The sequence below is a fragment of the Capsicum annuum genome, chromosome 7 (genome assembly GCF_002878395.1).
Source record: "Capsicum annuum cultivar UCD-10X-F1 chromosome 7, UCD10Xv1.1, whole genome shotgun sequence".
Taxonomy (NCBI): domain Eukaryota; kingdom Viridiplantae; phylum Streptophyta; class Magnoliopsida; order Solanales; family Solanaceae; genus Capsicum; species Capsicum annuum.
Window position 1 is genome coordinate 211,143,120 of NC_061117.1, and position 72,089 is coordinate 211,215,208.

Sequence of the window (72,089 nt, forward strand, 5' to 3'; positions counted from 1 at the left end):
TGAACAATCTATGGTGAGTTTTTGGATCTCTTGGAGAAGGGTTTTAGATTTGATCTTGAGGGAGAAACCCTAGCTCTCTTGTATCTTGGATAATGAATGAAGCCCTTTGCTTCGCTTGGAATATCTAGTTGATAAAAGAATGTAAAGACTGAAAATTGCCTTCTTAAAATGAGTTAAAAATGCTAAACAGGGTCTGCGACGGTCGAAGCAACGGTCCGTCACTAGCCTGACGGTTCGTCGGGTCGTCCATCGCATGTTGGCCCGAAAATTATCACACTACCTCTATGCGACGGTCAAAGCGATGGTCCATCGTAATTCTGGTGGTCCATCTGATAGTCCATTGCACGTTGTCCAGAAGGAGGCCACACTGCATGAGCGCGATGGTCCCGATGTCGGTCCATCGCAGCCTTGGCGGTTCGTCACTTTGGTTGCACACTTGGGCCTGAAAATGTAGTTACTGCCTTGTTTGCAACAGTCCAAGAGACGGTTCGTCATAGACTCGATGGTCCGTCGGATCGTCCGTCGCACCTAGGCAGCTCCAATAACTTTTAGTAAAACGGCCATAACTTCTCACCCCGATATCAGATTTGGATGAAATTGGTATCGTTGGTAAGCTAATTCAATTTTCTACAAGAAAAAAAGTCAAATTTATGAAAATTCTATATGGTTTAAACCCGAATCACTTGAGAAGTCACTTCCCAATCTTTTAGGGTCGGAATTACACTTCATTTGACACGCTTTAAGGCTCTGACCGCGAGGGAACTTTGCAGGGTCTTACAATATCTCCCCTTGAAATCATTCGTCCTCAAATGTCACTAGTTGGACTAGGAACACAGGAAAAATAGAGTACACAGCAATTTGTTAAACGGCTCAAGATCTCTCTAAACTCTTGAACATCTTAGAAATTGCAAGAACTCATGCAAGAATAGATACATATAGTTGAACTTTAGATTAAAAGGGTTAAATTAAGGAAAAACAATACTTTTTGATTGATCTAAACTCGCGGAAAAGAGGTGCGGATACTAGGCTCGCATGCCTGCTTCTGCCTCCCAAGTAGCGTCCTCAACTGACTGGTTCCTCCATAAAACTTTGACCAAGAGAACCTCTTTGTTCCTCAGCCTATGAATCTGAGAATCTAGGATCTCAAAAGAAATCTCATTGAAGAAAAGACTGTTCTGAATATCAGTACTCATTAAAGAATCTACTGCAACAGAATCACCAATATGCTTTTTAAGCATGGAGACATGAAAAATAGGATGAAGAGTTGACAACTCTACGGGCACCACAATCTCATAGGCTACCTTACAAACATGACTCAAAACTCTATACGGGCCAACATAGCAGGGACTCAACTGTCCCTTCTTACCAAATCTTTTCACCCCTTTCATGGGTGAAATCTTCAAGTACACCAAATCACCTACCTCAAACTCAAGATCTCTTCTCCTCACATCGGAGAATGATTTTTGAAGACTCTGAGCTTTCTTCAACCTTTCTCTAATAAACTTAACCTTCTCCATAGCTTCAAACATTGCATCAGGCCCAATCATAGCAGCTTCACCCATATCAAACCAACTTATGGGTGATCTATATCTTCTACCATACAAAGACTCAAATGGTGCCATCCCGATACTAGCATGGTAACTATTGTTATAGGCAAACTCTATCAATGCCAAATTCTCATCCCAACTACCCTTGAAATCAAGATTACATGCCCTCAACATATCCTCTAGAGTCTGAATGGTCCTCTCACCCTGACCATTTGTCTGCGGATGAAATGCGGAACTCAAAAGAACTTGGGTACCAAGACCCTACTGAAATGCCCTCCAAAACTGAGACATAAATTGGGTGCCCCTATCTGAAATGATTGACAAGGGAACTCCATGCAGCCTAACTAACTCCCGGATATACAATCTAGCATAGTCTTTAGCTGAATAAAATATGAGCACAGGTAATAAATGCACGGACTTAGTCAGCCTATCCACAACAACCCAAAAAGAATCATGATGACGAACGATTGAGGTAACCCGGTCACGAAGTCCATATTCACCACTTCCCACTTCCAAGTGGGTAAACCAAACTCTTAGATCACACCACCAGGTCTTTGGTGCTATTTCTTAAACTGTTAGCACATTGCATACTTGCTACAAACTCAGCTATATCCTTCCTCATGCCATTCCACCAATAGTTTTCCCACAAGTCGTGGTATATCTTGGTAGTGCTGGGATGAATAGAATACCGTGCGCCATATGCTTCAGCCATAATTCTCAACCTCAGATCACCAACACATGGAATATACAACCTACTCTGCAATCTCAACATGCCATCTCCCCTTGGATAAAACCTCTATATTTTTGTCCTTAACCGACTCCTTAGTATGACCAAACTAGGATCTCTATCCTGCTTTTTCTTTACTTCTGAAACTAAAGAGGATTCGAAACTACTGTACACCAAAGTACTTCACTCAGCTGAATCAAGAAACCTAAAACCCATTCTAGCCAGACAATGCACATCGCAAGCTAACTCTTTCTTACCTTCATCTACATGAGCAACACTACCCATAGACAACCTGCTAATGGCATCCACCACTATATTGTCCTTGCTCGGGTGATACAACACACTCATATTATAGTATTTTAACAAGTTCAAAAACCTCCTTTGCCTAAGGTTCAACTCCCTCTGAGTAAACACATACTGCAGGCTCTTATGATCAGTAAACAAATCAACATCAACACCATAAAGATAATGTCTCCAGATTTTCGAAGCGAAGACCACAAAAACTAACTCAAGATCATGGGGGGTATAACCTTACCTCTTTGCATCAACACACAACCCAAATCAATTCTAGAGGCACACAATACACCATAAAACCATCTGTAACATCAGGCAAAGTCAACACAGGGGCTAAAGTAAGTCAAGTCTTAAATTCTTGAAAACTCTTCTCACAGGTATTTGACCACTGAACTTAACTTTTTTTTTGTTAACCAAGTCATGGGAGACGCAATAGAAGAGAAACCTTCAAAAAAACGATGGTTGTAGCTCGCTACACCCAAGAAACTTCTAATGTCAGATGAAAAGATAGGTCTAGGCTAATTTCTTACATCTTCGGTCTTTTGGGGATCAACTCTAATACCTTCGGCTGAAACAACATGACCCAGAATGGCTACACACCTTAGCCAAAATTTGCACTTACTGAATTTGGCGAATAACTGGTGACCTCAATGAGTTTGCAAGATAGTCCTAAGCTGATCCACATGATCATTATCATTACGAGAGTACACAAGGATATCATCCATGAAGAAAATAACAAACATATTGAGATATTTCTTGAAAACTCAGTTCATGAGGTCCATAAAGGCTACCGGGGCATTAGTTAGCCCGAAGGACATGACTAGAAACTCAAAGTGACCATAGCGGGTTAGGAAATCTATCTTTGAAATATCACATTCCCTCACTTTAAGTTGATGATAGCCAGATCTAAGGTCTATCTTGGAGAAATAACGTGCACCTTGCAACTGATCAAACATGTTATCAATTCTTGGATGAGGATACTTATTTTTGAATGTGGCCTTGTTAAGTTGACGATAGTCAATGCACATATGCAAAGAACCGTCTTTCTTTTTTACAAATAAAATACGTGTGCCCCAAGGAGAAATACTGGGCCTAATGAAACCTTTATCTAAAAGATCTTTGAGTTGCTCTTTCTACTCCTTAAGCTCTGCAGGTACCATACAGTATGGAGGAATAGAAATGTGATGAGTGTTGGGAAAAAGGTCAATCCTGAATTCTATCTCTCTATCAGGAGGTACCCCTGTGAGATCTTCCGAAAAAACATCTAGAAACTCATTAACAATATCGACTAACTGAATAGTTGGAGCCTCAGACTTAGTGTCTTTGACTCTAACTAAGTGATAGATGCAACCTTTGAATATTAGCTTTCTAGATTTGAGATAGGAGATAAAATGACTCTTGGGAGATACCAAACTCCCAGACAACTCAAAACCCAGTTCATCAGGAAACTTAAACTTGACCACACGGGTAAGACAGTCTATAGATGCATAACAAGAATAAATCCAATCCATACCCAGAATAAGGTCAAAATCCACCATGTCTAACTCTATTAAATCTGTAAGTATAACTCGATGAAGAACAGTAATAGGAAAATGTCTATACACTTGTTTAGCAACAACTGACTCCCCTACTAGTGTAGAAACAAAGAAAGGCTCAGAAATCTGTTTGGGACTCATTTTGAAATTCACAGCCACAAGTGGGGCCGCATAAGAGAGATTTAACCCGGGTTCCAAAAACATATAGAAATCAAAGCAAAAGACATGGAGCATACTGGTAACAACATCAAGAGAGTCCTCTTGCTCCTAATGGGATGGTAAGGCATAGAATCTGTTCTGGCGCTGACCATCAGTAGTGCTAGATAAAGAGCCCTGAGCAGGGGAGGAATGGGGTACAGGAGATGGTGCACTAGTAGCTTGTGCCTGAGGTCGGGCATCTCTGTTCCCCTATCTAGCTTGCAGACAATCTTGAAGTCTGTGGCCCTGCTTTCCACAACCAAAACAACCCCTCAGATCTACAAAGTAATCACCGAGATGATCTCTACCACACTTAGCACAAGAAGAATAGTGGGGCCTATTACCAACACTGGTCTACGACCTAGACATAAAAGACCTGTCCCGTTGCTCCTGCCTGCCTCTAGGCACAGGATAACTAGCTGATGAAGGCATTGGCATAGATGGACATCTCAAAATTTGAGGGCGGTTCCCTCCATGGAACCTAGTCTGGCTAAACTCATGCCTCTCAGATCTAGCCCTCTTGCTACCCTTCACTCAATCTATCTCTTAATAATCTTATCTACCTCTATCCGTTGGGCATGCATCATCAACATAGCCAGATCCATATCCTTATACAGTATTGCATCCCTATACTTCTTCAGTACCAACCAAAAAACACCGGTCAAGAACTTTCTCATTCTAGCACGGGTGTCAGAAATCAAGTCAGGAGCATACTTGGCCAACTTCTTGAACTTCAAGCAGTACTCCTTAATAGTCATGGAGCCCTACCTCAAGTTTATAAACTTCTCAATCTTTGCCTCCCTCATCTCAAACGGAAAGAACTTGCCCAAGAATGAATCTTGGAATACCTGCCAAGTCATAGGAGTAGCATTATCACCTCTACGCTTCCTCCATGATACAACCCAATCATAAGCAATATCCTTAAACCTGTAGAATGACAACTCAACACTTTCTTCCTCAAAAACATTCATCATATCTATGATCTTTCTCACCTCCTCCAAGTACAATAGTAGGTCCTCATCTACCTTAAACCCATAAAACTCTGGTGGATTCATCCACATAAAATCATAAATCCTAGCTGCAGCTACATCACCTTCCTATTGATTAGCAACTGTAGCCTAGTTATTAGGTCGAACATTGGTGATGACTGCTTGGGCTAACACCTAAAAGGCCACTTGAAACTCAATATGAGACCACATCTCATTCAAAGGATCAACAGGTGGGGTTTGCTCATCATTATTTCTGTGGGCATTTACTCTCTAGAGAGTCATTTTCAGAAAATAAAGAGTACGAATCATTAGATGGGAGGGACAACAGTAGGCACAATAGAATCTGAATGAAGAAAATACTTTTTCCTAAAACATCTCATAGCCTCTTGCTCATAGATGTGGTGCGCTACACACCGATGATCAAGACTCTACTCAACGCAGATTGTTGGACTCCTTAAAACCTTCAGCTTGATACCAAGTTTGTAACGACCTAAAATCACCTCCTGCAACGTCACACGGTGCTTAAGGCTATAAATAGCCCCAAGCTAACCCTTTGAGCCTGTTTCTACCAATGATACTCATCTCAAGATAAAATAATTTAAACACTAGCATAGTCGTATCATATGAAGGGGAAATACAGAGAAAATACTCGGTCCAAACAATCCCAATACAAGAATTCCTAATACAATCACAATTTGACAACTAGTCTGACAAAGCCTCAACTAATCCATGAACTAGAGAGGCGTTGGGACAGGTCCCCAACTGACTCGAAATGAACTATGAGTAATAACATAGTCTCTCAAATTCTGAAATATCTAAAGATTGGTCCTCGAACAATGACGACTCACCACTATAGAAATGTAGACAGAGGTACTCTAAGGTCACTGATGAGGCTGGTACTAAGCACCTTACCCTACATTATAAGATAATGTAGCACATAAACGTATATGTGGATCAGTACTTGGGAGTGTACTGAGTATGTGGGGGTGCATGCATCTATATAAAACAACATCAATACTCTTCCATCAAATCATGCATGCAATAAGTAATGACTCGCATGGCTTGAATAAGTATCAAATGTAAAGCTCATTAATCATGTAAAATGGAGTATGTAACACAAATCACATGAGTCATCATATTTTAACTTTAAAATCGATAATATTCTCTTATTCACATTACCCATAGGCTAAAGGAAACTTTAAACAATACTTTTAACTCATTCATATGCCTCATGGAGAGTAAAACTTTTTTAATGCTCAAGAACTCATATCTCTTTTGAACTTAAGTACTTAAAATTTGGAAACATATAACTTTGAAACATACTTGAAGGCATTTTATTCACTTTAGGGAAAATACTCATATCAAGATAAAATACTTTAGTCATAAGAAATAATTTATCTTAAAGCTTTAGTTTTAAGGGAGGTTCTCTTTAACCGACATAAACCATGCGAGCTACATGGAGTCCAACATTTTGTCCTCCTAAAGAAGATATCCCATGTTGGGAAGGAGTGCCATAGTCTTGCCAGGGAGTATAACCTTAATTCAGTGATCACTTATCTTGGCCTCGGGTTAATATCTCGGCCTTAGGCCCAATAATTATCTAGTCCTTGGGCCCAACCTACGGTGGCACGTAGTTTTGTAGTGCGAAACCATAGTAACCTACCCAACTCGGTGCTAAGTACTACTCCCTTTTAGATTATCTCATTCATCTCATGAAAATCCACTTCAAAATAATCACATTGTTTATCAAGAACCCAATAATCAAATCTGTAATCTCATGTAGTGAAGTAAATTTCAAAACTCTATGACAATTAGGTCAAACATTTCTCAATAATCTCAGAATACTCAAATCATTGTTGCTTATAGCATAATAGTTCATAAAATCTCAAGTCTCAAGTTGGGCTTCATAACCCATAATTGAATCTCTAGTTAAAACTCATCAAAAGCATAATAGATAGCATACAGATTCATAACTCATGTAGAAATCTGGAAATTTCAGCAATTTGTCTCAAAATCTCAACATACTCATATGCTTCAACATCTCAAACATTTCAACCATTAAGTTATCAAGGATTAAAATCATGGGGTATAGACCCAGCTGTAATTTTTCAAGAAAACATGGGAAAATCATGCCATTAGACTCTCAATTCATGGAAAACATCAAAGTATTACAATCAATAATAATGGGTGAAAAACCCTAATTCAAATTCATGTAAAATCTCATAGATTGTAGAAAATCATAGATTAAATAAACCTTTGGGCACAAGGGTGAAATGATTAATACCTTAGATTATGAAATTAGATGAACAAACTTGCTCTAAACTCTTCTTCTCACTCTTGAGAGAGGGTTCTTGCAACCCTTGAACTTGGGGAACTCAAATCTCAACTCAATTTGAACAATCTATGGTGAGTTTTTGGATCTCTTGGAGAAGAGTTTTAGATTTGATCTTGAGGGAGAAACCATAGCTCTCTTGTGTCTTGGATGATGAATGAAGACCTTTGCTTCGCTTGGAATATATTTGGTTGATAAAAGAGAGGAAAGACCAAAAATCCCCTTCTTAAAATGAGTTTAAAATGTTGAACTGGATTTGCGACAGTCGAAGCGATGGTCCGTCGCAAGCCTGACGGTCCGTCGGGTCGTCCATCGCATGTTGGCCAGAAAATGATCACGCTACCTAGATATGACGGCCCAAGCGATAGTCCATTGCAAGTCAGGTGGTCCATCAGATCGTCCTTCGCACGTTGGCCAGAAGGAGGCCACACTACCTTGCGCGATGGTCCCTGCAGCTGTCCATCACAGCCTTAGCGGTCCGTCACTTTGGCCGTCCCAGTTGGGCCAGAAAAGGGAGTTACTACCTTGGTTGAGATTATCCAAGCGACGGTCCATCGCACACTCGATGGTCCGTCGGATCGTCCGTTGCACTAGGGCGGCTTCGACAACTTTTAGTAAAACGGCCATAACTTCGCACCCCGATATCGGATTTGGAAAAAATTAGTATCGTTAGAAAGTTAATTCAATTCTCTACCTGTCAAAAAGTCAAATTTAAGAAAATTATATATGGTTTAAATACTCACTTGGGAAGTCACTTCCCAATCTTTTAGGGCTAGAATTACACTTTACTTGACACGCTCTAAGGCTCAGACCTCGAGGAAACTTTGCGGGTCTTACAATATCTCCCCATTGGAAACATTCATCCTCGAATGTTGCTAGTTGGACTAGGAACACAGGAAAAACAGAGTACACATAGCTGAAGCAATTTGCTAAATGGTTCAAAATCTCTCTAAACTCTTAAACATCTTAGAAATTGCAAGAACTCATGCAAGAATAGATACATATAGTTGAACTTTAGATTACAAGGGATAAATTAAGGTAGAACAATACCTTCAGATTGATCTGAACTCACAGAGAAGAGGTGCGGGTACTTGGTTCGCATGTCTGCTTCTGCCTCACAAGTAGCACCCTCAACTGACTGGTTTCGCCATAAAACTTTGACCAACTATGGATATGAGAATCTAGGATCTCAATAGGAATCTCATTGAAGGAAATATTGTTCTGAATATCAGCACTCCCTAAAGGATCTACTATAACAGAATCACCAATATGTTTTTTAAGCATGGAGACATGAAAAACACGATGAACAACTGACAACTCTGGGCAACTCAATCTCATAGGCTACCTTACAAACACGACTCAAGACTCTTTACGGGCCAACATAGCCGGGACTCAGCTGTCCCTTCTTACCAAATCTTTTCACCCTCTTCATGGGTGAAATCTTCAAGTACACCAAATCACCCACCTCAAACTCAAGATCTCTTCTCCTCACATCGAAGAATGATTTTTGAAGACTCTGAGCTGTCTTCAACCTTTCTCTAATAAACTTAACCTTCTCCATAGCTTCAAACATTGCATTAGGCCCAATCATAGCAGCTTCACCCATATCAAACCAACTTATAGGTGATCTATATCTTCTACCGTACAAAGACTCAAATGGTGCCATCTCGATACTAGCATGGTAACTATTGTTATAGGTAAACTCTAACAATGGAAAATGCTCATCCCAACTACCTTTGAAATCAAGAGCACATGCCTTCAATATATCCTCTAGAGTCTGAATGGTCCTCTCAGCCTGACCATCTATCTGTGGATAAAATGTAGAACTCAAAAGAACTTGGGTACCAAGACCCTACTGAAATGCCCTCCAAAATTGTAACATAAATTATGTGCCCCTATCCGAAATAATAGACAAGGGAACTCCATACAGCCTGACTAACTCCCGACTATACAATCTATCATAATCCTCAGCTGAATAAAATATGAGCACAGGAAATAAATCAGTGGACTTAGTCAGCCTATCTACAACAACCCAAATAGAATCATGATGACGACACGAAAGAGGTAACCAGGTCATGAAGTCTATATTCACCACCTTCCACTTCCAAGTAGGTATAATGAACTCTTGCATCATACCACCAGTTCTTTAGTGCTTTACCTTAACCTATTGGAACATTCCATACTTTTCTACAAACTCAGTTATATCCTTCCTCATACCATTCCACCAATAGATTTCCCATAAGTTGCGGTACATATTGGTAGTGCTGGGATGAATAGAATACCGCGTGCCATGCACTTCAGCCAAATCCTCTACCTCAGATCATCAACACACAGAACATACAACCTACTCTGCAATATCAACACGCCATCTCCCCCTTGGGAGAAAATATCTACCCTTAGGTCCTTAACCGACTCCTTCAGTATGACCAAACTAGGATCTTTGTCCTACTTATCCTTTACTTTTGAAACTAAAGAGGATTCAGAACTACTCTGCACCAAAGTACTTCACTCAGCTGAATCAAGAAACCTAACACCCAATATAGCCAAACAATGCACATCGCAAGCTAAGTCTTTCTTACCTTCCTCTATATGAGCAATACTACCCATAGACAACCTGCTAAGAGCATCCACCACTAAATTGGCCTTGCTTAGGTCATATAACACACTCATATTATAGTTTTTTAACAACTCTAACCAGATCCTCTACCTAAGGTTCAACTCTCTTTGAGTAAACACATACTGCAGTCTCTTATGATCAGTAAACAAATCAACATGGACACCATAAAGATAATATATCCAGATTTTCAAAGAGAAGACCATAGCAGCTAACTCTAGATCATGGGTTGGGTAATTCTTCTCATATGGTTTCAACTGTCTAAAGGCATAGGCTATAATCTTACCTCTTTTCATCAACACATAACCCAAACAAACTTTAAAGGTATCATAATACACTACAAAACATATGTACCACTAGGCAAAGTCAACATAGGGGCTGAAGTAAGTTGAGTCTTCAACTCCAGAAAACTCTTCTCACGGGAATCTGACCACTGGAACTTAACTTTCTTTTGGATCAACTGACTCATAGGAGACGTAATAGAAGAGAAACCTGTAACAAAATAATTGTAGTAGCCTTCTAGACCCAAGAAACTTCTAATGCCAGGCAGAGAGATAGGTCTAGGCCAATTTCTTACAGCTTCAGTCTTTTGGGGATCAATACTAATACCTTCGGCTGAAACAACATGACCCAGAAAGGCTAGAGACCTTACCCAAAATTTACACTTACTGAATTTGGCGAACAACTGGTGATCTCTAAGAGTTTACAAGATAGTACTAAGGTGATCCACATGGTCATTCTCATTACAGCAGTACACAAGCATATCATCTATGAAGACAATGACAAATATATCGAGATATTGCTTGAATACTCAGTTCATAAGGTCCATAAAGTCTGTCAGGGCATTGGTTAGCCCGAAGGACATAATTAGCAACTAAAAGTGACCATAGTGGGTTTGGAAAGCTGTCTTTGGAATATCACATTCCATCACTTTAAGTTTATGATAGTCGGATCTAAGGTCTATCTTGGAGAAATAGCTTGCACCTTTCAACTGATCAAACAGGTCATCAATTCTCATAAGAGGATACTTATTTTTGATTGTGACCTTGTTAAGTTGACGATAGTCAATGCACATACGCAAAGAACTGTCTTTCTTTCGTACGAATAAAACAGGTGCGCCCCAAGAAGAAATACAGGGCCTAATGAAACCTTTATCTAAAAGATCTTTGAGTTTCTCTTTAAACTCCTTAAGCTTTGCAGGTGCCACACATTATGGCGGAATAAAAATGGGATGAGTGTCGGGAAGAAGGTCAATCCCAAATTCTATCACCCTTTTGGGAGGTACCCCTGTGAGATCTTCCGAAAAAACTTCTGGAAACTCATTAACAATATTAACTGACTGAATAGTTGGAGCCTCAGACATAGTGTCTCTGGCTCTAACTAGGTGATAGATGCAATCTTTGGATATTAGATTTCAGTCTTTGAGATAGGAGAAAAAATGACTCTTGGGAGATACCAAACTCCCGAACCACTCAAAAATCGGTTCATCAGGAAACTAAAACTTGACCACATGGGTACAACAGTCTATAGATGCATAACAACAATGAAGCCAATCCATACCCAGAATAATGTCAAAATCCACCATGTCTAACTTTATTAAATCTGTAAATATAACTCGATGAAGAATAGTAAAAGGACAATCTCTATACACTCTTTAGCAACAACTGACTCCCCTACTGGTGTAAAAACTAGGAATGGCTCAGAAATCTGTTCAAGACTCATTTTAAAATTCACAGCCACAAGTGGGGTCACATAAGAGAGATTTTACCCGAGGCCTAACAACATATAGACATCAAAGCAAAAGACATGGAGCATACTGGTAACAACATCAGGAGAGTCCTCTTACTCCTGATAGAATGGTAAGGCATAGAATCTATTCTGGCGCTAACCGCCAGTAGTACTAGATGAAGTGCCCTAAGTAGAGGCGGGACGGGATACAGGAGCTGGTTCACTAGTAGCTTGTGCCTAAGGTTGGGTATCTCTGTTCCCCTGTCTAGCATGTGGACAATCTCTAAGTCTGTGGCCCTACTTGCCATAACCAAAACAACCCCTCAAATCTATAAAGCACTCACCGATCCCTACTATACTTAGCATAAGAAGGATAGCGGGGCCTGTTACCAACACTGTTCTATGACCTAGACATAAAACACCTACCCCTTGATCCTTCTTTCCTCTAAGCGCAGGAGAACTAGCTGATAAAGACGCTGGCATAGACGGGCATCTCTGAAACTGAGGGCGGTTCCCTCCATGCAACCTAGGCTGGCTAAACTCATGCTGCTTAGATCTAGCCCTCTTATTACCCCTCACTCTATCTCTCTCTCAAATCTTATCCACCTTTATCTGTTGGGCATGCTTTATCAAGCTAGCCAAATCCATATCCCTATGCCATATCGCAGTGCTAAACTCCTTTAGTACCAACACAAAAACACCGGTCACGAACTTACTCATACTATCTCGGGTGTTAGAAATCAAGTTAGGAGCATACTTGGCCATGTGGTTGAACTTTAAGCAGTACTTCTTAACAGTCATGGAGCCCTGCCTCAAGTTCATAAACTCCTTAATATTTGCCTCCTTCATCTCAAATAGAAAGAACTTTCCTAAGAATGCATCTTGTAACACCTGCCAAGTCATAGGAGAAGCATTATAACCTCTACCCCTCCTCCATGATACAACCTAGTCATAAACATGCATCACTTCTGTGATCTTTATTACCTCCTCCAAGAACAATTGTGGGTCCTCATCTGCCTTAGACCCATAAAATTTTGGCGGATTCATCCATATAAAATCATAATTTCTAGCCGCAGCTACATTACCTCCCTGCTGAATAGCAACTGTGGCCTGGTTATTGGCTCGAACATTAGCGGTGATTGCTTAGGCTAATGCCTGAAAGGCTGCCTAAAACTCAATATGACACACCGTCTCATTCAAAGGATCAATAGGTGGGGGTAGCTCATCATCATTTCTGCGGGTATTCGCTCTTCGGAGTGGCATTTTCTAAAAATAGAAGAGCATGAATTATTAGATAGGAGGGAAACCTATAGACACGATAGAATCTGAAAGAAGAAAATACTTTTTCCTAAAATCTCTTATAGCCTCTTGCTCATAGATGTTGAACGCTATACACCGATGATCAAGACTCTACTCAATGCGGCTTGTTAGACTACCTAGGACTCCTTAAAACCTTAGGCTTTGATATCAAGTTTGTAACGACCCAAAATTGCCTCCCGGGATGTCACACGGTGCTCAAGGCTACAAGAAGCCCCAAGCTAACCCTTTGAGCCTTTTTCAACCAATGATACCCATCTCAAGATGAAATAATTAAAACACTAGCATAGTCATATCATATGAAGAGGAATACAGTGAAAATACTCGGTCCAAACGACCATAATACAGCAATTCCCAACACAATCACAATCTGACAACTAGTCTGACAAAGCCTCTACTAATCCATAAACTAGAGAGCCGTTAGGACAGGTCACCAACTGACTCGAAATCAATTAAAGGTGATAACATAGGATCTCAAATGATAAAATATCTGAAGATAGGTCCTCGAACCATGAGGACTTACCACAGTAGAAATATAGACAGAGGTACTCTGAAGTCACTGATGAGGCTAGGACTGAGCACCTAACCCTACATTATAAGACAATGTAGCACATAGATGTATATGTGGATCAGTACTTGGAAATGTACTGAGTATATGGGGCTGCATGCATTTATATAAAACAACATTAATGCTCTTCCATCAAATCATACATACAATAAGTAATGACTCACATATCTTGAATAAATATCAAATGTAAAGCTCATGAATCATGTAAAATAGAGCATGTAACATAAATCATGTGAGTCATCATAGTTTAACTTTGAAATCGATAATATTCTCTTATTCAAACTACCCATAGGCTAAAGGAAACTTTAAACAATACTTTTAACTCATTCATATGCCTCACGGAGAGTAAACCTTCTTTAATGCTCAAGAACTCATATCTCTTTTGAACTCAAGTACTTGAAATTTGGAAACATATAACTTTGAAACATACTTGAAGGTATTTCATTCACTTTAAGGAAAATACTCATATCAAGAGAAAATGCTTTAGTCGTAAGAAATAATTTATCTCAAAGCTTTAGTTTTAAGGAAGGTTCTCTTTAGCCGACATAAACTATGCGAGCTACATGGATTCCAACATTTTGTCCTCCTAAGGAAGATACCCCACATTGGGGAGGAGCATCATACTCTTTCCAGGGAGTATAACCTTAATTCAGTGATCACTTATCTCGTCCTCGGGCCTAATATCTCTGCCTTAGGCCCCATAATCATCTCAACCTTGGGCCCAACCTATGCTGGCATGTAGTTCTGTGGTAAGAAACCATAGTAACCTATCCAACTTGGTTCTAAATACTACTCCCTTTTAGTTTATCTCACTTATCTCATGAAAATACACTTTAAAATAATCACATAGTTCATCAAGGACCCAATAACCAAATCTGTAATCTTATGTAGAGAAGTGGATTTTAGAACTCTATGACCATTAGGTCAAACATTTCTCAATAATCTTAGAATACTCAAATCATGGGTGCTTATAGCACAATAGTTCATAAAATCTCAAGTCTCAAGTTGGGCTTAATAAGCCATAATTCAATCTCTAGTTAAAACACATCAAAAGCATAAGAGATAGCATATAGATTCATAACTCATGTAGAAATCTAGAAATTTCAGCAATTTATCTCAAAATCTAAACATACTCATATGCTTCAACATCTCAAAATTTCAACCATTAAGTTCTCAAGGATTAAAATCATGGGGTATAGACCCAGCTGCAGTTTCTCAAGAAAATATGTGAAAATCATGCCATTAGACTCTCAATTCATGGAAACATCAAAATATTACAATCAATAATAATGGGAGAAAAATCCTAATTCAAATTCATGTAAAATCTCATAGATTTCAGAAAATCATAGTTTAAATAAACCTTTGGGCACAAGGGTGAAATGATTACCCTTGTTCAAAATCCCACATAACTTAGATTATGAAATTGGATGAACAAACTTGCTCTAAACTCTTCTTATCACTCTTGAGAGAGGGTTCTTGCAACCCTTGAACTTGGGGAACTCAAATCTCAACTCAATTTGAAGAATCTATGGTGAGTTTTTGGATTTCTTAGAGAAGGGTTTTAGATTTGATCTTGAGGGAGAAACCCTAGTTCTCTTGTGTCTTGGATGATGAATGAAGACCTTTGCTTCACTTGGAATATATATGATTGATAAAAGAGTGGAAAGAAGAAAATTTCCCTTCTTAAAATGAGTTAAAAACGCTGAACAGGGTCTGCGACGGTCCATCACAAGCCTGACGGTCCGTCGGGTCGTCCGTCGCACGTTGGCCAAAAGATGATCACACTGCCTTAATGCGATGGTCCATCACAAGTCTTTTAGTTTTTCCGATTGTCCGTCGCATGTTGTCCAAAAGAAGTCCACACTACCTGAGCATGACGGTCCCAACAGTTGTCCGTCGTAGCCTTAGCAGTCCATCACTTTGGCCATCGCACTTGGGCCAGAAAAGGTAGTTACTGCCTTGGTTGAGGCGGTCCAAGCGATGGTCCGTCGCAGACTCGATGGTCCATCGGATCATCCGTTGCACCTGGGCAGCTCCGACAAGTTTTAGTAAAACAGCCATAACTTCTAACCCCGATATCAGATTTGGACGAAATTGGTATCGTTGGAAAGATAATTCAATTCTCTACATGAAAAATAGTCAAATTTAAGAAAATTCTATATGTTTTAAATACCAATCACTTGGAAAGTCACTTACCAATCTTTTAGGGCCTGAATTACACTTCACTTGATATGCTCTAAGGCTCAGACCATGAGGGAACTTTCCGGGGTCTTACAATATCCTATTTAAGTTAATAAGAATTAGACGTTAGTGCCATAAGTATGTTTCACTGAATTCCAAAATACATTTTCTTATATGTGATTGATCAGTCTATTTAAGTTCCATTTTTCGTAGCATATCATGGCAAACATCAAATACAAACAAATCATCTATTTTAGGAGAACAAATAATAAAATGCTTATTAAACTTAATAATTGCACAATTATTAGCAAAACAAACATTGTAACCAACATCCATTATTTTTGAAACCGAAAGAAAATTCCTTCTTATAGAAGGTACGTAAATAACATTATACAGTCTTAAAAGTCCAAAACTACTAAACGAAATAGAAATATTTCCTATAGCTAAGGCTAGTGCTGGTTTTCCATTTTCTTGAAACACGTTTAGTTAATTTTCTCTTAGGCGTCGTGTTTCCTGAAACCCCTGCAAGGATGTGCAGATATGATTAGTGGCTCCCGAATCTATAGCTCAAAATTGGGTAGAAACAACCGCTAAACATGTTTCAACAACATATGAAAAAGATGTACCTTGTTTCTGCATCTTAACTATGTAGATGGGACACTGTTTCTTATAATGACCAGGTTGCTTGCAATGATAGCATTTTTCCTTAGGCTTAGCCATACCACCATCAGCACCAGAAACTTTATAAGGTTTCTTTTTCTTTTTATTTTTGCCTTTCAGCTTACAAGTCGAAGACAAAGGTTTGTCAACCATCAACGCCACAGGAGAAGCTTATTGCTTAATGATAGATTCTACCACTTTTAGCTTATTCAATAGATTGCTTAATTGAATCTGCTGAAAATGGTCTGAAAGATTCTGTAGGACCATCTCAACCTAAGACTCCTTATCAATAACCGTACCAAGAACTTCTAGGTCGTTCAATAGACTCATCATGTTGAGAACATATTCCCTTATCGAAGTTCCTTCAACCATTTTCGTGGTCAAAAGAGCTTTCTTGGCCTTCTTCTTTGAAGCACGATTTTGCTTACCAAATATCTCTTTGAGAGATTCATTCATATCATAAGCAGTAGTCATGGAATTATGTTTATGATGCAACATATTTGCCATAGAGGCAAGAATGTAGCATCTTGTCATCTCGTCAGTCTTGACCCACTTATCGTAGGCTTTAATCTCATCATCAGTGGGTTCATTCGACTTAACAGGACATTCCCCAACCATCACAAATTTAAAGTCTTCAGCAGTAAGAACAATATCCAAATTATGTTTCCAGTCCACATAGTTAGGGCCTTCTAATTTTTTTTTATTCAGGATAGAAGTTAAGGGATTGAATGAAGACATGGTTAGTCTGTTATATAGTCAAATTAAAATAGATTATTATACATACTGTAGAATAATAAAATTCTTTAAAATCATATCACACATATAACCATGCACATAAACAGTTAGAATCGTAAGGGAAACTTAACCATTTTAGCAAATATACATGTAATGACAGATATTTTATCTCTTAAATGAAACAGAACCAACTCAGTTGGAGATTCAACTGTTGATTTTAGTTAGATAAATATCACATTTCATAAGTCTCTATACCATTGAACCAATATGTAACTTAATTGGAAAGTTAATATAAGTCATCAGAAACAAGAGACTATAAGACAGTATTACAATATACAAGTTTATCAGATGGGGAAGCTGACCGATGTCAACATGTAAACTCACATTATGTACTATTATTAACCACTGTAAATCATAAGGTAAGATCCCTATCACCATTGGTTTGCAAAAAATAATTATTTTAGAATTTTTAATTTTTTCAAAAACATAAAAACGCCCAAAAGCTCATCAAAATGACCCCGAATGGCAAAAAGAAGTCCTGGATCATAGTACACTATGTGTATTGTTCAGTGGGTCATTTTCAATAAACGTACCAAATTTCAAGTCATTCAGAGTTTGTCAAAAAACTAAAAAACTCCAAAACCGACCAAATCGACAATTATGACCGAGCTATTGTAAGGGACAGTAGAGTTGCCTGCACTGCTTGGCCTTACTGGTACTTTTCATACAGTGAGTAACGACTATAGTTAGTCGTAGTCGAGACTCATCATCTTTTTCAATTAATCTACAAAACTAATTTTTGCAAGACTATGCAAAATTCTTATGCTTCCTTGATGATAAACTTAAATTCTGTTGGAATCAGTAACATCATCAAAAACATGAAAAATAGCCAGCAACAATATGATATCAAAAACATGAAAAGCAACCAGCAACAACATAATTTATATAATTATTATCCAAAATATGTACAACAAATCATGTAATTTCTTTTACATTATCTAGCATATGTAAGAAGACTACCGGTACCAATTATTAGAACATGCACAGCGGAAGCAATAATTATATAGGAACAATAACTTACATATATCCAGATAACATAACCAAAATGAAAATAAAAAAACTTACCTCTTAAAGCCTTCACACAGTTCTTTCAACACCTTTGTTAGAGTGCATGCCCTACCAATTTTAATATTTTACTCTACTTAGTTGCCTATCTGTGGAACATGTAAGATAATGTGGTTCACAGAAATAAAACTTGAACATAGTATTTTTACATAAAAAATACTCGGCTCAAGAAAGGTTTAAAAAAATGACCTGTACCTCTACAAGATATAACCCCAACTTCACTATAACTCTTGAGCCTCAACAATCAACAAATTACAAGACTTCTTGTAATCTAGAAATTAAAAATTCTAACTCCTACTTCTATAAAAAACTAATCTTCCCAAGATAAGTGTTCCTAAGTCTTTGAGTTCCCCAACTTGAAGACGTTAATCCTAACTCAGTTTATACTTCACTGTGACTAGAGATTACAACTTAATATGAATCAATGACCAACCTATTACACAAAGTCTATGACTCTAAGTAAAGGACCAGTTTGGTCCACTAGCTTCTTCAAGTGGTAGAACATGTTTGCTAATTGTTGACTTTTTTTTAGTGCATGAGTGAAACACTTAAATGTCATTTGTTTTATTTAAGCCAACTCCTGATGGAGTCCTTTAGTTGATGTACTCGCCTATCTTCAATAGGACTACCAGGTAGTATCACTCCGTCTTTGCTGTTGTCTCTCTCTCCTTATTTGAATAGGACTCTTCTTTTCTATCTCATAGTCTATGCAGGACTTCTTAATCAACTCAACTTTTAGATGTTGCACTTATCCTATTCTTCGCATCTACTTCAACTAATGTGATAAGTGTTGAAAGCATGTTACTTATCCACTCGTATTTTTATGCAGTGTCATCTTATCAGTAGTCTTGCTTGTAACTTGTTCACTTGTATAGAACAACTTGCACAACATGTTTTATTCATATGTCCATCATCAAAACTTCACATTCCCTAACAAATTCCTATTTTTTGATGATGACAAACTTAGCAGCACATCATCCATACATCATCCATTTTTAAAATCCTGACACACTCAATAAAAGATTAAAATAGAGAATTATAGAATGAAACAGGTTAGTCATTGAGTTATAAGCATTGTATAATCTATTATTCCTCCTTTTGGCATCATTGAAAAGCTGGCTCCAACAAGTGATAACTGTTTAATAATTCATGGCCACTAGGGCTATTACTAAAACAATCAAAAATCAGAGCAAAAGAACAACAATGCATTACGAAAAAATAGAAGAAGAACATATTAAGAAAAAAGGTCCATTTCATTCATAGAACAAGATACAATTATCATAACCCATTAATAGAAAAAAAAGAAACAACATAGACCAAGAGACAACAAGGAAAATATGCCTAAGGCACTAAGAAGGGGCTTAAGTGGATGAGGAGGAGGAGATAAGAAAGGTCAGCTTCCTAATAACATCAACATTCTCAGCTCTTTCCTTTTCTAAAGTGGTTTTGAGATAAGTAATTTGAGCTTGAATAACCCTTTTCTCATCCTCATGAGCAGCCTAAGCAGCCTCTAACGCAACTTGAGTAACCTCTACCTCAGCCTATTTTATAGCAAGGACATTTCTCAACCTTTGTATATAGTTATCAGCACTCCTCAGAGAAACAGGTAACATCATGTCGTTCACATTCCCTATGATATCCTTGGTAGTCTATGAAAACCACACTTGGGCAGATACCTCAAACTCCTTAAACATAGGTGTGAGACAAAATTCATAAAGGAGGGCATGTCCATTCTCTTCCTTAAGAAGAACCTTCGTATATGCTTCAATATGAGTTGAGGAAAATTAATTTTCACCTCAGTGTCCAACAGTTCCATAAGAGTAAGGTCAAGAAAACTAACCATAATTCTACTGGCCTTCCTAGGGATAATCATCTTATGCACTACATCAAAATAGAGTTGGTGGAGTGGAGACATCTCCCTCTTAAGAAGTATTCTATGAGTGATCAGGTAAGGATTTCCATAGAGCTTTATACATATGTCAAGAACATAGGCAAGATTGTCAAGAGGTGGACAAGTACCTTTGACATAGTGACCTCACCCCCAGAAGAAATATGCAAAATCCTAGCAATATCAGCAATAAAAAGGTTCATTGTAACCTTTTGAACAAAAGTTGAAATTATCTCACCAATGACCACCCTATTTGTGTAGAACTCATACACTTCAGTTTTGGCAAATCTTCTCTGAAGGTCACCCTGAAGGAATAGGTGTAACCTTCCTTGAAACTCTAATTTTCCCAACAAAGCCTGCATATCAACACCCCCAAAACCACTAATGACCCTCCCTCTATCTAATTTTTGCTTTTGAAAGTCAAGATGGTGTTTCTCAAGAGTGTCCTAATGTGAGGATCGTTTTGAAACCTCAAAATTAGGATATAACTCAGTAGTAGCATCCAGAGGGGGCTCATAATAAGATGAGTCAGAAGGAACAGGTTTGTTTACCTATTTATTTGGATGAGAAGTGGACCTTGGAGGATTAACTTTGGAGGATGAGGAGTCTTTAACAGTAGGGTTGGATTTAGAAGAAGAGGAAGCCTTTTAAGTGTTTTTAGATGATGATTTATGAGACAAGGAGGGTTTTGAGACTTTAGCAATGATTGTCTTCTTCTTTCTTTTTAATCGAAGAAGAATATCAGGAGGTGAATCATGAGGAGGTGGAGAAGCAGATATATCAATATGTTTTCTTTTACTGGCTTTAAGTGCCTCTTCCAAGGAAGCAAATTCCTGTTGCTTTTTACCCCTAGTATGAAGAGTACGAGGAGTTGGAACAGTAGGGAAGGATTTTAATGAGGCATTGTCATCAACTTCGATGGTGGTTGAAGATTGGTTTTTTGTTTAGTATTAGTTTTGGACCTTCTAGGAATTAGTTCAGCAATAGGAATATCATCACGGTCAAGAATCTAAAGAGGAATCAGAGGTGGTAGTGAGGGTTCAGATGATGGTGATGGATTTGAAGAAAAATTGGTAAAGGGGTTTTTAGGTTCTTTAAAACTGCAAAATCTGACAGTTTGATAGAAATTAGGGGTGGAATGAGTGGGGGTAAGGTAATGTTTAGATGAAGTATAATGGCAATAGAGGGAGTAGATTCTGTAGAGGAAGAGGGTGAGGAAGATGCTATTGAAAAAAAATTTGTTGTGATTTTACAGAAGTTAAAGAAAGAGTGAAGAGTAAAGAGTAAAGAAAGGGAGGAAGCATATTTAAGAAGGAAAGAAAGAAGATGAAACATAATGTGAAGTGTATGTGGTGGAAGAAACGTATTGATTAAGGGGTTCAGTTCTGATGGGAAAGGTCTGGCAGCCTTTTTGAAGGAGAATGACTTTTGAGTTTTGGCGATTTAAGTCTAACATAAAGAAACATGTAGACAACCTACTTCTCTTTATGATATAATGGGCAAGCAATAATCATACCTGAGTTCTGAATAAACAATGGACAAAATTAGCTTGATGCTCCAGTATTTCTGCAAAATCAACACATAGCTAAGTTAATTTACCCTAAAATCTTGGAAATAGTATATACAATTAAATGTGTAAGAATGAATTAATCAACAATCACTTAAGAGCAGCTTTATTTTAGTCAATCATTGAGGGAGTTTTATACAATTTTAATCATCCCCAAGGATAACCTATTTTTTTCAAAGTGTTCTCTACTCAAAGCCTTAGTGAATATGTCAGTATTTTTTTTCTCAATAGAACAAAACATAATTGATATATGACCTTTTTCAACATTATCTCTAAGAAAGTGATGCCTAATATCAATATGCTTAGTTCTTTTATGTTGAACAGGATTTTTGGCTATGTTGATGGAACTTTTATTATCACAAAAAAAAGGAACACATCCAACATCTATTCATAAATCCATAAGTTGTTGCTTAATACATAATAATTGGGAACAACAAGATCCTGCAGCAACATATTTAGCTTCAGCAGTAGACAAGGCTACTGAATTTTGCTTCTTGGTGGACCAGGTAATTAAACATGATCCAAGGAATTGTACCATGCCTGTGGTACTCTTTCTGTCAACCAAATATCCTGTATAGTCAGCATCAGAATATCCAACCAAGTTGAAATTACTACCTTTTGGGTACTATAATCCAAGATCACTGGTACCTTTGAGATATCTAAAGATCCTTTTTATAGACTTTAGATGAGACTCTTTAGGATTTCCTTGAAATCTAGAATATAATTCTATATTGAATACAATATCAGGCCTGCTTGCTGTAAAATATAGCAATGGCCCAATAATTCCTCACCCTATCATCCCTTTGTATATCTTTTGCTCTATATCAGGACTTGTTTTATCCCTCTATATTAGAGTGCTAATTTCTATTTGGTTTTTCCATGGATAATTTCTTGAGAAGTTCTTTTACATACTTATGCTGATGGATCATTGTTCTAGATCATGTCTGTCTTATTTGCAATCCCAAGAAGTAGTTTAGCTCCCCCATCATGCTCATCCTAAATTCACAGCTCATGAGTTTGGCAAAATCATGATTCATGTTCATTTTTGTAGAGCCAAAAATAATGTCATCTACATACACTTTCACAACCAATAAATCTTTTTCATCAGTTTTAAGAAAAGAGTGTTGTCAATTTTACCTCTAGTATATCCATGCTCCAGTAGAAACTTTGACAATCTCTCATACCAAGCTCTAGAAGCTTGTTTCAACCCATACAAGGCCTTATCCAGTTTATACACACGATCAAGAAACTCCTTGCTTCAAACCCTGGAGGTTTCTTAACATATACTTCCTCTTTGAGAATGTCATTCAAGAATGCACTCTTAACATTTATTTGATATAGAATAAACTCCATGTAGGCAGAAAATGCAATAAGTAATCTAATAGCTTCAATTTTGGCTACATGAGCAAAAGTCTCATCAAAATCTATGCCTTCTTCTTGATTATATCCTTGGACCACCAATCTTGCCTTATTCCATGTAACTGTTCCATGATCATCAACTTTATTTTTATACACCCACTTAATCCCAATTAATGTTCTATCTTTTGGAAGAGGAACTAAGTGTCATACTTTGCTTCTCTCAAACTGATTCAACTCTTCCTGCATGGGTATAATCCAATCAGTATCAAGTAATACCTCAGTTACCTTCTTTGGCTCAATCCCTAATAGGAATGCCTTGAAGGCACATATACTTCTTAATCCAGACCTTGTAGTGATCCCAGAAGTGAGATCAGTGAGAACATTCTTAATAGGATGTGATCCTTGATACTTGTAGCCTTTAGGGACCAAGGCTAGTGAGCTACTAGGATCACTACTAATGTTCTAAGCTGGGGTAGTTGGTGGCTCAGTTCCCCTGTCATTGTGCCTCCAGATTCAGTTTCCCTTGATGAAGTGTCTCCATGTTTGGTAGTTCCAGTCAATGAACAGGGTTGTGTAACCTATTGGTCAGAGTTACTTCCTTCCTGCAGGTTAGTCTTAACATAGGATTCATCAAAAACTACATGCATGCTTTCTTCAACACAGTTTGTTCTAATGTTTAGAACCCTATAATCCTTACTATAAAGTGAGTAACCTAATAAGATTCCCTCATTACTTTTCATCAAATTTTCCCAGATTATCCTTTCTATTATTATGTATGAAACATTTACAACCAAAGGTTCTAAAATGAGAAATGTTTGGCTTTCTTTCTTTTAGTAATTCATAGGGAGTCTTCTCTAAAATAGGTCTGATCATGCACCTATTTATGATATATACAGCAGTACTTATTTCCTCAACCTAAAGGTTTTTAGCAATATTTGTTGCAAGAATCATTGTTCTAGCCATATCTTCTAAGGTTCTATTCTTCCTTTTCACCACTCCATTTTGTTGTGGTGTTCAAGAAGCAGAGAAGTTATGATCTATACCATTTTCTGAAAAAAATTGTAAGAACTTGACATTCTCAAATTCTGTACCATGGTCAGATCTTATGGAAACTAATGAAGTGCCCAGTTTCTTTTCAATTCTCTTGATAAAAATTGTAAAGGCATCAAAGGCAACTTCTTTAGAGGCTAGAAACAAAGTCCAGGTGAACCGGGAATAATCATCAACAATTACAAAAACATACCTTTTTCCACCTCTGCTTTGAAGTCTCATTGGTCCATACAGATCTATATGAACCAGGTCAAGGCACTTGGTAGTGCTAACATGGTTCTTTGACTTAAAAAAAGATCTTACCTGCTTCCCCCTTACACAAGCACTACATAACTTTTTCTCTTTAAACTTGGGCTTGGGTAATCTTGATACCATATCTTTGGAGGAAAGTGTGTTTAGTTTCTTCAAACTTCCATGTCTAAGTCTTCTGTGCCAAAGGAGGGGATCATTTTCAATTGTATTTCGACAAGTCAACTCCGACCTTGCTATTGCCATTATGTCAGCTTTATACACATTTCTATATCTTCTAGCAGTGAGCATAAGCTCCTTGGTGTCCATTTTCTTAACTTTGACACCTGTAGACATGAAAATAACTTTAATACCTTTATCACACAGCTGTGAAATGCTCAGTAGGTTTTACTTCAATCCTTCTATAAGATAGACATCTTTCAATGCTCTTGACTCAGATGAGCAAATTTTTCCAACTCCAGTAATGATTCTCTTTTTTCCATCACAAAAATAAATTCCTCCTCCATTGATTTTTTAGAGTGAAAGGGAACTTTTTCTTATCACCAATCATGTGTCTTGAGAAAGCACTGTCCAAGTACTAATGCCTTTTGCTTCCATTCACTTTCTCCTGCAAAAGAAATCAATGGTTAGACTTAGGAAGCCAGAGAAGCCTGTATCCTATTTTATGAGTAAAAGGATGAATCAAATTTCTTCTAGTCCATGTGGCAACATGTAGTGCAACCTATTTCTCTGACCTGAACTAGTTCTTTTCTTTTTGGTCTGAGGGAATTTATTTTCCAGGTTTTGATTGTTTAATATACTTTTAGAAGCTACTGGACATTCAGTGGTTGGATGTCCAGGGTTTCCACAGATATAACATAAATTTTTAGGATCAGCACTACCTTTATGGAATCCCAATCCCGCCTTTGCATTGTGACTTCTTTCACTTAATTTATGAATAATTCTTGATAAATTTGTCCACCTACTAGCTCTTTCAAGATCAAGTTTCAGTATAGAGATTTCTTGACTCAATTTTTTTATCATGTCAATTGCATTACTACACTCTAGTTTACACTTTTCTAGTTCAAGTTCAACACTTTCTTATTCTTTACTCATGGTTTTTTTTTTTCATTTTTAGTGAGAGATAATTTAAGGATTTTAGACTTAAGATCAATATTAGAAGAATAAAGTTCTGCAATCTATTTCTTGAGAGTGCAATTTTCATTGTCAACTGTAACTTTATAGGCCTTTAATTCAATGAGATCAAATTTAAGGCTTACAAAACTGTTGAATAGCTCATCCCTATCAGAAGTCAATTCTTGGAAATCATCAATTAGTGCACTCATCAAGGAAACAAGTTTTGATTTAGAAAACAAGTGTATCTTTTCTTTAAGTTCAAGTATGCTTACCTCAATAGCATCATCTTCTTGATCTAAGTCTGAATCACTAAGTGCTTTAAATGCAGTTTCATCAGTTTATCATCATCTGAGTCAGACCCTCAGGCTTCTATCATTGCATGTTCTTAGTTTCTTTTTGCCTTTTCTTTTAGTTTCTTTTCAGCCCTTTCCTTTTTCCACTCTATTTCCCAGACTGGATAGTCTCTGATCTGATGATCAATCTTACCACACTTGTAGCATTCATTTGGATTGTCATTTGAATGCTTCTTGCCACTTGTTCCTTTCTTCGTTTTGAAGAATTTGTTGAAGTTCTTGGTTATGAAGGCAATTTGTTCCTTATCAAGTTCAAATTAATCATCACTATCAGAAGCCTTCAATGCCAAGATTTTCTTAGGAACATCATGTTCTTTGGTTCCATCAACTTCCATTTCATAAGTTATCAAATTTCCAACTATTTCATCCAAGGACATGCCTGTAAGATCCTTATTAGCCTCCCTAATTGTAGTTACCTTAATATTCTATTTTGTTTTTGGCAGTACCCTTAGTACCTTTTCAATTTGTTCCTCCTCAGTGATGACTTTGTCGAAGGAAGTCAACTTATTTGTTAAGTTTGCAAGCCTTGTCATCATCTCATGTAGGGATTCATTTTCATTCATCTTGAATGTCTCATACTCAGTAAAGAGAAGGGAAATTCTGAATTTCCTTATTTGAGAGGTACCCTCATGTGCATTTACCAATGCATCCCAAATTGCTTAACAGTAGTACAAGTTAAAACTCTGTTGTATTCAACAGGTCCTAATCAATAGACTAGGATATTCTTAGATTTTGTAGTTTTCCTTACAGCCACAAAGTCATCAACAGTAAATTCACTCCTTACCTTTCTGACTTGTTCACCATCAACCATCTTTATTCGAATGGTAGGACCATCAGTAATCCTATCCCATAATTCAGAGTCTTCACCTTGGATGAACATCTTCATCCTTGCTTTCCACCAGATAAAGTGAGAGTCATCAAAGAGTGGAGGTCTAATGGTTGACTGACCTTCACTATGACTAGTAGGAGGTGCAGAATTCATCATTGTGATCTTTTCTTAGGTGCTAGCCTTATTTAAGACAACCTCGCTTTGATACCACTTGTTAGAGTGTGTGCCCTACCAATTTTAATATTTTACTCTACTTAGTTGTATATCTATGGAATGATAACGTGATTTATTGAAGTAAAACTTGAAGATAGTATTTTACGTGGAAAACACCTGGCTCAAGAAAGGTGTAAAAGACCACGAGCTGTACCTCTACAGGATTTAACTACAACTTCACTATAACTCTTGAGCCTCAACAATCAACAAATTACAAAACTTCTTGTAAAGTAGGAATTAAAACTTCTAACTCCTACTTCTACAAAACACTAATCTTCCCAAGATAATTGTTGCCAAGTCTTCGAGTTCCCCAACTTGAAGAAGTTAATCTTAACTCAGTTTATACTTCACTGAGACTAGAGATTACAACTCAATATGACTCAATGACAAACCTATTACACAAAGTCTATGACTCTAAGTAAAGGACCAGGTTACTCTACTAGCTTCTTCAAGTTGTAGAACTGGTTTGCGGATTATTGACTATCTTTTTCAGTGCATGAGTGAAACACTTGAATGTCATTTGTTGTATTTATACCAACTCCTGATGGAGTCCTTTAGTTGATATACTCGTCTATCTTCAATAGGACTTCCAGGTAGCTTCACTCCATCTTTGCTGTTGTCTCTCTCTCCTTACTTGAATAGGACTTTTCTTTTCTATCTCATAGTCTATGCAGGACTTCTTAGTCAACTCGACTTCTAGATGCTACACTTATCCTCTCCTTTGTATCTACTTCAGCTAATGTGATAAGTGTTGAAAGCATGTTACTTATCCACTCCTATTTTTACGCAGTGTCATCTTATCAGTAGTCTTGCCTGTAACTTATTCAACTTCCTGATTAACCTTTTTTAATCAATACTTTTATGGGCAAGCGACTTATTTTTACTGAAAAAGGATTATCTTACTTTACGGAAAAAGACTCCCTTATTTATCCCAATCTTCCCTTGTAGAATGAAAGGGAAAAGATATTTATCCATTATCTCTACCTTAATGGCACTAAATGGGCAAAGTATTTTTTTATTAATTAGCCCTAATAATGGCAAAATGTTTTCAGCCCTTTTAATGGTATTAAAAACCCAGTTTATTGATATTAAAGACACTTTATATAGAAGACAAGTAATATTACTTCTTCTAAAAATAACCTTTTTTCTTTTCAAAATTGATTAGTTAATCAGGTATAGTAGGGACCGCAAATTTATTAACTGAGGCTTCCAATTACGATATTAATTTGGTAATGAATGAATTATCATATCATAATAAATTATAAATTATTCCACTAAAAATATGTAATTGCACTCCTCGATTTAATTTCAAAATCTACCACTACATCTTATTTAACTCCCCATGTTAGAATTACCGACACCGATCAATTAAATTAAATTCTCTGAAAAATTTAACTCATTGATTAATTTAATCCTTTATTTATAATGCTTAACTTATTTCACATGATGGATATAAAATCCACCTCCAGGATTTTCACGTGAAAACTTATAAGCAACCATAAAGGGGTGTCTTCTATCTCATGTCCGAGATATGGTTCTATCAACTAATTAATATTTCACTAAGTGATTCGTCATCATCCAACCTATCAGGAATATGTTGACTCACAAAAGAGTTTCGCCTTTTAATAGATTAAAACAACAAAACAAACCACATTGATCATAATAATATATCAAGATTAAGAGTATAAGTACATGTAATGGACTAGAGAAATCGTTTATTAATATTCAGAACAAACGAATATCTCTAATTGGTCCGTTCAATACATACGAAATATACTAGCACAAGAAGTTGGAATATTATCACTCCCATAATTAAGATCAAATTATATTTAATCTTGTGTTGTAATCATCAAGATGTTTGTCCTACCTCATCTTTGATTGTCAATGTTAATTTATTACTTATAAGAACCGACAATTTTAATCTTTCATGCATGAGTTAAAATACTCCATACACAAATTGTCTACTATATAAGCAAAGGACACGCATGTTAACACAATGATCTATTCAAATAATGATTTTATTACTATAATAAATAGTCTTTGCATGAGATGAAAATATAATACTATAACACAAGTTACATGGTTAATAGTATATCCTAACAGGATTATCACATGAAAAACTCTGGTATATCTTGTGTGATTGAGGGTTTTGTCAATGGATTGATTTGTCTTGTAAATGACGCAAAAGAATTGTTCCTATGGAACCCAGCAATAAGAAAGTATAAGAAGTTTCTTGATTTTAGAACTAAATTGAAGGATGGTGGTCATTGCAAATATGGTGTTGGATATGATGATATTCATGATGATTATAAGGTAGTGTGTATTTTTTTTGTTACTTGTTATCCACATAACTTTCAAGAGATCAATATCTATAGCCTAAAGGACGATTCTCGGCGAACAATACATTATTCTCGAAGAGTGGCGTGGTTAATTGGCTCAAGTAAATTTGTGAATGGAAAGCTTTATTGGGCTACTAGTATTGATATAAAAAGCAATTTGAGCATAACCTCTTTTGATTTGAGTAATGAAAAATGGAGAAAGGTAGAGCGACCTTTTTATGGAGGAGAGGATAAATTTCTCGTGGTGGGAGTGTTGGAAAGTAATCTATCTATGACTTATAATAATTCGACTACTCACGTGGATGCGTGGGCTATGGAATATGAGAATAAAGAATCCCGAAGAAAGATTTTTACTATCAATTATTCTTTCTATCCTGTGGATTATTTATTTTCTCACTCTTTTTTTTTCTGTCAAAAAGAGGTGAATGTTTGCTTATGCTTCATGATAGAATCATGATATACAATCCAAAGGATAACGTAAGCAACTGTTTACATATTAATGAATTTGATTATGCTCTTTTGATGGGATTCTTTCCAATCCTAGTCGGTCCGCTTTCACAAAATGAATAAGGGACACTTCAAAATTATTGCAACAGTGTAAGTGATGATTTGTAGAGTTTGATTTTCTGTATTTTGCAAAGGGCATATTTTAAGGAGAACTTTACCAACATCTTCATGTGTGTTTTAATTTGACCTTTCCTTTCTACTATTTTCAGGAAATAATTTTTTTTCTCATTGTTGCTAATAGATAATTGAATTCTTTCGCTTTGTCCTTTTACTAGTTCAGTTATTTGGCCAAAGAAAGGTGTATCTTCTTTCACTTTAGTAATAACAATAATATTAGCAACAATGTGTTGAACTAATAACAGAAAGCAATAGAGGAAATATTTGATTGCTATGATTAAGGAATCAGATGGAAAAACTTGTGAACATAGAATTTTAGGAGAACTAATAATTATGTTTATATTTATTTATTTATTTCTCTCAAAAATAGATAAAAGAGAAAACCTTTAATCCAACGAAAAAGAGTGTTCAATAGTTTGACCCACATGTTGTGGGTTTCTCATTGTTAATTTGTATTCTGCAGCATTAATTGAGGAAACAATGAGATATGGGAATCGGGCCAAAGAAACTTATTGAATTTTATGAATCTTAATGAAGGAACAAAAGAAAGCCAAGAGAAATTGCAAGTGAAATCTATATCTATACTACCTTAAATCTATATCTATATCTATATCTATATCTATTCTATATTACCTTAAAACATCAACTAAAAAAACTTAATGTAAAATTACTAAAATATCCTTCTTATTAAGTTAAATACCCTAATTAAAAAAAATTAAAAAATCCTACCTATTAACAAACAACGCAATGCTTCAGCAACCCCAAAAGAAGCAACGGTTCAACACCTCCTTTAACACAAACGCATACTTCCAATCTTAAATCTCTCGGCGGCAAAAAAAAACATTCGAACAAACACGTCTCTTACTAGTGATGTTTTCTTCTTTGTAGCTGCATGTTTTTTAAACATGATGAATTATGGTGTTTTAACCATGAAAGAAATTACAATCATACAACACGGTCTTATTAATCGCAAAACTTTAGTAAATCGCCAAAAGTTATGTGGTGTTGATTCAAGGTGATGATTTTGAAGACATTGACGGGATCTTCTCAGTTGTGATGCGGTTTTAGGCCATCAACTTCTCATCAAGGTGAGTATGTGTTAATCAGACTATGATCTAGATTCACCGTATGTGTGTTACACGTGTAACATTTCAATTATTGAATTATCTATATTGATGTTCGAGCTTGATTATCTGGTGATTTTTGATCGTTGCTGTAGAATCATATTATGTGAAATTCCATTCAAGTTTTGGTCAATGCAAATTCTCTTCAGTTTTAACCCCCTTTATGCCCATTCACAAAATAATATCATTTGATAATATCAAAACAGTAGTACAATATTCTAAAATGAGTTTACCCAATAGAATATAGTACAATCTTCTGTAAAAGTTGAAAGTCGATGATTATCTTAGTGACCTGAACCTACAAATACATACAATGAAATGGAAATATAGTTAGATACATTTCATTTATATATTTGGAATTACACGAGAGAGAGAGAGAGAGAGAGAGAGAGCACTCGGTGAATTCGTCCAGTTTTTCTTCAAAAGATGCATTATTTAGTGCTGATTTGCTTTGGGAATGAAAGAAAGAAGAATATCTCCATTCCAAAGTACTCGGTGAATTTGGAATTACACGAGAGAGAGAGATCCTCTTTGTACATTTAAATAACATATGCCAGTAATTTATTTTGTCTGGCCAATTATAATTGTTGAATGCCATAAAATATTCTTGTGATTCTTCTTTTTGTTCCCTGCATTAAGTTGTTTTTCCATGTAAAAGTCACTCGAACATAGATTTAGCGATTAGTCACCTGACTAGATTCGTTATAAGAATTGTTAGTTTCTTCTAATTGAAGTTAAATTTCAATGATAAAACTGGAAGAAGCAGTGGTATTTAAGAGAATATTCTTACTTGACAATAATCACCTTTCTAATTATCTCAGGTCACTCTTTTAGTTGGTTCACTTTGAACAAAAATGTTTGTCCTCCTGAAAATGTTGATTATTTGGAGATTGTGGATATTTCGATTAATATAGAGCACTTCATACGATATGATGTATCTTCATATGGATTTTCTCTTAGATGGAAAGTTAGTCTTTGGGTAAATCTTTCTAGCATTATTGTCAAAATATGAACTTAGTGCAAAAGATGTGCTTTTTAGGTTTCTCTATCTTTTTTTTAAGGGAGGGGGTGTTTTAACTACTGTGTTGTTGACACATATGTGACTACCTGTTCCACTGATGTGTAGCACTAATTAGCTGTATATTGCTGAGTCAGCCATTTAAGGGGTTGAAAGTTGTTATAGGTTGTTAGACAATGTTTAGTTAGGTGCAATGCGGTGTCAAATAGAATATTCTAGAAGGAGGTAGTTATTAGATATTTTGTATATCTTTCATAGCCTATGTAAGGTATAATATCAGATTGTAACACGTGATTTTGATGATGAATAAAGCTTACAACTTCACTCTCTCATTTCTTCTTCCTTGTTCATGAATCATCAAGCTGTGCTACTTAATTTTCACATGGTATCAAAGCCAGGTTGGCTGATACAGAGAGCACTTTGATTTTTCTGCAAGTTTGATTGATTTTATAGCTGCACCCAAAATTGATCAAAGTGATCCTCTCTTCGTTGGTGCTTCAGATAGTTCAAGTTCTGTACTCATTCCAATCAAATTGACTGGTTCAGAAAACTATAGTCTTTGGAGTCGATCCATGCGAATTGCTCTCTTAGGGAAGAGAACGTATGGCTTTGTCACTGGATCTTGCAACAAGGAGTTATACAGAGAAGAATTTCATGATCAGTAGGAAACATGTAATGCGATTGTCCTTTCATGGATCATGAATACGGTGAGTGAAAGCTTACTATCTGGGATCGTGTATGCTACAAATGCTTGTGCAGTCTGGAATAATTTGAAGGAGAGATATGACAAAGTGAATCGTGTGCGTATATATCAATTGCATCGTGAAATCAATATGCATTCTCAAGGTTCTGATTCAATCTCAGCTTATTTTAATAAGTTGAAAACCTTGTGGAGTGAGTATGATGTTCTGGTTCCAAATCCTAGCTGTGATTGCCTTAAATCCAAAGAATACTCAGATCATATGTGTCAACTGAGACTTCTACAATTTTTGAGTGGCTTGAATGGGTCCTACGATCAAGCTAGGAGACAGATCTTACTTAAGGGAGTAACTGCAACTCTCAATCAAGCTTATTCCATGCTCATAGAGGATGAGATACAACACTTAGTTGTACACGACAGATCAGAACCTCTTGCTATGCAAGTGAATCGCAATTATGGTTATGAGCAGGGAAACACAAATTACAAGAGTAGAAGGTGTGACTACTGTCAAATTTCAGGTCATACTAAAGAAAACTGCTACAAACTAATAGGATATCCAAATGATTAGAAAAACAAGAAAAAACAGGGTTATGCTCCTCTAAATTTCAGACTGGTAGTAAGTCTTCCCAAACTACAAGCATGGTAGCAGGACCAGTTGATACTGCCAGTTCCAGTTATGATGTCAATCCTGTACCACTGGCAAAACCACATACATTCACTGATGAAGAGTATAATTAAATCATGAACATGTTGAATAAGGATACCAAGGATATGAAACAAGTCAATATGACAGGTATTACTACTTGTTTCTTATCGAAGACTTGTAATGATAGTTGGATTGTAGATTCAGGGGCTACACATCATGTGTCTGCCAATAGACACTTGTTTAAAGATAGCAACAGCTTGAGAAGTCACAATTTCTCACACAGGAAAAGCTTACATATTTACATATGATGTGATCAAGGATGTTCTCTTTGTTCCAGATTTTAGACTAAATTTGTTGTCTGTTGCTAAGATAACCAAGGAACTGTCATGCTTTGTGTCTTTTTATCCTGATTTCTGCATATTTCAGGACCTCTTCAATGGCAAGGTGAAGGGGATTGGTAGACAAGAGGTTGGACGATATGTTCTTAAAGGAGAATGGAGATAATGTTGTTCAGGAAGGACCAAAACACAGCAGGTTCACTGCAGAGGTTGTTGTTCCCAATTGCAGACTATGGCACCAAAGACTTGGGTACCCAGCTCCTCAGGTTTTAAGAGAATTAAACATTTTGATGAATCATAGTGATGTAAATATATTGAATAAATGTACTGTATGCCCACTAGCTAAACAAGTAAGAGTGTCATTTCCCACAAGTACTACTAAATGTTCTACAGTTTTTGAAATTGTACACATGGATTTATGGGGTCCTTATAGAACACCTACATTTGATAATAAGTGTTATTTCTTGACTATGGTGGATGACTATAGTAGATATACTTGGATTCATCTGTTGCAGCTAAAATCTGAAACCACAGTAGCTATTAAGACATTCATATCCATGATTAAAACACAGTTTGGAGTGGTGATAAAAACCATTAGATCTGATAATAGGACTGAATTTATCAATACTCAATGTCACACATTGTTCCAGTCTCTGGGTATTCTACATCAGACCAGCTGTCCTAACACTCCACAACAAAATGGAGTAGTGGAAAGGAAGCACAGGCACATATTGAATATTGCTAGAGCTCTTAAGTTTCAATCCCATTTGCCCATCAAGTACTGGGGATTATGTGTAAAAGCTACAGTTTATATCATGAATAGGTTGCCAACCTCAATCCTAAGTGGTAAGAGCCCATATCAGTTGCTATTTTCTAAAGATCCCAAGTTGTCTCATTTGAGGGTGTTTGGATGTCTATGCTATATGGTTGTTGTCCCTACGGTGACAAGTTCTCTGAAAGAGCTAAACCTGTTGTGCTATTAGGATATTAAGAATCTCAAAAGGGTTTATTTATTATTGGACATCAACTCAAAAGGATTATTAGTGAGTAGGGATGTTGTGTTTTATGAAGATTCTTTTCCATTTGATCCATCACAAGCAAAATTACAGCATGCAGATACTTCCAAAATTGATGAAGACACCAATGATTTCCTGGTCTCCATATATGATGAAGTTGGTGCTGATGTTCCTTTAGAGGACATTCATGTTTATGATGCAAATACTTTTGCTGATTGCTAAGATTCGTCTGATGCTGCAGTACCTGGTGCAACTTCACCTGGCACCACTCATGAAGAAATATGTCAAGATGACCGTTCCATACTTCATCCCTCTACAAAAAGACCAACGAGAACAAGCAAACCACCTGTGTGGATGCATAATTATGTTGACACTTAAAAATCCCAGAGATGCAAGTACCCCTTAGCCAACAGTCTATCTTACAGTAAATTAAAACCAGCATATCAGTGTTACTTGCCAAGGTTCTCTACTCTGACTAAGCCTCAACACTTCAAAAAAGTTGTAAAGAATGAAAGATGGGTGGAAGCTATGAAGTTAGAAATTCAAGCATTAGAGGCAAACAACACATGGACCATTGTTGACCTGCCCAAAGGGAAGAGCACTGTTGGTTCCAAATAGATATATAAGATTAAATATCCTGCAAATGGTGAAGTGGAAAGGTTCAAAGAAAGATTAGTTACCAAGGGATATAGCCAATAAGAAGGGCTTGATTATCATGTGACATATTCACCAGTGTCAAAAATGGTTACTGTCAGGAGTGTGATTGTTGTAGCAGTATCTAGAGAATGGACTCTCTATCAAATTGATGTCTATAATGCATTTTTAAAAGGAGATCTTGAATAGAAGGTGTACATAGTGCTGCCAGAAGGTTTCAAAAGCCAATGAGAGCACAAGGTTTGCAAACTACTCAAATCCTTGTATGGCCTCAAATAGGCTTCCAGATAATGGAACCTGAAACTGACTCTTGCCTTTCTTGATGCTGGATTCACTCAAAGTGCTCATGAACATTCTCTCTTCTTCCTACTTCAAGGTGATGACACAGTGATAGTTCTTGTATATGTTGATGACCTGCTCCTTACTGGAAGCAGTGCTACTTTGATTGATGCAACAAAAGCCAAGTTGCAGCAGCAGTTCAAGATGAAAGACTTGGGGAATCTCAAATACTTCTTGGGTATTGAAGTTCTCAGATCATCTTCAGGGGTGATATTAAATCGAAGGAAATATGTCTTAGAATTAATTTCAGATACTGGCCTTAGTGGTTCAAAACCTGTAATCACTCCCTTAGAATCCAATGTAAGGCTGACCTCAGTTGAGTATGATCAAACCAAAGGTGAACAAGGTGATGGTTTATTATTTGATGCTTCTTATTATCAAAGACTAATAGGTAAACTTATGTATGCCATTATTACCAAACCAGATATCAGTTTTGCAGTCCACACTCTCAGCCAGTTTATGCAACATCCCAAAAGATCACACTGGGAGGCTTCTACTAGGGTAGTCAGATACCTCAAAGGTTCTGTTGGTCAAGGAATCTGGTTACAGGCTAAATATTCTACCACTCTAACTTTCTGGTGTGACTCAGATTAGGCGGCTTGACCCAACACCAGGAGATCAGTTACTAGTTATATAGTTCATTTTGGTGAATTCTTGACTTCTTGGAAGTCCAAGAAACAGCACACTGTTTCCAGGAGTTCTGCTGAAGCTGAGTACAGAAGCATGGCTTCAGCAGTTGCTGAGATAACTTGGTTAGTTGGTTTGTTTCAGGAACTCAAGGTTCCCATTACCTTACCCATATCAGTCTTCAATGATAGGAATTCAGCAATTCAGTGGGCCAACAATCCTGTGTTTCATGAGAGAACAAAACACATAGAGATTGACTGCCATTTCATCAGGGACAAGATCAAAAGTGGACTGATACAAGCTGTACATGTTCACTCTCAGGACCAAGTGGCTGACCTTCTTACTAAAGGGCTAAGCCAAGCTCAACATGCTCATTTATTAGGCAAGCTTGGTGTGCTAAATATATTGCACCCTGTAGCTTAAGGGGGCATGTTTTAACTATGGTGTTGTTGACACATAGGTGACTACCTTTTCCACTGATGTGTAGCACTGATAGGAGTAGATATGTAGTTAGTTAGTTAGTTGTATATTGCTGAGTCAACCGTATAAGGGGTTAAAAGTTGTTAGAGGTTGTTAGACAATGTTTAGTTAGGTGCAATGAGGTGTCAAATAGAATATTCTAGAAGGAGGTAGTTATTAGATATTTTGTTTATCTTTCATAGCCTATATAAGGTACAATATCAGATTGTAACACATGGTTTTGATGATGAATAAAGCTTACAACTTCACTCTCTCATTTCTTCTTCCTTGTTCATGAATCATCAAGCTGTGATGCTTGATTTTCACAGGGGAGAAGGGTTGCAAAATGGGCAATCGAACCTTCACCAACAAAGTGAAAGTTTAGGTTGCCAACCAGCTAAGCTACTAAGATATCCCCATCTTATTACGTATTGCTTCATTGACTAAAGCATTTTCAAGCACAAATTTGGGCATGATGCATAGGGGAGAAGGTAAAGAAATAAAGATTTTTTTAGAAGGCTCTAATTTGTTCACTGTGATTACTAGAACTCTTACAACACTAACTGTATCTTGCTTGTGATTTTTATTCTTGCTCAAATTGTTATATATAGTACTCAGTGAAGCAGATCATGATACTGTGTCAATACCAGTTTGGGAGATACATATCTGGATATTTCTCCCTCAAGTCTCAGAATGATCAATGACACCTAAGATATCCCTCTATTCCTAAATAGGTGCTCATTTTGCCTTTTGATTTTGTTCCTAAATAAATGTTTTCTTAAGCGGTTCAGCCTCTAAGAACAAATTGGTCATGTTCCACCAAATTTTTCCTTTTTAAATAAAATATAATCAATGTCAACTTGGAAGAATATAAATTTAATTAGGGGTAAGTTGGTAAAGTTTTCTTTTATTTTCTTGGAGTTAGTAATTTGTCAAAGGAAGGGGGGCTTTGGAGTAAATGGTGAAGTTGCCTCCATATATCTTGGAGACTTGGGTTCAAGCCTTGGAAACAACATTTGGCTTTGAAGTAACTGGTGAAGTTGCCTCCATGTAACATGGAGGTCACGGGTTCAAGCCTTGGAAACAGCATCAAAATGCAAGCCAAGGCTATGTACAATAGATCCTTGTGATCGGCCCTTCCTCGGACCTCGTGCATAGCGAAAGATGTAGTGCACCGAACTACTCTTTTTTTTAAAAAAAAAAGTAATTTGTCAAAAGGTGTGCCCAATCCAAAAGGAGGACTTTTTTTACGAATGTAGGGAGTAATATAACTCTTGTTGTCTGCATGCTGAATTTAATCAATTTAGTTTGGTATAAATTTTTTTGTTTCTTTATTGAGGGCATTTTGCTTGCTTAACATTTGATGTTATTTCATGTAGCTATTGTTAGAGTATTGGACATCCACATCTTTTGTGTCATTTGTACTCCCGTGAATTTTAGAGTTCCGTATAATAATAATAGAGTTCTGTTGCATGATGAATTAGGGTGTTTTAACCATAAAAGAAATTACAATCATACAACACGGTCTTATTAATCGCAAACATTTAGTAAATCGCCAGAAGTTATACGGTGTTGATTCAAGGTGATGATTTTGAAGACATTGACGGGATCTTCTCGGTTGTGATGCGGTTTTAGGCCATCAACTTCTCATCAAGGTGAGTATGTGTTAATCAGACTATGATCTCTTTACGTTAGTGCTATTTCATGACTATCATTGTAACTCTCTGTTATCATATTTTTCCAATCAATTTATCCTTCCTTTAGTTTATGACATTATGTTATTGTGAATTTTATGTTTGCCTTTTTTTTTTCCTGTATTCTTGGTAGGAATTATCCATAATATTTTAAGCATATGAATTCAATAACTTCAATAAGAGCGAATCCAACATTCAGTGAATTTTACTTCATGATGGAAATGGGGAGGGACACACAATAAAGAATAATTTAATTCTTCTTCCAGGTCAAATGGTTGTCACAATGGTGAGAATAAACCAGAGAAGTGCTTGGTAAGGAAAATTTTCCCAATTAGAAATGAATTTGTAGATCACCAAATGAAATGTTGATGAAAGACTTTTTCGTCGACCCTACGCTAAATTTCTCCTTTTTATCTTATCAATAACTAAAAGATGCCGAGTTGTTTGCATCACCAGTAGTCATAGCAAAGTGGAATCCTAGCTATTAAGCTCCTTTGACTATTAAGCACGAAAAATGGCTAGATACGATAGAGCGGTCACTATTTTCTCTCCCGATGACCATCTAATCAAGGTAGAATACAACACTCGAAGCCGTGCGAAAAGGTCACATCACCGTTGGAGACTGTGGAACTGACATCGTTGTTCTTAGAGTTGAGAAGCAATCTAACCCCAAGCTTTAGAACTCCAGGTCAGTAAGAAAGACAGTAAATCTAGATAATCATATAGCCTTGGCCTGTGCTGGCTTGAAAGCAGATGCCTGAGTCCTTACAAATTGGGAACGTATCGAATATCAGAGTCACAGACTTACATTTGAGGAGCCAGTTACCGTTGAGTACATAACATGTTAAATTGCTGGTCTGCATTGAAAGCCAATGCAACTGGGAGAAACCCAAACTCTATCCGGGAGTACCTGCAGAAGAACTACACAAAGTTGTTGTTATGACAAAAGAGCACGGGCTTAGGCAACTTAAGGAAGCTGAGATTGGTACTATTGTTAGTTGAGGCAGAGAAAGCAGTTGCTGAAGCTGCAAAAAAGGCTCCTCCAAAGGAAACCTATGCTGAATTTATTACTACTTGAATATGACCCTCCCTTGAATTTTAATTTATTGCTCTATTTGACTTCTAAAGCTTGAGGTGGTTTTCAGGCAAAGACCAGTGTTCTGCTATGTTTCTTTTGTACGATGAAAAGAAGTTAAACAAAATTTAGGTTAAGGCTTGATGCTTTAGCCAGGGAATGTAGTAGTTCCTTTCGTTCTTTAAAAAAAATTAAAATAAAAAATAAATGAAATGTTGATAGCAAAATATATATATGAGATTTCATTCTGCTGAAGATAATACGAACAACTACTATTATGAAGAGTATTTGGATACCTTAACACCAAAGGGACTACCACCGCATAGGTACATCAACTAAATTCCTTATGTTATTTACAATCCACTAATTATGAACTTCCATTAGCAAGATTTGGCGGAAGAACTTAGGTGTTTATTAATACATAACAACGTTGAATATTTCAATTACATTTAATAGGTTGGTTTTGAAAGAAAACACCCAACATGATGCTCAGTAATGTGGACACATCAAATGGTTTATGCAATCGAACATTGTTGGTTTGTAGAGGTTTTGACAATAACGTCATACATGCCGAAATAAAAATTGATCAACCTTACCAATCATGTTTTTATTCCAAGAATACATCTATCTTCACCAAAAAATGAAGAATATGCTTTTAAATTTATCCGAAAACAGTTTTCAATACGTTAGTCTTTTGCAATGACAATAAATAAAACGCAAAGTCAAACAATAGCAAATGTTGGAAACTACCACATGTTTTTTCATATGGGCAAATTTATGTCCCACATTAAAGCGTAATATCAATGGACACAACAAAAGTATTGGTTTTGACAAAAAAATTAGATCGTTAGACAAGAACATACACAAGGAATATCGTCTATGAGGAAGTATTAGGTGAGATACGATTACTAGCATGTTTGAAATTAGTAAAGTCCAGATAATATATAAATGAAATGTATCTAACTATACTTCCATTTCATTGTATGTATTTGTAGGTTCAGGTCACTAAGATAATCATCGACTTTCAACTTTTACAGAAGATTGTATTAGATTCTATTGTGTAAACTCATTTTAGCATATTGTACTACTGTTTTGATATTATCAAACGATATTATTTTGTGAATGGGCATAAAGGGGGTTAAAACTGAAGAGAATTTGCATTGACCTAAACTTGAATGGAATTTCACATAATATGATTCTACAACAAGCTTGAACATCAATATAGATAATTCAATAATTGAAATGTTACACGTGTAACGCACGTGCGGTGAATCTAGTTTTTCAATAAAATGGAGCTTGAGATGGGCATTAAATCGAAATTCTAGATTGCTATATTAATCCTTATACTCTAAAATCTAGAATGCTGCTCTAAAATATAGAATTTTCAATGTATACTTCGAGACATTATTTTTATAATATATGTAAATGGTGAGGTATGGGGAAGGGTAGAGCTGCCCATCAGTAATGGAGATATTTTCTCGTAAAGATGGATATCAAAGTAACTACATTAATAATAGAGCTATTTATGAAAGGAAGAAAGTTTTAGGTGACGTAGATGGAGTTAAGAGAGATATGAAGTTACTCCTTCCGTCCCAAATTACCCATTCTAAATTGAGATAAACATTGCTTAAGAAAAATAATTAATAACATAGTTAGTTTACGATAATATCCCTATTAAATGATGTTTACATTTTAATTTGAAGAAAAAGTAATTAATGCAAATGGTAAAACATAAAAAAAAAAATTGTCTCTTCTTGATTAATGAAAAAAGACAAGTAAAATGAGAAATTAAATTAGGAAATTTGAGATGGAGAAAGTATTTTTCTAATATTTAACTATCACATATTAGTTCATGGTCTATGAGCCCTATACATACTTAAGTGTACTTACTCGGAAAATGAAGCTTCTTCTTTTGTCATGATAAGAAAGTTAACTTTTGATTATTCTTTAGTGCATATTAGAATTTAGAGAAAAGACATCAAAATCCTCAGAACTTGTCACCAAAACTTACTTTACACCCTAAACTAATCGGGTAATTATATACCCCTCTTAATAACTTTAAAGTGAATTTGTTACCACCCTAAAAAAATTATATCACTCTCACTACGGAGAGTGAAGTACACATGTCCCATGTCATTGCCAAATCAGTGCCATGCCATTGCCACGTAAGAAATTATAATTTTTTTAAAAAAAGTAATCCAACACACATATTATTTTTATATATTTTTTAAAAAAAGCAAAAAATATATATGTACTATTTATATATATATATATGGGTCTGGTTGGCATGGCGGATTACCGCCCGCCTGTCCGATCCTGTTAAATGTATCAGAGCCTAGGAACTTTCATAGTAATTATGTAATAGATCTGAAGTATTTGGCACAGATATGAAGTTTTTAAAATACGATGGATATGGGTGAAGTTAGTACGAAAAATACTAAACTTGAAGAGGTAGATATACCTCTAAATCTTGATTTACTAAATAAATGGACTATCCCCAAGGTGGATATAAAAACCATTTCTGAATATGGTTTCTTTGATAAGGTGCTTTATAAGCAAATTATAAAAACTACTGAACAGTCTTTAGTATTAAATACGGATGAGCAGACTATTAGACTGTTAAATAAACGTGATATTGAGATGTATAAACATCATTATAATTTTGTGCATATAGGAATGGAACAAATTCCATTTAAACCTTTAACTCTTAAAGGGTTACCAGAGACATTTCTAGCTGTACTTTGGGATGCTAGAAATTTAAATTTCAGACAGTCTCTTATGGGTTCAATTGAATCCACTGTAGCTAATGGTCCATTATATTTTAACACACAACCAAACTTACAATTATCTTTGACTGATGTGAATATTCTTGATGCTTTGACTTTAAATATAAAAACTTATGGTTATAACTATGTCCCTAGTTCTGAGTTAATTTGTTTTTCTTATAGAATTTATTACAAATTACTATCTACTCTGAACCCAAGATACAAACTGATAGATGATGCATCAAATCGGACCTTATTGATCGAACAAACTTTGCAAGATCCAAGATTACCATCAGGAGACCTATAAGATGGGATGAAACTGAATTTCTCGAAACATGGATCTTAAATTCGATTATTTCTCTGAATCAAGTCACGGATGATGTGATAAACTCTGAGTTATCCCATGTAACTCAAAATCCAGATGGAAGGATTTGTCTTCAATTTGACAACAAATCCATGGTTTATAACCGACATTCCTTTTTTATGCCCAAATTATTGCCTGTTATGCATCATATATCTCCTATTGAACCAGTTTATGGTCCAGCTAGGAATCGTGCAACATCTTTACATACTATTGATTCTGCATCTATACCTACATCTACACGCTTTGTAGAAAAGATCAAAATCAATCCTAAAATAAATATTGTTCATGATAGTGATAATATATCTGATAGGGATAACCCTACTCCTTCTGAAATAGAGTTTGATGTTAACAGTGTTTAATATGATTCCACACCAAATTGATTTTAGTCCTGATTTCCAGGCAAGGAGTTATATTAAAAAAATTAATAAAAAATGGAATCGATTTAGAATTTGGTTCTTTGAGACTTATAGTTCAGATAAACTCAATAATATTTCTTAAGAATTTAATGAGATGTGTGCATTGCATAATCAGATTGTGTGCTTTGTGTCGTGGTTCATAATCACATATTTGTCATTATATGTTAAGGTATTGGAAAGATCTTATCAAGATGCGAGTGGTAATATCCTTCAAACTATTTACCCTCACCAATCACCTTTTGTATTGCCTAATAATACTAGAATTACTTTTTCTGTATTCCAAAAATTCATTGATAAAGTAACTATTGTAGAAATAAATAATCTGATCGCTCAAAACAATTATTTGAGTCCTTATGTAAAAATTTTCGGAGAACATATTTCTTCTCTTGATAAAAAACTTGATGAATTGATTGTGATGGTAAAAAGCTCAGTGTTAGTCCAAAGTCATCTGATATTGCTTTCACTTCGAAGTAAGATATTGCTTTCACTTCGAAGTAAAAAAGAAGACTTGACAACTAGGCCTTGTATTCAGAAACCTCTAGATATTGAGGGATTCAAAAAATTATCTCCCATAGAAGAATTGGAAAAACTGCTTGATAAAAAAATTTTCGATTTAAATACTAAACGCATTGATTTGTCTAATGCCTTTGCTGATAGCATAGAGTCCACCCCAGATATGGGAAATAAAATCTACTCTGAACTAAATAAGCTCAGAGGTATGATTAGAAAGCAACTGGGGAAAAAATATGTTGATATACCCCGCATAACGTCTAACTATTATCCGTGTCCAACTCCTCAAGATGTTCTGATAGAGGAAATAGATTGGAATCAGACTAATACGTCGTATAATGGAGATGCAATTTATGAATGAAACTTGGATGGCTTATTTGAAAGACAATTATCTATCCTTGTTCATCGAATATTAATGTATTCTACTATAGCGAAAGCCACTGCATCTGTCGAGAATCATAAAATGCATACAGATGCAACTATTTATAAAATGATTGTTGCTGGTTTTACTGGCCAACTTCATGACTGGTGGGACAACTTCTTAGATAATGATAAAAGAAATGCTATTTTTGATGCTAAGAATTTCCTAGAAGGAATTGATAACCTAGGAAGAGCATTACCTGCGGGTAGAGAAGATGTTGTTTATACTCTTATGCTTACTAATATTGAATATTTTGGAGGTAGATTTACCAACCAATATGAAAATACTCGAACACTCTTAAATGTTCTTTAGATGTAATGACCTTAGGAGAATTCAGATGGTATAAAGACACCTTTCTAAGAAGGGTCATGGACTTGCCCGAAAGTAAGTATACACATTGGAAGGCGAAGTTCATAGACGGTCTTCCTCCTCTATTTGCTGAAGGGGTTAGAAAAGAGCTTAGGGGCTCAAGTTCCTATGGTGAAATTTCCTATAAGAATTTTACCTATGGTTAGCTGATAGCGGCCTGTAATAAAAAAGGTTTAGCTTTGTGCAACAAGTTAAAATTAACTAGATAAATTAAGCTTGATAATCTTAGCGAAAAATCTCAATTAGGAGATATTTGTGAATAATTTGGGATGGACAAACCAGCTTCTACCTCTCAAGGGAAAAGTCGAAGGAATTCCAATTCCAAGTCTGATAATTCTTAGAGGAAAAAAAGATCTATACATAGGTCCAAGGAAGAGCGTGAGACTCGCAAAACCCATTGTAACTCTACTAGATTTACGAAAAATAGGTCTAAGCGTGATCTCGCCAAGATTAAGTATTACAGATGTGGTAACCTAGGGCATATTGCTCCTAACTGGAAGCTCAAAAAGCTTAACTCTTTAGGTCTTGCTGTGATATTCATGATCAAGTTTATGTTTTGTTATACACTTCTGGTTCTGAGTCTAATTATAATTGTGATTCTGAATCTGAAAATAATATTGAATTGCCTAATTCATCTGATAGCGATCATGCTAACATTTGTGCTGATTGCAATGGTAATAATTGTGTTTGTGATGAAGCCTTTTATAAATTACAATCACAATTTGAAGATTTAGATTTAAATGATTTGAATATTCAAACTCTCACTGATGATAGCGTCCTTGAATTATTAAAAGAAGTTTTTGATGATAAGTTTTGTGAAAAAATCATTAATATTGCTACTAAAAAATCTGCTGATAGCACCTCTGATACTTCAAAAATTGTTGATAGCATCATGTTACTCGGAGTACTGATAATGATTATTATATGCCTTATTCTTTAGCAAAGGTTAATAGACGACTTGCTTTAAGTCATTTGCCCAGTAAAGATACATCTTTCAATGATTTAAAAATTAAGGTTGAAAACCTGAAAAAAGAGATTATATCTCTGAAGCAAAACCAAATGATTTGTGATCACAGGATTACAAAAATTGAGAAAGATATTTCTCACAATAATGTTTCTTTTAGTTCCAAAGAGAAGGAAAAAATGTCAGATATAAAAGAAGACAATGATATTGTCAAAAACTTCGATGTAAAAAATGATTATTTTTTGGGTTTGATGCAAATTGTTACAGCTCATAAATGGTATATAAATTGCACTATATTAATTGATAATGATTTCTCTGTGACTAATGCTGCCATGATTGATAGTGGTGCTGATGTTAGTTGCATTCAAGAGGGTTTGATTCCAACCATATATTTCCATAAGACTACACATATTGTTAAGTCTGCATCTGGTCATTTTCTTGATATTAATTATAAACTTCCTAATGCATATATTTGCCGAAATAAGGTTTGCATTCCGCATTTCTTCTTTTTGATAAAAAAATCAATTATATCCTTCAATTATTCTTGGAACACCTTTTATAAATGCAATTTATCCTTATACTCATATCGATACTAAAGGATTTACTACTACTTATAAAAAATAAGGAGATATCCTACCCTTTTATTACAGATCCAGTAACTAGGGATATAAATGCTTTAATTGATATGAAGCAAAAACATGTGAACTTTTTACAACTTAAAATGTTTAGCATGAATATTGGTGATACCATGAAATCTGCTAAGGTACAGGATAAAATAAAAATGATCTCCGAATAAATGATTGTTGATATATGTGCTGATCACCTCACTACTTTTTAAAAACGTAAATATTTTATTGTAACTCTTTCATATGAAGATGATTTCTGTGAGGAAAAGATCTTAACGGAATCAAGATCCTGCCAAATGAATGCAGAGTTAGTCAAATTCTGCAAAAAAGAGATTGATAATCTCTTACAAAAGGGTCTAATAAAACATTTTAAATCACCATGATCTTGTACTGTATTTTATGTGAATAATCCTGCTGAAAAAAGAACGTGGTATGCCGAGGTTAGTGATTAATTATAAACCTCTTAATAAATATTTGAAATGGATTAGATACCCTATTCCAAATAAAAAAGATTTATTGTCTAGATTATTTGATGCCAATATATTTTTAAAATTTGATTTAAAATTTGGTTATTGGCAAATTCAAATATTTAGAGAGCACACTTATAGAATTGCTTTCAATGTCCCATTTGGTCAATTTGAATGAAATGTGATGCATTTTGGATTGAAAAATGCTTCTTCTGAATTTCAGAAGATAATGAATGACATTTTTAATCCATACATGAATTTTATTATTGTTTATATTGATGAAATTCTTGTGTTTTCTAAAACATTAGAATTGCATTTTAAACATCTTGAAGTGTTTAAAAAGATTGTGATACAAAATGGTTTGGTAATATCTAAACCAAAAATGAGTATTTCAGACAAGTATTCGATTTTTAGGTCATAATATTTGTCAAGGGAAGATAGTTCCTATTTAGCATTCGATTGATTTTGCTGACAAATTTCCTGATGTTATCGCTGATAAAACTCAATTGCAAAGATTTTTAGGGAGTTTGAATTATATATCCCCATTTTATGAGAATTTATCAAGAGATTTAGCTTCCTTACATGATATATTAAAAAAGGGCTTTCAAGGTCCCTGAACTGATAGTCATACAAACCTTGTAAAACGTATTAAGCAACGTGTAAAATTTTTTCCTTACTTAACTTTAGCTAACCCTACTTGGTTAAAAATTATTGATACTGATGCCTCTAATGTTGGTTATGTAGGAATACTTAAACAAGTTAATCCCCATTATATTATTGAAGACTTGATATGATTTCATTCCGGGAAATGGACTGATAGTCAAAACAAATATGCCACGGTTGCACATGAAATGTTAACCATTATTAAATGCGTTCTTAAATTTCGAGATGATCTATATAATCAAAATTTTTGATTAAAACTGATGCTTAATCAGTTAAGTATATGTTTGACAAAGATTTAAACATGATGCTTCAAAATTAATATTTGCAAAGTGGCAAGCTCAATTAGCCCCTTTTGATTTTGAAATTAAATATAAAAAAGGAATTGATAATTCCCTGCCTGATTTCGTATCCAGAGAATACTTAAGTGAAAAATAAATTTTTACACTCATTTCCTCTCTGAAAAATGATGATCACTATTATAAAGACAATCCCTTTGAACGGAAATATGCATATGCTTATTCTTGAAAAAATCATATATTTAATAATTGAAGATGAATTTGATGTCTTTAATTATGAAGAAATTAGAGATGGAATTGATTGATTGGATATTGATTTATCTGACTATTGATATCTGACTAATCTATTATGTGCAGCATGACTACAGATCCACCCTGGCAAATGGCCAGAGAAAAAGGTAGAGGCAGAGGAAGATACTCATCTTCTGGGGAAAGATCCACCTCCTCATCATCCCAACCTCATGCATCGTATGCTTCATCATCGAATACCCCAGTGATACAAAGGGGAAATATGAGTTTGATAAACTCTAAGATTCCGCAGATAGGCGAATCTTTATCACAGTTGATCTATCTAGAAGATATTCCAGAGGATCATCCATTATATAGGCAATTGCAGTCATATTTAACTGCAAAGCAAGAAGATACATTTGCTAAAATAACAAAAGAAAATGCTGATAGCTAACTATATGAGCAACTCGATAATAGAGAGCTGATTGTTCTCGTTGAAAATTCTGAAATCCAGAGACAGAATGATCCGTGGAAGATACTCCACAAATATTTAATTTCTAACCTCTATTTTGCAGGAGAGTCCTACAAGACTCGAGCATAGTATGAAACAATTCTATTATCCACTGGAAGTGCAGAGATTGAACATTTCTAGGTTTATGATAGAGAACCATATGTGCATGGGTTCTCAAAAATTGTTACAAAAAAAATCATTACCCATGGAGATTGGAGTACAACTTCTATGGCAGAAAGGCAGCTGTTGCTGAAGGTTTCCAAAATTAATTTTACATATTGGGACTATATTCAGGCCTTCACCAACACATTATATTACAACAATAATAAAATAAACATACATGGTTCATAAAGATTTGTGCAAAGATATTGGATGAACCAATCCCTAATTGGTTTATTAACTGGTGGGCATATCATGGCCCAACTGTTAAGATATTACCGAATATATTTCTAAAACTATACAAAAGATGGACAAAGGTGTCCCCATTTCTAACTGAGTTATACCACTCAGATCATGTATGCAATCTGGATAAGATAGATCAGATTTACTTCTTTATTGAATTCTCCATTCCATGGATTCACAAATGGAATGTTGAATTTGATTTTACTAAAGAACAAATACCTTGTATTTATAGGGTATTTTATAATAACTTCTGGGATAAGCTGATGCGCAAAGATCCCATAAGTAAAAATTTAAATGGTCAAGAACTCCTGGATACTATAGACAATAAAATTCAGGAATATGCTAATGCTCCTTTGAAGAGTATTGTTGAGGATAAATCTTTAAAACATATCTCCAGAAGGATCGTTGTTCATGATGGAGATAGAATAAAGATGATAGAACGATATCTGGAAGAAGTTTGAAAAAATTTGATGAAAATTGTTGAACAACATTCTGATACTTCTATGAAGAGCATCACCATCAATGATATTGTAGAAGATGTTCAAGAATCCCAGTCAATTGATTCAGAAGATACCCTGAATAACGAAGCCATAGCCAGAACGGAGGAATTTCCTCGTGAACTAAAAAGGAAAGAAGACAAAATGATTGGAATGAAATGTTGATAAATGGGAGCCGGATGTAGGACCTTATTTACTATTTACACAGTAGATCCACTGTGCATAGGGACTCGGATGTGGGACCCATAAGTACTGTGCATAGATTCCTTTTGCTTTTCCTTTTTCTATATATAGGACCTTCATTTGTTAGGGAAGGTCAGAATAAAAGATTTTCATTTTCTTTATTTTCTCTCTCTAAGAAAAGTTTGCTCTCTCCTCTATCTTGTGTAACATATTTCAAGGTAAGGGTTGATAGCCGCCGTTGTTTACTATTTTGGCCTTGCATCCGGCCAGTCATAAGGTATTTACTTCTTTAATTTTGACATACTTTAATACTTTCTTCCCCTCTCCAGCCGTGACTATGTCCGGCTAAAACCTTTTCATATCTATGCCAGAGATCTAACTTCTCTTACATAGTAACTATGAAAGATCTAGACTCTATCAAAATATGAAGGAATTTTTCTATAGTTTCTTGACTTGGTTCCGAAATATGTTGGTAAAGTCAAAATTAGTACTGCTTATGGTGGGTTTGTCTTAGTGACTACGTCAAGAAAGTCGTGAATTTTTAAGCCCATGATAATAAAGAAAAGGGAGTCTCTCTTCACGGTTAGAATCGCTAGACACATGGGCTTATCCTAAGTATGTATTAATGTTTTGACAAGCCCCTTGTTCGGGTAAAAGAATTTTTCCATGAAGTCATTAAGCTATTTGAAATTCTTTTATATATTTTTTTGGAGCCTCGGTTGGTTTTCCGACTAGGCTTCCCGATATTAGTTAATGGGTCTGGTTGGCATGACGAATTATCGTCCGCCTGTTCGATCCTGTTAAATGTTTTAAATATATATATATATATAAATTATTTATATATTATTTATTTTATATTATTTTTAATTTATATATATATATATATATAAGACCCCCACCCCACCCCCCTTCCTTCTCCTTCTTCTTCTTCAACAGCCCACCCCACCCCTTCATTCCTTCTTCTCCTTCTTCTTCAATAGCTCCCTACCCCCACCCCCACCCCTGTTGCTCCTTCTCCTTTAATTTCTTATATTTTCACCTTAGCAGGTTGAAGCACTTGAGAGGCTTTATCATGATTGTCCTAAACCAAGTTCCATGCACTGTCAGCAGCTTATTCAGGAATCTCCTGTTCTTTCTAACATCGAACCTAAGCAAATCAAAGTTTGATTTCAGAATCGAAGGTATTTTTAATGTATATTCTCTTATTAAATCTTGCTTGTATGCAAAATTCCACTTTAAAGGTAGCTTCTTCTTTTTTCTCAAAAATACATTCTTGATTTCCTTTGTGTTGCATCTCTTCTTTTAAATCTTACCTAAAGAACAAAAAAATAATTCTTGGGTGCCCATTTATCTCTATGTTTATGTATTTTCTTGCTAAAAAGTTCATTCCCGGGGTTCCCATTTTATTTTCTTGCTAAATATCCGTTCTTTGCACTTTGAAGCTAGCTTTGTTGAATAATTTCAAAAAGAGTCATTCTCAATCCAAAATTTCAATACACAAAAATCATGAGTTGATCACAAAAATACACCAATACACAAAATTTCAAATTAAAATTCCTTCACATTAACCAAAACTCAAAATTTCAAAACTCCCAAATTCTCAATTTTTTACTTAAAAATGTCAACAAAAATGGCACAAACAGTCCCAAGTTCAAAAATGGTATTGATGGTATTCGCATGACATGGAATTCTAGGCCAAGAACCAAACTTGTTCATCAATCTTGAATACTTTTTGGTTGTCGAAAGATGAAGTTTTGGATCAATTGGGACTTGATAGGAAGGGGGTTAAGAAAAAGAAAAAAAAATGGGATGGGGGTACGAAGAAGATGAAGAAACAGAGTGTTGGGGCTGGGGGTAGGGTGGGGGTGGGGAAGGGGATTGTTACGATGAAGAAGATGAAAGTTGGGTGAGATGGTTTTTGTTTTTTCTTTAACTTTATATATAATAATAATAATTAAAACAAAAGTGGGCCCTTTTTTTAAAAAAAATTCACTTGCTTTCCTTTTCTTTTTTGCCACGTCAGCCGTAGGGGGTGAATTTAATTCACTTTAAAGTTGCTAAGGGGGTAAATAATTGTCCGATTAGTTTAGGGTCTAAAGTAAGTTTTGGCGACAAGTTCGAGAGGATTTTGATGTCTTTTCTCTAGAATTTATAGCTATGCTTAAGGACATTGCTATGTGTTGAGACAATTTTGATAACTACCCACTTTCAAAACTTATTTTGAGGGTTTGACATCAAATTTCGTTTTGATTTATTTTTTAAGGTTAGATCTTGAAAAGGGTAAAAAGTGGGTCAGGGTTGTGGGGTCATGGGTTTCTTTTAACATTTTTAAAACTTGGAGAAAAAATACAACATGGTCCCTTTTTATATTTATTCTTTTTCAAAATATTTATTAAAATTATTTAACATTTTCAACTACATTTCTCTCTCCTCAAAACCTTCCTTCTCCAGATTTTAGTTCCTATTTTTCGAAAAAATAAAATTTCTCGATTCTTGCTTCCTCAGGCAAATTTTTTTTGTTTTCCTTGCTCAGGTAAGTCTAATTTTCTTCCCTTTTTAGATCCATTTTAGTAGTTTTTTTTTATGATGCTTTGTGTTGGGGTTCTTCAATTTTGATAAAAAAAAATTGCACTATTCTTCATTGAATTAATTGAAATTTGAGGGTTTTTAGTTAACATTATAGATTTCGCATGTTTAATCGTATTTTCTTTGGATAATAAGTAGAAAATTTTTAAATTTTTGTAGTTATATTGTGTATTGATTTTAATTTTTTTTTACTGAATTGGACCTATTTTAATGGTGTTCTTGTTGTTGTAAATTGCACTGCCAATATCTGGTGAAGATGGAACTTGATTTGCATGTTTGATGTGAGGTGTTTTTCCATTTTTCTTAATAGACAGATTGACCACTACAGATTTGTTTTTGCGGCTTTTATTTATTTTTATTTATAGACTAGTGGTTAATAAATTGACCACTACAGATTCATTTTTTTATTGTAGATCATAAATGGTGAGAAGAGTTCATAGACTAATTAAAAGATCTGCTTCTGCTGCTTCTACCAGTAGGAAGCAAAAAGCCAAAGAAGTTTTAAAAACTTTTAAGATAAAAAAAACCCGTATTTGATGAATTAGAGTTGGAAACCGGATAAAAAATTCTTTCCGATATTTCTAAATATGAAAAAAGTAGTGCACACAAGAGCGAGGATGCTGAGGATAGTGAAGGTAAAAGCGAGGGGGAAAGCAAAGAATAAAGTAAGAGTGATAGCAGGGAAGGTGAGGATAGGAGAGATAGCAGAGACGGGGAGGAGGATCCCCTCCTTACCAATTTGTGCGAGAGATATCTCCGTTGAGTCGTACAGACTAACAACCTCGATGAATGATCTTGGCTCTTTTCATGCAAAAATTTCTGTGAGAGCAAGAATGGCGGTGTATCGAGAGTTTAGATGGGTTCTTGTTGAACAAAAGTTGTATTCTTATTTTAAGAAGTCATGTTTCAGACACTTGAGGCATGTGCTGAAACACTTTAAGTTTAATGGACAGATGGTTCATTATATGTTGCTGCGACGTATAAAAGATAAAAAAAATCTGCATGAAATTTTATTTTGTGTCAATGGTAAGCCAACTTTTTTCGGCTTAAAGGAATTTGCTTTGATTACAGGGCTAAATTGTTCAGCATATTCCTGTGAATAAAAAATAAACAAAGTCCTCCAAAATAAAGAAAACTTTCAATTTAAGGTGACGAAGAACATAAGTATTACTGCTGCAAAGTTGATTAGCCTGATGAAAGGTAATAGGCTGAATAATCAACAAAAGTTGAAGTGTGCTTTGGTTTGGTTCCTGCACGGGATGCTGCTGGCAAAAGACCCGCCAAAGAAAGTGGATTCGGACCATATTAAGATGGTGGCTGATTTAGAATTCTTCGGGGGATATCCATGGAGAAAAGAGTTCTTTGACCTGACCTTGAGCTATCTGAAAAAGAAGACTGATTTGACCAAGCAGAAAGAAACTTTTGTCAAGAGGAATGATACATCGTACGCGTTAGTTGGCTTTCCGTGGGTGTTTCTGGTACTTATAATCTACCATCTTTTTTATTTATTATAGACTCCTACATATTTATGCAATAATACATAGACACTATAGACTTACTTGTGCTTCTATTGATTGCAGGTTTGGATATATGAGGCCTTTCCTCATTTGGGAAGGTACGCCGGTAAGTCATTGAATTCTTCTCTGCCCATTCCCCATCTTATTCGATGGCACGCGTCGAAGTGCGACACAATAATGGAAGGTGACCCATTTAAGTACAAAGAAAACATCACAAAGGTAAAATTATACTTATTATGATATGATACTAATATTATTATATTTGTGAATGTCGTGTAATTTATTTTTATTTTTTTGTAGATTGTGGACCCGTACCTTGCCCCTACTATCCGTGAGATGGAGCAGAGATACATGAAAATATTTAAGCCATACATGGACAAAGTTAAGGATACGTCCATCGATGCAAAAAGGCGTGACTTTCCTGACTTCATCAACGGAGGTCGCAGACAAAGACAAAGATTTGGGTGGCCACCAATATGTTCTAAGTCCATCACGCGTTTGTGATCATGCTGGTTCAAGTGGACTCAAAACTTCCCCAGATGCTTCTAATGACAATGACCTACACGAGTGCATTGCTTTGCTCGAGAAAAATCTACTAAATATTGCTTATTTTGTTAGAGATGATGAGAGGCTGAGGAGAATCGATAAGAATAAGAAGAAGAAGAAGAAGAAGCAACAAGAAGAAGGTAAATTAATTTATTTTTCGTTCTTCGAATTTAATTTTCTTTCATATGTTTTGTAATCCTTTCAAAAAAATATAGTGCACCTCGACAGTCTCCCTTGTAGCCGACATCAAGTAAACCTCGAAGAACTTGCAGTTGCAATGACGGACATTGCTGCAACAGATGAAAAAGGTGAAGAAGAGAAGAAAGAAGAAGAAATGGAAGAGGATAATGCATCATATGAAGAAGATTCAAAGGAAAAATAAGAAAAAAAAGAAAAAGATTATGATATGACAGATGAAGCAGAAGAAGAAAATGAGAAGAAAAAAAAAGAAGATGGTGAAAAGAAATCAAAAGAAGAAGACAAAAACGAGAAGAAATTTGATGAAGAAGTAGTGATTGAACAGGAGGTTGAAAATATTGAAGAAGAGAAGAAATCATCAGAAGAAGAAGAGAAGGAAAATGAGAAGAATGAAGTTAAAGCAGAGGATAAAAAATATGAAGAAAAAGAAGTGGATGTGATGGGCATTGTTGTGGAACTCAACCAAGAAAACAAGTAGTTTGGTGGATTTGCAACAAACAATTTCTTAATGATTTATTATTTTTAGTGATTTTTTATTTATGGATAATTGAATTACATATATTTGGCATGTCAATGATGACATTTAACGATGAAATAATATTCATTTATTCCATTTTCTAGTTACAATAAAACAATTGGCTGCATTGCGTTACCAGTTCAGCTATTGTTCTAATTTATAGTGGTTGATTGAAAACTTTGTAGAAGTTGTTCTCTATAATTTATAGACTTAACAGACTATCCATTAAGTAAATCATATATTTACAGTAACTATCATGGTTGATAGAGGTTGACTATAAAAGACATAGACATAATTAACTATTAATTATAGATTACACTCACGATTAATTTAAGAATCCATACATTTATTTATTCAGTTTCCTACATCCCTATTACACGTTTTCATATAGTCAACAACAATAACAAACCATACAATAATATTTTTAGGCCTTTCTCTTTTTCCTCGGCCAAAATCAACCTTTGCTTTACTTGATCCCTCTCCATTTCGACTTCTTTTAGTGATCCTTTCAAGTAATCCCTTTGCTCTTCGGCTTCTTTTAGCAATGTCATTAGTATATCTCTATTTTCTTTGAATTCCCGAAGCCTTTGGAGTATATGAAACTTGGAAGCGCCTCGAAAATTTGATGTCGATGGGCTGCTCGTCGGAGAGTCTTCGTCAAGCCACTTTAAAAAAGAGCATCCTCCATTATCATTTTCAACCGTACAATTAAAAGAATTTTCGACTTGAATTCCAATCGGTGCATGACGTCCTAAAAATAGTTGGATTGCCACAATGACATATGTAGGACACTTTTGCATTTGATTTTTGGGATGCTTAAGAAATTGTAGTTGTTAACAAAAATTAAAGCAAAAAAAATGAGACTGTTAACAGAAAAATATCCTCTTTTATAGAAGAAAAAAGTGAGATATTACCGTTGGGTGTGATTTGACGTGTAATTTGTTACCATTGTAAAAATCTGATATTGAGATTTTTGTTACTGTTGGACTAGTTTCATAGACCTTATTTAATCGATGTCTTTTCATGCCTTTGGTAGATGATGTACCGCATAGATAGACCGTTTAGCATAAACTAAGAGCTAATTCTGTCATAATCGCCCTAGACGATGCTACATATTCATAGACCATGACTAGCACATATTTTGAGAAGCATTATTTAATTAATAAAATAATAATTAATTGAATTTTATGCAATTAAATGGGCCTAAACAAGTAATGTGATCGTATGAGAGTCCATGTAAATTGGATAAGATGATCAAAGATGTGTGAGGATGGGTAGTGGATGAACAACAAACATGCTTGAAGCAATGTTTACCCAAAGCACAAGTATATTGTGGAGAATTCATTTGTTCAACCACAAATCATCACCTCACATCTTTGATCATCACTTTCTATTTATGTGGACTCTCATACGAGCACAGGACTTGTTTAGGCTCATTTAATTTCATAATATTCAATTATTGATTATTCTGTTAATTAATTAATCCTTCTCAAATTATGTGCTTGTTGTGGTCTATGAATAAGTATCATGGTCTAGTTATTTATTTGTGGAAGTAGTTTATAGTCTATGCCAGACTATATCAGGTCAAGTATAAAACTAAGCTAGTCTAGCATATATTTTGTACAACTTCATTAATAAATGTATTAGACTATGACACATATTTATAGACCATGACTAGCACATATTTCAAAAAGGATTATTTAATTAATAAAATAATAAGTAATTGAATTTCATGCAATCGAATGAGCCTAAACAAGTTATGTGATCGTATGAGAGTCCACATAAATTGAAAGTGACGATCAAAGATGTGAGGTGATGAGTTGTGATTGAACAACCAATATCCATAGGGCCATGTTTACCAAAGCACAAGTATGTTGTAGGAACTCATTTGTTCATTCGTATTCAATCCTCACACATCCTTGATCACCTTTTACAATTTATGTGGACTTTCATACGATCACATGACTTTTTTAAGATCCTTTAATAGCATAAAATTCAATTATTTATTTCTTGAGTAACTAATTATTTCCTTTTTTTCAAATATTCTACTAAGGGCAATAAACCAATACAGTATATTATTGACAAGGCTTATAGTCTATGAAATACACTGGATACAATTGATGGACCTGCATTGTTGAATGCATCGATTACGTATATGTTAGAGAATAGATATTGAGATTAGTATATAATAAACCCCATCGACTTTGCATTTAATTTTGTATAAGTCAACATAATCGCGGATAGACCAGATTCGTTTTTCATTTGCGTATATGAATTAATTTGACATCTGACAATTGTCTCATTCATCTTCTAACATGGTAAATTGCAAAAATTTTAAAGAAGAAAAAAATTGTAAAATTATAGTGGAGACAAATGAAGGAAACAAGAATTAATTTCTCATTATCAACTAACATTAATTTTTACATCTCACAATTGTTTGATTCATCTTCAAACAGGAGAAATTGCAAAAAATCAAATCAGAACAAAATTGCAAAATTAAAATATACACGAATATAGGAAACAAACATATTTCATTAATACTTCATTGCAAAGATGGTGTAGCCATATATACAGCAAAATGAAGAAGCTTTCATCTAACATTCCTAACCATGAAAGCTTCTCCTTGCAACGAACTTAAAACAAAAAAAAACAACACAAATAAAAAACTAATCTAAGGGTATGGTGGGGGGTGATCATCTCCTCCGACTCCATGTTGAGCCTCTCTACAATTGCCCATAAAAAATGGGCGATCCGTCGGAGTTTACGGTGGATGTGTTCCCTATCCTATCCTAGACCATAGAACAGCCGATTGAGGTCGTTACGGAGGAGGAGAAGATCGTAGTTACGCTGGACTCTCCTTCTTGGTCTCAATGGACTGCCTGGCATCTTGTCGATTTAATCTAATTTATGAGTTGATGAAGATGAATTTTAGGTATAGTAAATGCATGTTTATATAGAACAAAATAGAATCCTTTGGTCTTCCTACTCATTAGTTGGTAGACGTGTGAATCGGTGAAAATCGAAGAGGTAGCGTATACCCAATTGACGCAATGTGTGAGTGGACGTAAAGCAACTTTTTTTTATGTGTAATAAATGCTCAACTGTTCATCTGTCCCTTTGAATACTTAGGATTTTTAATAGACTTTATATGGGATCGATAATTAACTATGTGTTAAATTAAGAATACAAGAAATATACCTGACACACAATATATGCAATACCTTAAAAGGTCGATAATAGACAAAGAATGAAATCGATAAGGCTGGCATTAATCATACCACTGAAGAGTTGCCAAAATGCATATACTACCATGACTTACAAAAACACAAATTCATACAAGTCTAACTATGATTTGTTGTTGTTACAAGTGGTTCTCTTGAGCTCGGGTCTCTTGCACAGTGAACATTTGTTCCTCCTCTTCGACTTGAAAGTCTCACCCACACCCTTAACACATTTTATTTTCTTCCTTCTGAGCTTGGTGACCACGAAAGGTGTAATAATGTTCACGTCTAGAAATTCTTCTGGCACGCGCCATTCGGACTCTAAAGGGACAACATTAATTGATTCCGAATACGCAAAGAGGTACTCTTCCACTTTATACACGGGCAAAGAGTAATCATAGACTCTTAAACCATAATCATCACCATGCTTCAATCGCAAAACGGCCATCGCATGATCGCATGGTATTTTGATCAGGTCAAACTTTCTGAAAGAACACGACCTTTCCAGTAGGTCAACTTTAGCCGTACAGCCACTGCCAAACACCGTGAATTGGATTTTGTTCCCACTTACATTCTCCACATAGAAGGAGTCGCCCTCGCTCGTATTATCCCTTAAGATCTTTTCGGTGGCTGGCAAAAATTTGTTATCCTTATATTTGAGGATGTATGCATGCCTCTCCCTGAATATATCACCAAACATCTTAGCAATCGAATTGAATATGGATGCCACGGGGTTCTCTCTTTCGGCAATCAAAATAGCATTCACCAACTCAACAATATTTATGGTCATCACATCAAATCTATTGCCGGGGAAATATGCCCTACTCCATTTCTCAAAACTAAGCTCATGCTCGAGGATAAAAGCTGCCTCAGGATAGTAGTTCTTGAATTCCAAAAAATGATAGCTAAACTCCTCGTGAGAATATGCCTTTGCCGCGTTGTAGAATAGATAGAGGTGTTCTCCGCAGTGGTGATTTACCCAGAGATTTTCACCTAGGTGCCTCATGCAGTATCCGTAATGAGCATGGTTATAAGCCTTCGTGATGTCGTTGGTGATGCTCTTGTGCTTATCGGAGATAAAGCACAAATCTGGTCCATCGACCACAATACACTTTAGCTTCTCAAAAAAGAACATCCAAGATGCATCATTCTCCTTATCAATGACGTAAAAGGTAATGGGATAAATATAGTTCTTCGTATCCTGTGCAACTGCGCTTAGCAGCACGCCCTCGTACTTATTGTATAAATGAGTACCATCAACCGCAATAACCTTTCTCATATAGGCAAATCCCCTAATGCAAAGACCCAACACTAAAAAGTATACATAAACCTACAAACGACCTTGTTCACCATGAAAGGTATTGACAATATTAAGAGCATTGATCATGTATGAAAAAATGGGCCGACAGGAATACCCATGCTCTGCTGTCCCTCGAACCATTTCCTTGGCAATCACACCCCCCAGCCAACATTTCCAATAGGTTGGTCTACTTCTCACGTTCTTAAAAATGATCCTTCGAATCTCACTAGTGTCTGGACCCTTTCCTTCGCGATACATGTTCACACAGAGTGACACAATGACTTTAAACATGATTTACCTATGGCTGCACATGGCGTATTCAACACCGCAACTGTGATCGCCGACATATTTATAGATGACAAATCTGTTCGACAATTCATACTTCTTCACCCACAACATCCACGCGCAGCTAGGACAAACACATTTTACCTTGAAGAATTTGCTGCAACTTTTCAACGTAGCATAATCAAAAGAATTTCTCACAGCTGCTATGTACGGCAATAATTTTAGCTCATTTTTGCTGCTAAATGTTTGACTTACCTGAAAATAAGTTTTGTCGAATAAGGTGTGGTTGATTTGTACTCCCAATCCGCACTCTTCTCCTGCTTCTTCAGAGAAAATTGGATCTTCCAATTCCATTGAATGATTTTTCGAATCCATTGGATGAGCATCCAAACTTTCATCTTTAAATGAATCATGTTATTCGATTATCGACTGTGGCGGCAGAATTGTCGGAGACCTCGGGATGACATTTATCCTCAATAATAGCTTAGAGCCATCGACAGCGATATCCAATATGTATAACGACACATGCCAATCATTATTTATGAACGTGGGATGTATTTTACCCCGCCCATTCATTACATAGCTAATCATAATGTTCTTTGGCTCGTATTCTAATTCTCCACTCTCAATTATGCTTCGAACCATGTCGTCGTACAATCCATTGCGACGTAGTGGGGTGGGCACTGTCTCCTTGCTAGATAATTTCTACTTTCAATAGTTGGGACCCTCCTCCCACGCACCCATATAATTACCACCCACGACAACTACCTCAGCTACTGCCATAATAGACCACACAAATTGATAAAAGATTAAGGCTGGTCGATGACTGGTCGATCACTGGTATGAAAACGTCCGTACAAAGACGCAAATCGACTGATTTTGGATATAATCTATGCCCTCCTAGATCTGGGATGGACAAATGTATGTGTAGAACTTCTAAACTACTGAAATATATCTAATGACGACGTATTGAGTGGATTTGGAAAGCTTTTTGAGCTAGTAGAAATGGTGAAAAAAAATAATTTTGCATTTCTTTTCAAAAAGGATGGAACAACAATGGAGGCAATGATCAAGAATGAAGATTTTCATTTGTGATGGGCCACTTTTTATCAGAAAAAATTATTGGTGAAAAAGGGAGCTCCTATTGGTGGCTTCTTGGATAATTTTTAAAATTAAAATAGGAAATATGAAAAAATGGTGGAAATATATAAAAAAAAAAAAAGTGAGAAATATTAAATATTAAATGGATGAGGTGGGGGACTAAAGTGTAAAGTTTAAAACTTGTGTGCTAGGTTTGTATGTAAGAAGTGATGATGTCATTTTAGTGTCTAAACACCTAATTTTTCAAGATGTGTGTCTAAATGCCAAATAAGTTTTGAAAGTGTCTATTTTTCAAACTATCCCTGTTGTGTTGTCTGTTAGTCATTTCTACTTGTGAACTTTCATGAAGTAGCGTTACTCAAGAGCAACTTATTTATCTGTCGTTGGCTGAGTGAATCTTGATGATAAAGCATGATATCACCTCATTAATATTCATGCCGAGATGCTGACTTCTTTTCATGTCCACATTTAAACGGTTAACTTGTTTACTATCGATAGGTTTCATTTCTTGTTTTGGAAACCAAATCTTAAAACCTTATATATTCTAAATGAAATATACTGAGAGTTTTAAAGGGCTATTGATGTATTCTTCCTATATTTTTGTTGTCTCTCAACATCATGATGACATATAAAAGGCATGGATAAAGAAGCTTATATGAAAATAAATTGAAAAGAAAGTGAGGGGAAGATGTACTTGCACGAAATCATCTTCTGGATTAAAGAAGTAAAACAATGGCAAGACTTTAGAATCTCCAAATGACAAGGCCTGAATGGAACACGAATGAGGGTTGTGGGACGCGGGGCAGGGAAGAAGAAAACTAAGTGTAGAGAATAGCAGAAGAAAAGTATAATTGGAGAGATCTTCTGCTAGCTCAAGATTGTTAATTAAGATCGAAAGATTCAACTAAGAAGAAGAAGCTAAAAAAAGAGAAGGAAGAACTTTTACATGGAGAATACTACTTGAATTGACTTTGTTTTGGATTGGTTACAAATACCTAATGTCATCCCAATTTATACTTGTGTTGGGATGATTCTAGATACTACAAATATAGAGTGTTCTATGCTCTTCCACAAGTATCTCCCTCAAATATCTAGCACCCTCTAATATCTGGGTCTTTCCTAAATATCTAGATATTTCTAGACTACACTATCCTTTTCTAGTTTTTTCTTCCTAGAATTACCTAGAATATCTAGATATTTCTTCAAGTTGATTATCCTAAATACTACACTAGACTATTCTAGAAATTTAACTAAAAATTTATGATTCAAGAAAAAATATACTTTAATATTTTCACTCTCCCCCTTAAATAATTTTGTCTATTGTGGAGATTTGTCATAATGTACAAAAATTTCAAATCAATTTTCAAAAATCCTTAACACGTAAATATAGTAATGTAAACATAAGCATCTATTATAGTGCAAGCACATATATCTTTTACCACCAAAAGTTTCAAGTAATTAATGAATATCACTTTTATGTAGGTCATGCAGCACCTCTTTTCCTTGGGTCCATTGCAATAGTAGCCTAAAGAAAATGAATTATAAAAGCAACACATGATGTAGAAGGAAAAAAATTGATTAGTTGAAAAAAATTAATGAGTTGAGTAAATAATGTACCTGAATATGCGAGTTGTTTTCGTGAATTTAATCGATGAAGAGCATTACTTATTAATAGATCCAACAAAGAATACAAATTAAATCAATTAAGAACATAAATTCAACTAATAACACAAATTAAATAAATTAAAAATATAAGAAAAATTGTCGGTATGTCAATTAATATTGTGTTTAAATTATTAATAAGCAAGCAACAATCAACATATGAAAAAAGCGAAAAATTTTATGACAAATAAACTGAAGCGAGTTGACGAAGAAATTAGCATGACTTTTATAGAAGTTGGTAAAAGGTATGTTAAAGCCTATTTTACGTGGGATAGGAATTATTATTTGTGATTTTTGAGTTTTTTTAACCATATTTTGCATAAAAAAAATTATGCTAAAACCATGTTCGGAAAGAATAGAGTTTTTTTATTATTTTGGGGGGGGGGGGGAGGGGGGGTGGAGTTTCACGTAGGGTTGGGGGATTTTTTAGTTACTAATTATTTATTATTATATTATTTTTAATTTCATGTTGGAAGTAATTTTTTTTATTACTATTTTCTTGGTTTCACCTTGGGGGAGGATTAGTTTCACGTTGGTTTTTTTATTACTACTTTTTCGGTTTTACGTTGGGGAAGGAATTTTTTTTTCGGTTTCTATATATGGTTAGTTTTTTTAGATGGTGGAAAAGGAATCCTATTTTCACGAGGAGAGGTTTTTTTTTCTTGGTAATATAGCCAATATTTAATATTACTCAAATAATAAAAAAAATATAAAAAGACGATTTTATCTAAAGCAGAGTCTTTTAATAAAGGGCAAAAAGTTCAAACAACAATTTTAAGGCCCTTCACACTTTTAATATATTATAGATATAGATATTAATTATAATATTACTATTGAAGTATTATTATTATTATTATTATTATTATACACTATTACGTTATTATATTGTTACTATTATTATTATTATTATTATTATATTATTGTGTTACAGTTAATTAATATTGTTATTGTTATTTTTACCATTGTTCCCCAACAGTATGTACGATGCATCCTTTCCAGACTTAATCATAGCTATTGATTCCCCCATTTGGACAAATGATGACGTTCAAATGATTTTGCTAACTTTCTATTAACGTAGAGGAGTGGTGTTGCTCTTTATTTCTAAGCTTTCAAGTTTCATCCAGTTGATTTTTAGTAACTACAGATTTTGTTCTATATTTAATTGTCATTTCATCGTTATTTTTTTCCTTCCTAGAAAGAAGAGAGGAACAATTAACATCTCTGATTCTATAAGTTGAAGACAAGATATCGAACTTAAAAAAAGAAAATATTTTATATCAAATCAAATTTTGCGCTGAACTGAAAATTTCAAGCAAACCAATATCCAAATTAATAATTAACACAACAACTAGATTCAGTTTAATGAAAGAAATTGAGAACTTTAAACTAATGCACCAAGAAATAATTAAAAATTCTACAATGAAGACATTGACCTTGAAAATCAAGAATGCATCAACAACTCCAGTTTCATCTTGCTCTTTGCAAACTGGATAATAGTCTCCGAAATTAACCCCATAAACTCATAGACAACTTGAAAATTTTGCGACAAATAGGGTGGATTATTTTAGGGCAATATCCTACACGTGGAGCCGTTTTCATAACATTTAAGAAATGGTGCTCTAACATAACAATCTTATTCGCCAATGCCTGGCCACAAAATTTCAAGTTGGGAACCAAATCCTCGATGTAGTCAATGAATTTATTTGAATAAGGAGGATATGGAATTACCCCATGATTGAAGTAGTAATCATAGATAGCCTTCAAGATTGCTAAGTCATGATTATAATCATTCAAATGTTCCTCCTCTTTCAAGATTAAAAAATGTAGGCACATTAATTGGCTTCAATTCATATGATTCAGACACGGGATGCTTTCCTTTTTCTTCAATTTTTGCAAACACACGCTTCAGTTGATACACTTCAGATGCTGGGAGCTTTCCTTTTCCTATTACTTTTGCAGGTTCAGGGATGATCGATTCTTCATGTAGAGGAGTGGAGATGGGTGAAAACTGATTCAATTTTAGATTCTTAATTTTCTACTGAAGTTAGCTTGGTAATGCTTTGTGAAAATGTTGGAGCTGATAAAGAAAGAAAGAAGAATTTTTATGAGAATGCGGAGATGGTTATTTCTCTTGCTATATTTATAGTTGATTCATTTCACTAAAACATTAATTGTACTAAATCTCACAGCAGATTACTGTCCATAACTCTATGTATAATGTTTACACTAGATTATTTTGTTGACCAGACATTAAATGACCTTCTGAGCAAGGCATGTACTGATCTGTCATGATTTATGGCTGGTGAAACTTGGCTTATATGTAAAACTACAACACATAGGAATGTCCTCAAGCATAGCATACATTCTAATATAGACTAAACACTGTGATAAATGTTTGTTATCGAACATATTATTAAGTTGTTGAAGAAAAATATATAGTCCGTGCGTGTTTTCGGATCCCATTAATCTTGAACTGACAAGTGCACAACAAACTACTTATATTTTCAGTAGAAATTGGTTTGATTCAATTCAACATTTTATACTTCAGATATGATGATCATTTCATCTATACCAGAGACAAAGTACATAGCACATTAGACAAAATTCATCTTCAAATCTTCATTTATTCATGTATGAAGATTTTTCAAATATCGCGTTCAATTAGACTCATAAATTATATGCGACATCTGTCACTAGATGGTGTTGCTCATTATTTCTAGGGCTTTCGAGTTTCATCAATACGATAGCTAGTACAATCTGCTTGTACATTTCAAAATACGTTGCATATCTATCTGGGTTTTTTTTCACCTTCATCAGAAGAATTAGCATCTTTGATTCTGTAATTAAGTTAATGAGAAGATATCAAACTAAAGAGGAAAGTGAAAATTTTTCAGAATTCAGATCAAAATAACTTTTCATGATCTGTTATCCAACATTACACAAATTTCAGATGAACTGAAAACTGCAGTCGAACTGAAAATACAGGCAAACAATAGCATAATGATCTTATTATCTATTTTAAAGGTTTTGTAACATACTATACATATACTATATACCAACCATAGATTGCATACCAGAATAAATGGATCAGAAGATCCAATTCTCACATTCTAATAAACTGCATCGTGCTCTTCGTTTTCAAATTGATATGCTAACTAGTTGTCATAAACAATACTCCATCTTCTATTCTGTAAATGGAAGAAAAGATATATCAAACAGGTTAACAAGAATAGCCCATACATCAGATCCACTCACAAAATCAACCTGCTAATGAGTTGAAGAACTTTGTCAGAAAATCCTAATGCTGTTGTAAAATTTATTCTGCAAAGAGTTTGAAAATTGGGAAAAGGCTCAAATATTGCATTGAACTATCAGAAATGACTCATTTATGCCTTCCGTTAAAAGTTTGGCTCGTTCATGCCGTCGTCGTTATAAAATCAGCTCATCCATGCCATTATTTTTTAACGGTGGGTTTTCAAAAACAGCTTTGCCACGTGACCTTTTATTAGAGGTCTACGTCATTAATTAAAATAAGGAAAAAGACTCAAATATATTATTTAACTATTAGAAATGACTCATTTATGTTAGGATTTGTCTTGAATTTCTTACCTTACTTGGATTATACCATAATTGTGTTTTACTTCAGAAAGGATTTATTAGTAGAAAAGGTTTCCTAGTAGGAAAAGATCTCTTCCCTATTAGATTTATATTAGGTTTATTCTTTTTTAGAAAAAGGGTTTTTGTACTTCTATAAATAGAACATCTCTCTTCTCAAGTCATAATAGAATAGCATTCACAATGTAATCATTTAAGAGTTTTGGTTAGGGGGATTTTCTCTCTCATTAGTTTTTGTGTTTTTTTAAATATTAGGTTTTATAATATGTAGGCCAATTGGCCAAAACATATAATAATTTTATGCTTTTTATTACTCCCTCCATCCCAAATTATGTGTCGCTATTTGACCGGACACGATATTTAAGAAATAAGTATTGACTTTGTTAAAGTTACAAAATTATCCTTCTTAAAAAAAGGAGTAATAGTATTTAAAATCAAATGGAACCACTTTTAATTGAAAAAACAAATAAAAAAAGAAGTAATAGTATTTAAAGTCAAGTGGGACCACTAAGGGTAAAATTATAATTGTATTTTTAAAAACTTACCAAATAAGGAAAGACGACATTCTTTTTGGGACAGACCAAAAAGAAATGGCAACACATAATTTGGGACAGAGGGAGTATTGTTTTCTTTGTCGTCTGATTTATCGTCTCTATGATTTGCAAACTATAAGCTTCTGCATGACCCCCTCTCGATTTCGAACCCAACAATTTATGCCATTAGTTAAAAGTTTGGCTCATTCATGTCATCACCATTACAAAACCAACTCACCCATACCATTACTTTTTAAGGGTGGATTTTCAAAAACAATTTTGTCACATGACCTTTTCTTTGAGGTCCACGTCATTAATTAAAATAAATCATTATTAATTTTAAATATCTGAAATTAGTTAGTATTGGAATTATTTATCCCATCATTTTTATCATAGTGATACGATAAGTTATCCCATACAAATGGTGGGATAATTGGGATAACATATTTCTTTTAAGACATTATTTGGAAATGATTTTTCAACAATGTATGCTCTCCTAATTCATGATGGGAGAATGGAGAAGTTCTATTGGTACGCCGCCTTCTTTTTCTTGATTGTCCTAATCATTGATTGGCTTCTTTTCTTGTAATTTCAAAGTATATATCAGAGTCACTGGAATTACAGCTAATCCGTTATTGTAGGATAGAACTTTTGGGTTTCTGTTAAGCGTAACATTTATAATGATTTAGAATCAACAAGAAACAACCAAAGGATATACATTAATCACTATTTTTATATCAGAAAAATAGTTGTTGTTGTAGAAAAAAAATACGTTAATGGGTATGAGTCAGGTTATGTTGAATGGATAGGTTTTTTTTTAAGGGTCTATGATATTTTGAAATTAATATTGATTTAATTTAATTAATGACATGCACCTCTAATAAAAGGTCATGTGACAAATATGTTTTTAAAAATTCACAGTTAAAAAATAATGGCATGGATGAGTTGATTTTACAACAGCGATGGCATGAATGAGTCAAACTTTTAACTGATGGCATAAATGAGACATTTCTGATAGTTCAATGGCATATTTGATCCTTTCCCCTTATTTTAATTAATGACATGGACCTCTAAGAAAAGGTCACATTGTAAAGTTGTTTTTGAAAATCCACCGTTAAAAAGTAATGGCATGAATAAACCAAACTTTTAACGGATGACATAAATGATCCATTTCTAATAGTTCAATGGCATATTTGAATCTTTTCATTAGTATCACAAGCTATTTCTATCTCCAGCCATCATCATCACCCTGATATTCCGGTTGATTACCCCATAATCACATACATAAGTCAAAATGGATTCCTCAAGACTTTGTAAGTTTTTTTTTTTTTTTTTTTTTATAAATAACATAAATACCAACCCTTTTGGGAGTAATTACATCCTCTCTCATTTTTTTATTTACTTTACTCTCTCTCCCTATTAATATACATAACATAGCCGACATATACATAGCATTCTGTGTATATGTTGAGATTTTTGTAATATGTTTAGGGAGTGGAATTTTTTGTAATATTGAAAATATAAGTTGTGTATTTGTATAATTTTTAGTTTTTTTTTTCAATTAAAGACCCAATGAGCCACTTTATTAATCAAATAAAAATGTACACTATTGGCCCAACGTGCCAGAGTCCAAAAAGGAAACCAAACAATGCAAAAAAAAAAAAATTAAGTGTATCTAATTAATTGATTAATTAGGAAAGTAAAATGTCTGCAGATAAACTCAACAGAAATGAAAATTTCAGAGAAAACTCCATTGACAAGAACTACATCTAATCTCAAAACTAATGGGGAAGACGAATCGGAGCTACGAAAAAGGATTCCAGAAGCTACAAAGAGTTTCTTCTTCACCTATGCGTTCCAAATTGATCAATCCAATTAATCGGAGCTGTTCATCAAACCTGTTCAATCACGTCACCACCATTGACTATGGAACACAGCTTTCAGGTATTGTGGTTATGGTAAATTTGATTCCTTTTCTCATATCTAAATTTCAACGGGTTGAATCCCTAATGAAGATTGATACGACCACTGACATTTAAATCCTTAAAAAAAATATCTAATTTTAAAAATTTTGAGGTTGGATTAAGCTGCTTCAAGCTATTAGGATTCATCTGCCCATGCTAGTCAAAGTACCAAGCTGAAATCTTCAAGTGGAAATTAGAGGTATGACTAAAACTCTGCAAATCTGTACCAACACCCTAGTATTTATACTCTTTTCCTTAATGGATTGAACCCACATAGGTTAATACCACCATTTTAAGTGAAGAGCGTCAAAACTAGAGTGAATTAGTAAGATCTGTGACATAAGTGTATAAATACTAAACGAAATGTTAAAAAATCTCCTACTATTAACTTGTGAGTCTTGGTTTCATACCATATGTAACACCTCAAAGCTCTCACTAGGTGCATGGTATAGTAACCAACCAAAAATACTTCAAACTTCATAAAGTACATTAATAAGCAGATCTTTTAAACTCAACATTAGTATTCATATCATAAAAGTCCACCAGAAAGTATGACTGTTTAAGCTGTGAAATTTGTAATAGAGTGTCTGATTCTCAAGTTTGGTAAACTTAGCTTATCAAGATTGATAATCCTTTTTCCTTTAATTGGAACTTCCTGGAAATTCCTGTATTCAACTGTACCTGCAAAATTAAAAACCAAGTTAGCAAAATAGTCAGCAAGAGTATTTCCCTCCCTCAAGGAGTGTTGTACTCTTACTGACATAGCCTCGATTAGCCTTTTAATGGACTTGACCTCCATTGTCAGACTCCACGGGACTTCTCAAATTCCATTAATAATGTGCACCAAAGCCAAAGAATCAAATTCAACGATGATGTTAAGGAAATTATTTTCCTAGAAATACTGTAAACCTTCTCTAACAGCCACAGCCTCAGCCACTAGATTAGTTGAATCAACAATCTTTAAACCCTTTACACTCACTAAATCACCATCACTATTTCTTACACAAAAAGCTGCAGAGCTAGCACCTGGATTACCTCTTGAGGCCCCATCTGTGTTACATTTCCACCAACCAACTAGTGGTGGTAACCATTTCACAAATTTGAATTGAAAACTTGGCCTATAACCATCAAGCAGAGCTACCATATAAGGCCAAGTTCTAGGAATCTCAGTATATTGAAACTTCAGTTTGATAAACTTCTGAAAAGTAGTGTTAATATCCTGCAACACATTACCTATAGAATACACTCCTCCATGTAATACAGTGTTTCTCTTCTTCCATATAAACCATAAAATAATATTAGGAATAGCTTGAAAGATCACCTTTTGTCTAGCATTTCCATGTGCATCCCACCGCTTTTTTATGGTCTGTTTTACTTGAATCCGAGGACCAATGATACCAGATGCATTTGACACATAATTCCAAACATTGATAGCTATTTCACCATTTAGAAAAAGATGTTCCATGGTCTCTCTGACTGGTACTGAACAATAAAAACAAAATTGAGAGATATTAGGGTTCCAGTTAGCCAAAATTACTGAAACAGGACCCTGTTAGTCCATACTCTCCACCCAAAGAATGAAATTTTAAAAAGAAGTCCTTTCACCCAAATCTTCTTTAAAAAATCTAAAACTTCATCCTTTTTTCTCAAGATTTCCCATACACTCTTTACTAAAAATTTTCCAGAACTTGTCTTAGTCCACCAAGGTTTATCCCCCATCTCAGATTGCCCGACATGATCTATGATTTCTAACATGGTCCACAATGTGGGTAGGTATGTGATTTTGTATTTCCTCATAGTCCCAACCTGCTTCATTCATAAACACTCTAATTTTTGTCAAAGAATGACAAGAAACCACCTCTGTTTTGAAATGACAAGAAACCACCTCTGTTTTGATCCCCTTGCTTCACTCCCCTAGTAGAATTAAAGAAACCATGAGATTGACCATTAACCAAGATAGAATACCAGTTATTTGAAATTAGCCTCCAAATAATATCAACAAATACTTCTGAAAAACCTATTTTCCTTAGAACTTTCATAAAAAAATAAAATAAGATACTCTGTCATAAGCTTTAGCCATATCCAACTTTATGACAACATTAGAAGGTTTAACCCTCTTCCTAATATCAGTGACAATCTCTTGAGCCAATAAAATATTCTCAATGATGCTTCTACCCTCACAAAGCCTGATTGATTGCAAGAAATCAATCTGGGAAGAAGGATTTCTATCCTGTCATGAACAACCCTGGAGATTATCTTTTTAATGAAATTTCTCAAACTAATAGGTCTCAAATCTATAAAAGCTTGTACCTAAAGAAATGTATTACCCCTACAGAAATCATGTACCATCCTGAGAATATCATTCCCTAAAATCTCCCAGCAACTTTGATAGAATCTTTCCTGTTAGACCATCTGGACCACTAGCATTGTCCTCATTTAATTCAAAAATAGCCCTTTTAACTTCATTTAAATCAGGTTATCTACAAAGCACTGCGTTATCTTCATCCCAGATGAATTTCTAAATATGTCTGAGAAATAGGAAAGATGTGACATCTCTTTCTTGGTAAAACTAATTCTGATAAACATTAACTGCTTCCGCTGCTATGTCTCGTTCATCCTCTAACCAATTTCACTCATTGTTCTGGATCATTTGCAAATGCAGTCTTTTTCTCCTCCCTTTCACAATACTGTGGAAGAACTTAGTATTTCTATCACTATTCTCAAACCAATCATATCTTGACTTTTGTTGCCAGAATATCTCTTCAAAGTGTAGATATCTTCTATATTCAGCTTAAACTCTTTGTAGTACTTCTCTTTTTTCAGCTGTGGGAACCTCATCAAACAACTTTTCTTTAATCTTCACAATGTCCTCTCTAATGATCAGTTGCTTGAAGATGTCACAATAAGTAACTCTACTCTATTTTGTCCGTGCTAATTTAACTTTCTTGATATTCTCCTTGAAATCTAGAAAATGATTCTAAGAGGCACTTGGAGTCCAATCCTGTCTAATGATCTTCTTAAAGGAATCGTTCTCTGTCTAGAATTTGAGAAACCTAAAAGGTTTCCTATAACTGGCCACCCTAGCTTCACACTTCAGCAACATTAGGGCATGATCATACCCAGTTTTGGGTAGATTTTCAACCTCAGTATGATTAAACCAATCTTGCATTTGTTGATTGATTAAAATTCTATCTAATCTTTCAAAAATACAATCATTACCAGCCCTCCCATTCCACCAGGTGAATGAAATTCCGTTAAATTGTACTTCTGAGATGATATGCAACTCCCAAAATCTTCACAATCAGCTTTATTAACTGGTAAACCACTAATCTTTTCTTAAGAATTAAGCACCACATTGAAATCAACCACAAATTATCCATTTCTGCTGCCAATTGATATAAATCCTCCCAAAGGATCAATCTTTGATCAGAAGTACATTAAGAATACACCAAGGTAACATATAAGTTGTTTGTGTGACTATGATGCTTTAACTGCATAGTTAGTTATTTGTCCGTGTCTTTAATAATTGTTGTAT

The 72,089-nt window shown here is 35.0% G+C and overlaps 2 protein-coding genes and 1 pseudogene across 2 annotated transcripts; 1 reads left to right on the forward strand and 2 right to left on the reverse strand.

Moving 5' to 3' along the window:
* Positions 1 to 16,963: 16,963 nt before the first annotated feature.
* LOC107876808 lies at positions 16,964 to 17,428 on the reverse strand. The gene has a single exon (XM_016723654.2). The coding sequence runs from the start codon at positions 17,426 to 17,428 to the stop codon at positions 16,964 to 16,966; it is 465 nt and encodes a 154-aa protein (XP_016579140.2).
* A 17,582-nt stretch (positions 17,429 to 35,010) lies between these two features.
* Positions 35,011 to 39,835, forward strand: LOC124900103 (annotated as a pseudogene).
* An 18,383-nt stretch (positions 39,836 to 58,218) lies between these two features.
* Positions 58,219 to 60,054, reverse strand: LOC107876806. The gene is made up of 2 exons (XM_047394137.1): positions 59,693 to 60,054; positions 58,219 to 59,386 (listed from the first exon to the last, which is right to left on the reverse strand). Exons 1-2 carry the CDS (start codon positions 60,052 to 60,054, stop codon positions 58,219 to 58,221), a joined length of 1,530 nt encoding a protein of 509 aa, XP_047250093.1.
* Between the last annotated feature and the right edge of the window lie 12,035 nt (positions 60,055 to 72,089).

Bases quoted from the DNA above. Each gene is read 5' to 3' on its own strand.
- LOC107876806 (XM_047394137.1), bottom strand. From the start codon at position 60,054: ATGGATTCGAAAAATCATTCAATGGAATTGGAAGATCCAATTTTCTCT. The intron at 59,387-59,692 runs GTAAATCATGTT...TCTTTGCATTAG, and splicing joins TACGCCATGTGCAGCCATAG to GGGATTTGCCTATATGAGAA.
- LOC107876808 (XM_016723654.2), bottom strand. From the start codon at position 17,428: ATGTCTTCATTCAATCCCTTAACTTCTATCCTGAATAAAAAAAAATTA.